We start from the raw sequence: 72,089 nt of genomic DNA, 5'->3' as shown, positions 1-72,089 counted from the left end.
GCAGAATGGCCACTAGGAGGCCCTCAGAAGAGGTTAAAAGGCACAGCAAAACAGTGGAGGGCCAAAAATAAAACCAAACACATAATATGTGCAGTTGATTCTCAAGACGATGCTAAAACATGTTTATGCGTAAGGATTAAAAATAAGGATTTGGATTTAGGGTTGATTCTATTAACCCCTTCAATTACCAGGGCCCACCAGCTTTATTACACACTTCTATAACCTAAGAACAGCTCAGCCAGTTTGCATTGAAGTCCCTGTATAGTTACTGAATAATAAGCCTTAGTTTATAATAAGCTTGAGATTTTAAGCGGTTAATAGAGACAGTAATAATCTAAATATACACAAAATCATCATTTATATCACAGACTCCAGTCCTTATGGGCCAAAACACTGCAGACTTCAGCACACGGCCTCATTAAACACACCTGATTCAGTTAATCAGCTCATCAGCAAGGCCTTCATGAACTGAGTTCAGAGTGTTAGATCTCCAGAGCACTTTGGTCCCCAGTTTGCTGAGTCTGTCTCAAACCCTCCCCCCTAAATTTACACTTGTGAAAATAATACTTCCATTTTTTTCATTTTTTTAAAGGCTTTTTGATTTATTTTAAAGTGAAGATGAAAGATAAGATTTAGGCTTGGATTCTTAAATAAAACCTAAATTCAAAAAATGCTGCTCCACGTTTTCATGTCACTACCGAAACATAAAGTTTGAGTCTGTAGGTGGAACCTTATTTTAGCCACGCCCCTGCATTTCGGAGCAGGAATTGAGGCTGCATCCCTGTCCCTGTTGACCACATAGTGGGCAGTTAGATCCCATTGCTTTGAAGTAAATGCCTCCCAAAGTCTGAAAATCAGTGTGGAACGTTAAGAATCGTCACGGCCGAAACACAGATTTTCTGCAATTAAGTAGTTTTATGTGTTTTAATGAAAAGTATGATGATGTTGTGTGTGTACAGTTGATCAAAACTGTGTTTGCTAGTCATGTAGCATTTTTGAGCTCAAAATCAGCTAAAATCGTCACCACCGAAACACATTTTTTGCAGATAAGTAGTTTTTAAGTTAAGTTAAGAAAAATATGATGATTTTCTGTGTGAACAGCTGTTCAAAGCTGTGTTTGCTGCTCATGTACTGACTGAGTTTTTGAGCTTAAAATGAGATTAAATTGTCACCACCGAAACAGTCACTACTGAGTTATGATTGTTTTGGGAGGGACAAAATAGAACATTAAATTATTTGTCATTAATAAAATAAACATATTTAAGGAATAGGATCACTCAAAGCAAAAGGACTTCAGTACAAAAGTCTAAGTCAGTTAAAAGTCCCCAAATGTGTTTCGGCTCTGATTTTGAGCTGAGTTTATATGTATGGTATGTATCTATATTACAACACAACGTTCTGTTGCTTAAATACTTTAAATATAAAACTGAAAAGGGAAAACGAGAATCTACGCTCTCTCAGTAAATTCTCAGTATGCTGTCTGAGTGGGTTGAGTGGTGGGCCAAATCAAATGTTCTCTCAGGCTTACTTTACCCAGTGGGCCCCACTTTGGGCAGCCCTGCTCTAAAGTGAGAGTTCCTCTTTTAAAGACCAGGAAACCCCCTTGTCTTTTCTGTGATGAGCTTTCTAGTGCTGTTTGCGAAAAGAGGAAGGGTCCGAGGGGCGGGGAGCCCCCTGCTGATGATATAATGGAAATCCGTTTTAGCGCTTAGTGTTAGATATATGCGCCCCGATAGCTGTGGGATGTATTTGCATAGCGAAAGAGTGCTGATGAAGGACAACATGAAATCATGAATTCTGTCGAATTGATTCAAATTGCACTACAGAATACTACACAACATGATAAATAACAGTGACACTTATGTGTAAGCATGTATGTTGTTTTTATTTGTGTCTGTCTTCCTCCACATTGCTTCCATCAGCCATGTGAGGCCCTGTCTGACCAATCGGAGGCCTGACTGGTGTAACTGAGTCTGAAAAAAGAGACCTTCAAAATGCCCGAAGGAGAGAGGGCCGCCACCATATATACTGTGGTTGTTTTATATCTCCTGTGTTAGGCATGTTTTTTAGGTATTTTACCAGCACATTTTCTAACGTTGTTTATATGAGCTGCATCTCTTATTTAAGGGTTGCGCTTAGGTTTGGTAATTTACCTGTCTTAACAGTCTTAAAGGCTGTAGCTCTTGTGTTGGGGGTGCTTATGTTTGCTGTTTTAGCAGCACAATCACTAACACCATTTAGGGTGTGCTTTCGTTTGGTAAATCTCACCAGCACAGGCCCAACGTTAGCTTACAGGAGCTGCTTGATCAATTGTACCACCACGGGTTCCAAACAGGTAAGAGGGGCGCGCCAGCACATTCGCACCACGTAGGAGTCCACTCTGACTCATTCACTAAGGCTACGTTTACACAGCAGGTAAAAGTGGCCCAAATCAGATTTTTTTGGTTGGCTGTTCAGATTATCTTTTAAATGTGATCTGTATGCGACGTCAGTCTGAACAGATCAGCTCCTAAACCGACCCACATCCGCAAAAGAAAATGCTTCATGTTTCTTCACTTGGTTCATTCAGAGGTAAACAATCACGACCGCCAACGAACGCCAGTCGCTCCCGGAGGATCAGCTTCATCTTCACCAGCATCACAGGAGCCATCCTGAAGCTTCACTGACTGACAGCTGGGCTCATCACCCAGAATGTGTTCGAGCCGTAAAAAGGGCGCGGTCACTTCTTTGGTTCGCGTCCTCGGATTCTTTAAACCTTGCTTCCAGACTTTTAACTGTTCTTTGGCGCTGCAGCCTCGTTCTCCAACGGCCAGGTTCGGACATTTCTTCCTAACTCTCAGAAAAGATCAGATTTTAGCCACTTTTACCTGCTGTGTGAATAAAGTCTAAGATGAGTGAACATCACCACGTGTGTTTTTGATTTTTGGCCAGGGACGTTTAGTGTGGTTTGGTTTTGGTTTAGTTTTCTTTCTGTAGCTGAGTACTTTTTATTTCAGAGTAGGTAAAATGGTGATGTTTTATTTTGTTGTTTTCTTGGTGCTGTCCACAGTTTGATTCTTCCAGTGTGGCACTATATCATAGCACAGCGTTGTTAACGCTAAGCCTAAACCTACACCTACTCCTAAAGCTAACCTTAAGCTTAACCTCAACACTAAACCTACACCTACTCCTAAAGCTAACCTTAAGATTAACTTCAACACTAAATTTAGACCTACTCCTAAGCCTAGCCCTAACCTTAACTTCAACACTAAACCTACACCTACTCCTAAGCCTAGCCCTAACCTTAACTTCAACACTAAACCTACACCTACTCCTAAACCTAACCTTAACTTCAACACTAAACCTACACCTACTCCTAAACCTAACCCTGACCTCAAGTTCAACACTAAACCTACACCTACTCCTAAACCTAACCCTGACCTTAACTTCAACACTAAACCTACACCTACTCCTAAACCTAACCCTGACCTTAACTTCAACACTAAACCTACACCTACTCCTAAACCTAACCCTGACCTTAACTTCAACACTAAACCTACACCTACTCCTAAACCTAACCCTGACCTTAACTTCATCACTAAACCTACACCTACTCCTAAACCTAACCCTGACCTCAACTTCAACACTAAACCTACACCTACTTCTAAACCTAACCCCGACCTTAACTTCAACACTAAACCTACACCTACTCCTAAACCTAACCTTAACTTCAACACTAAACCTACACCTACTCCTAAACCTAACCTTAACTTCAACACTAAACCTACACCTACTTCTAAACCCAGCACTAAACCTACATCTCCTCCTAAACCTAACTCTAATCTTAACTTCAACACTAAACCTACACCTACTACTAAACCCAGCACTAAACCTACATCTACTCCTAAACCTAACCCTAAACTGTACTCCTACACGAAACCTACTCCTACTCATAAACTCTGAATCTAACTTTACCCATATAACATTTTGATGTTCAACTTAGTATCACCAGGTTTCTTGGTAATTTAAGTATCTCTGATCATCTATAGGGAACCGTCAAAACAGTCGGACCTCAAAGAACATGTTGAGCGCTAGTTTTAGGCTGGAATACCCCACTGACCTTTCACCTAATGAAACAAGTACATTTCAGTGTGTATTATGTTTTTTCTCATCTTGTCTGGTCTGCGCTCTAAGTGTAATTTTAACTCACTTCCTTAACTGTAAGTGTCCCGAACTCCATGTATTCAGTTTAGTCACTATTTCTCGTCCATCAGCGTTCCTGTTATTTCCCCCAAATGAAAAGTACTTGCACAGTCTACAGCATGTATTCTGGGCTGAACACAGGGAGAAACAAGTTTTGACAAAACTTCTCCCTTCCTCTTTCTCTGTCTCTATCACAGATGCAGGCCTGCGGTGTGACCCCATGCTGTGAAATCTGTTGACTGTGGTGTGACTCTGTGGTCTTTAAGAACAAAATTCAGCGTTGGCACTTTGAGTGCTAACTGTGACTGCAGCGATCAGCGCTCACACAAAAACAAAGAAATACAGGTCATTTCAGCTTTGTGGTTGCAATTTACATCATTTGCATTGCTCAGAATTGGTCAGGCCCTTTGCTGTTAGCCCTGTTTTTTGTCTTTAGTTACTGTTGTCATCTATGGCTGAGAATAGCAGAGCATAACTCAGGATGATTAGAACATTTTTTTTCTTTTACGGAAGTCTGTTTCTCATTAATCAGACACTGTTCAGGTTCATGCCATATCTGTCTCAATTTGTTATCAATCAGATCATTTTAATAGTACTTGTTCTAGTTATTCCAATAAGAGTTTACTGTAGGGCTGATTTTGTTACTGTTACAATGTCTGTTCTGGTAGTTCTACATATTGTAATACATAGAGTGTCCTGTGGGGCTGTATTCTGGGAATGAATGGGGTATACTGTGGGGCTGTATTGTAGGGATGGATAAAGTTTACTGTGAGGCTGTATTGTAGGGATGGATAAAGTTTACTGTGGGGCTGTATTGTAGGGATGGATAGAGTTTACTGTGAGGCTGTATTGTAGGGATGGATAAAGTTTACTGTGGGGCTGTATTCTGGGGATGGATAGAGTTTACTGTAGGGCTGTATTCTGGGAATGAATGGGGTATACTGTGGGGCTGTATTGTAGGGATGGATAGAGTTTACTGTGAGGCTGTATTCTGGGGATGGATAAAGTTTACTGTGGGGCTGTATTGTAGGGATGGATAGAGTTTACTGTGAGGCTGTATTCTGGGGATGGATAGAGTTTACTGTGAGGCTGTATTCTGGGGATGAATGGGGTATACTGTGAGGCTGTATTCTAGGAATGGATAGAGTTTACTGTGGGGCTGTATTCTGGGAATGAATGGGGTATACTGTGGGGCTGTACTGTAGGGATGGATAGAGTTTACTGTGAGGCTGTATTCTGGGAATGAATGGGCTATACTGTGAGGCTGTACTGTAGGGATGGATAGAGTTTACTGTGAGGCTGTATTCTGGGAATGAATGGGCTATACTGTGAAGCTGTATTCTAGGAATGGATAGAGTTTACTGTGGGGCTGTATTCTGGGAATGAATGGGGTATACTGTGAGGCTGTACTGTAGGGATGGATAGAGTTTACTGTGGGGCTGTATTCCGGGAATGAGTGGGGTATACTGTGGGGCTGTACTGTAGGGATGGATAGAGTTTACTGTGGGGCTGTATTCTGGGAATGAATGGGGTATACTGTGAGGCTGTATTGTAGGGATGGATAAAGTTGCTGTGGGGCTGTATTCTGGGGATGGATAGAGTTTACTGTGGGGCTGTATTCTAGGGATGGATAGAGTTTACTGTGGGGCTGTATTCTGGGGATGGATAGAGTTTACTGTAGGGCTGTATTCTGGGAATGAATGGGGTATACTGTGGGGCTGTATTGTAGGGATGGATAGAGTTTACTGTGAGGCTGTATTCTGGGGATGGATAGGGTTTACTGTAGGGCTGTATTCTGGGAATGAATGGGGTATACTGTGGGGCTGTATTGTAGGGATGGATAGAGTTTACTGTGAGGCTGTATTCTGGGGATGGATAGAGTTTACTGTGGGGCTGTATTGTAGGGATGGATAGAGTTTACTGTGAGGCTGTATTCTGGGGATGGATAGAGTTTACTGTGAGGCTGTATTCTGGGGATGAATGGGGTATACTGTGAGGCTGTATTCTAGGAATGGATAGAGTTTACTGTGGGGCTGTATTCTGGGAATGAATGGGGTATACTGTGGGGCTGTACTGTAGGGATGGATAGAGTTTACTGTGAGGCTGTATTCTGGGAATGAATGGGCTATACTGTGAGGCTGTACTGTAGGGATGGATAGAGTTTACTGTGAGGCTGTATTCTGGGAATGAATGGGCTATACTGTGAGGCTGTATTCTAGGAATGGATAGAGTTTACTGTGGGGCTGTATTCTGGGAATGAATGGGGTATACTGTGAGGCTGTACTGTAGGGATGGATAGAGTTTACTGTGGGGCTGTATTCCGGGAATGAGTGGGGTATACTGTGGGGCTGTACTGTAGGGATGGATAGAGTTTACTGTGGGGCTGTATTCTGGGAATGAATGGGGTATACTGTGAGGCTGTATTGTAGGGATGGATCAAGTTGCTGTGGGGCTGTATTCTGGGGATGGATAGAGTTTACTGTGGGGCTGTATTCTAGGGATGGATAGAGTTTACTGTGAGGCTGTATTCTGGGGATGGATAGAGTTTACTGTGGGGCTGTATTCTAGGGATGGATAGAGTTTACTGTGAGGCTGTATTCTGGGGATGGATAGAGTTTACTGTGGGGCTGTATTCTAGGGATGGATAGAGTTTACTGTGAGGCTGTATTCTGGGGATGGATAGAGTTTATTGTGAGGCTGTATTCTAGGGGTGGATAGAGTTTACTGTGAGGCTGTATTCTGGGAATGAATGGCGTATCTGTCGGGCTGTACTGTAGGGATGGATAGAGTTTACTGTGAGGCTGTATTCTAGGGATGGATCGAGTTTACTGTGGGGCTGTATACTAGGGATGGATCGAGTTTACTGTGGGGCTGTACTGTAGGGATGGATAGAGTTTATTGTGGGGCTGTATTCTGGGAATGAATGGGGTATACTATGGGGCTGTATTGTAGGGATGGATAGAGTTTACTGTGGAGCTGTTTTCTGAGGATGGATAGAGTTTACTGTAGGGCTGTATTCTGGGAATGAATGGGGTATACTGTGGGGCTGTATTGTAGGGATGGATAGAGTTTACTGTGAGGCTGTATTCTGGGGATGGATAAAGTTTACTGTGGGGCTGTATTGTAGGGATGGATAGAGTTTACTGTGAGGCTGTATTCTGGGGATGGATAGAGTTTACTGTGAGGCTGTATTCTGGGGATGAATGGGGTATACTGTGAGGCTGTATTCTAGGAATGGATAGAGTTTACTGTGGGGCTGTATTCTGGGAATGAATGGGGTATACTGTGGGGCTGTACTGTAGGGATGGATAGAGTTTACTGTGAGGCTGTATTCTGGGAATGAATGGGCTATACTGTGAGGCTGTACTGTAGGGATGGATAGAGTTTACTGTGAGGCTGTATTCTGGGAATGAATGGGCTATACTGTGAGGCTGTATTCTAGGATGGATAGAGTTTACTGTGGGGCTGTATTCTGGGAATGAATGGGGTATACTGTGAGGCTGTACTGTAGGGATGGATAGAGTTTACTGTGGGGCTGTATTCCGGGAATGAGTGGGGTATGCTGTGGGGCTGTACTGTAGGGATGGATAGAGTTTACTGTGGGGCTGTATTCTGGGAATGAATGGGGTATACTGTGAGGCTGTATTGTAGGGATGGATAAAGTTGCTGTGGGGCTGTATTCTGGGGATGGATAGAGTTTACTGTGGGGCTGTATTCTAGGGATGGATAGAGTTTACTGTGAGGCTGTATTCTGGGGATGGATAGAGTTTACTGTGGGGCTGTATTCTAGGGATGGATAGAGTTTACTGTGAGGCTGTATTCTGGGGATGGATAGAGTTTACTGTGGGGCTGTATTCTAGGGATGGATAGTTTACTGTGAGGCTGTATTCTGGGGATGGATAGAGTTTACTGTGAGGCTGTATTCTAGGGATGGATAGAGTTTACTGTGAGGCTGTATTCTGGGAATGAATGGGGTATCTGTCGGGCTGTACTGTAGGGATGGATAGAGTTTACTGTGAGGCTGTATTCTAGGGATGGATTGAGTTTACTGTGGGGCTGTATACTAGGGATGGATCGAGTTTACTGTGGGGCTGTACTGTAGGGATGGATAGAGTTTACTGTGGGGCTGTATTCTGGGAATGAATGGGGTATACTATGGGGCTGTATTGTAGGGATGGATAGAGTTTACTGTGGAGCTGCTTTTCTGAGGATAGATGGAGTATACTGTGGGGCTGTTTTCCAGGGAAGGATAGAGTTTACTGTGTGGCTGTATTCTAGGATGGATGGAGTATACCGTGGGGCTATTTTGGTGATCAGTTGAGTTTACTTGGATGGACAGAGTTACTGTGTATTTTTTTCTTTTAAAAAATGCTGTTTCATCATTAGTCAACAGACGTTTTCCAGTTCACTCCAAATCTGTCCTGTATTGCTGAAGGCCCTTATCGGATCATTTTAATCGTAATTGTTCTAGTTATTGTAAAAGGAGTTTACTGTAGGGCTGATTTTATTGTAATAAAGTCTGTTTTGGTAGATCTGCATATGGGCTTTAAGACCGTTTTGATCTGTCTGGAGTATACTGTGAGGCTGTTTTGTGAGGATGGGTGAGGTTTCCTGTAGGGCTGTTTTGAGTAAGATGAAGTTTACTGTGGGGCTGTTTTTGGGGGGTAGATGGAGTGTGTGTAGGGTTTTTTGAGCAATTGAAAGGCTCTTCCTCTAGAGCTGTTTTTTTGCGAATAGATTGGGTTTCCTTTAAGGCTGTTTTTAGGGATAGATGGAGTTTACTATGGGCTGTTTTTGAGGTGGATGGAGTGTTCTCTAGGTCTACATTAAGGAAATAGATTATGTTTCCTGTAGGGCTGTGCTTGGGGTAGATACAGTTTAATGTAAAGCTGCTTTGGGGCTGGATGGAGATCATGCTAGGACTTCTAAACACTGTTATCTTATTTGTCTAAAGATTAACTGAATGCAGCACAAGTTGCATGCATTTTTTCTTGTAGTGTGACCATAAGCTGTGAATCTGTTGACTACAGTGCGACTCCCTAGTTTTCCAAGAACAGCATCTGTTATTGGCATTTCAGCTGACCTTAGCAATCAGCGCCTCTACACTCACACATAAATAAAGAAATACAAGTGGGAGTGATTCATTTCTGCTTTGTGGTCATAATTTCATCATGTAGATTACTGAATGCTAGCTTGGAACTTTCATGTCACCCATATTTTAGTCACTGTTAGCATTTCTTGCCAAGTTAACTCAATGTTGCAGGGTGGTTAGCGTATTATTTTCAAAAGGCCTGTGTCACCATTAGTCATCAGATATCATTCAAGTCTGCTCTGAATTGGTCACATATTGCTATAGGTGCTTTGAGAGTTTGTTGTAGTAGTTCTGCTCCACTTATCAGCTGAATGTTGTTCACTGCATGAGTTCTGAGAATAAGTTCACTTTTGGGCTGTTTTAGCAGGTTGGCTGGAGTTTACAGTTGGGCTGGATTAAAGGTAGTGTTGATCTTAACACTTAAAGGTAGTCTTTATCTTAGGGTTGCAGATGTGTGGAGCTTCCTGTAGGACTGATTTGAGGCTTGCATGGAGCATACTGTATAGCTGTTTTGAGGAACTGGATGGAGATTATTGTAGGTCGGATTTTGCAGATGGATGCAGTTTACTGTAGGGCTGTTTTGGGGATGGATGCATTTTACTGTAGGACTGTTTTTGGGGGATGGATGCATTTTAATTAAGGGCTGTTTTAAAGTTGAATGGAGTTTGCTGCATGGCTGTTTTGAAGTTGAATGGAGTTTACTGCAGGGCTGTTTTAGGGGATGGATGCAGTTTACTGTTGGGCTCTTTTAGGGGATTGATGCAGTTTACTGCAGGGCTGTTTTAGGGGATGGATGCATTTTACTGTAGGGCTGTTTTGGAGTTGAATGAGGTTTGCTGCATGGCTGTTTTGAAGTTGAATGGAGTTTACTGTAAGGCAGTTTTTGGGGATAGATGGAAATTACTTTAGGGCTGTTTTGGGGATGGATACATTTTACTGTAGGGCTGTTTTGGGGATGATGGAGATATTGTAGGGCTGTTGTGAAGTTGGATGGAGTTTACTGTAGGGCTGTTTTGGAGATTGATGGAGTTTACTTTAAGCCTGTATTGGAGATGGATAGAGTTTCCTGTAGGGCCGTTTTGGGGATGATGGAGTTTACTATATGCTGTTTTGAAGTTGTATGGAGTTTACTGTAGGGCTGTTTTAGGAGATGGATGGAGTTTAATGTAGGCCTGTATTGGAGATGAATCAAGTTTACTGTAAGGCTGTTTTGGGGATTGATGGAGTTTACTGTGAGGCTGTTTTGGGGATGCATGCATTTTACTCTAGGGCTGTTTTGGGGATGGATGGAGTTCACCGAAAGGCTGTTTTTGGGGATGGATGGAGTTTACTGTAGGCCTGTATGGAGATGGAGTTTACTGTAGGCATGTATGGAGATGGATGGAGTTTACTGTAGGGCTGTGTTGGGAATGGATGGAGTTTACTTTAAGCCTGTATTGGAGATGGATGAAATTTACTGCAGGACTTTTTTGGGGATGGATTGAGTTTCCTGTAGGTCTGTTTCTATAGATGGATGGAGTTTATTGGAGTTTACTGATTTGGGAGTGGATGGAGTTTACAGCTGAGCTGTTTTATGGATGGAGGGAGATTATTTTAGAGCTGTTTATCTTAATACTTTAAGGTAGTGTTTATCTTAGGGCTGCAGATGTGTGGAGCCTCTTGTAGGACTTACTGTAGGGCAGTTTTGGGGATGGATAGAAATTACTTTAGGGCTGTTTTGGGGATGGATGCATTTTACTGTAGGGCTGTTTTGGGGATGATAGAGATATTGTAGGGCTGTTTTGAAGTTGGATGGAGTTTACTGTAGGGCTGTTTTAGGGGATGGATGCATTTTACTGTAGGGCTGTTTTGGGGATGGATAGAGTTTACTGTAGGGCTGTTTTGGGGATGATGGAGTTTACTATAGGGCTGTTTTGAAGTTGGATGGAGTTTACTGTAGGGCTGATTTGGGGACACATGCATTTTACTGTAGGGCTGTTTTGGGGATGGATGGAGTTTACTGTCGGGCTGTGTTGGGGATGGATGGAGTTTACTGTAGGCCTGTACTGGAGATGAATAAAGTTTACTGTAGGGCTGTTTTGTGGATTGATGGAGTTTACTGTAGCCCTGTCTTGGAGATGGAGTTTACTGTAGATTATTTTAGAGCTGTTTTGTGAGTTTACTGTTATTTGCAGCAGGATTGTTTTAGGGTATATATTGAGTTTACTGCAAGGCTTGTTGTCACTTTTAGCACCCTTCACAGAGGATGAACGGAATGTAGCAAAGGATGCAAAGGCACATCATTAGCCATGAGGCATCATTCAAATTAGCTCCAAATCCATTGCATATTGCTATAGTTGTCCATGAGATTATTTTGAGTTTATTGTATTAGTACTGTTCTACTTCTATTACTGCGGCTGTTTTGGCAGATGGCTCGATGTGACTGTAGGGCTGTTTTGAGGTTGCATGGAGTCTACTGTTGGTCTGTTTTTGCAGATGGATGTATAGCTATGCCAAGTGTTGCATGGAACTTACTTTAGAGCTGTTTTCTGCAGAAGGAGTTTACTGTGGGGCTTATTTTTCTGCCTCTTGGCTTACCTCTGAAACCGAAAGGTGTTCAAATGATTCAGCATCATATTGCGATTTCTTTGAACAAGCAGATCGTAAAGGTCACTTAGCTGCAGAGAAGCTAGCTGAACTGCCATGAAGCGAATTTAGAACAAAGGGGAGTTCCAGCAAAAGATGCCACATGAATGGTGAGAAATTGGAAATAGTAACTGATTCTTTTAAATCTGCAACAAAATAGTGAGGGAGGTCAGTTAATGACGCATAGCGAAGATTGGTTGGAGCTGTCTGCAGGTGTGAGTGCGAGACTGTGGATGTTTTAGGACATTTTTCTTAACCTTCTTTTTTCTCAACCTTTCTTTTTGTGAAACCTAATGTTGTCCATTCATGTTTAGAGATGACTTTACATGACTAAAGAAAAGACAGAGTTCAGTACTGAATGACACAGACAGGAATAATCACACCAAATGCAATCTAAACCATGGGTCACCACACAGCACCTCAAATAACTTAATCATCAACTATAATTGATTGTTTGAAAATGGAGACCAACCGGTGACCTCTGCTGTAAACTCTAAACTCACACTACACTGCAAAAAAATGATATCTCCGAAAGTGAAAACATATTACATCTGGTCAAAATGTGTAAAATGACTCATTTTGAGATTTTTACTTGCATTATTTTATCAAGAGAATCGTTTTGCTTGTTTGACACATCATATCTTGAAACAAGCAAAGTTATCTGCCAGTGGAAAGAGACAATTTCACGGGATAAAATGACTCAAAGCAAGTAAAAATTATTAAACATCATCTTTTGATTACATGTAAATGTTTTCACTTCACATCATTGACTATAAAAAATGTGCGTTCAATGAAAAAGTACCTCATGTGGCAACAAGCAATTAACTGGTTTTATTCAACTCATACACTTTGATTGCAACAATATAAAGCACAAAAAATATTTTCAGATCAAGAAAATTATTATTTTACATCATTTCAAACCTTAAAAACAACTTGAAACTGTAAGTACTCACAAGAAGCAGGTTCCTTGAATAGTTAGTCATAAAGTGCATATGGCTGATCTAGAACTTTGATTTTGGTATATAACGTAACAATAAATACACATAATAAATTTACATGACACTGGCAGGACAACAAAATAATGGACAACCTTAGACGAATAATAATAAAATCGTCATATTTTTCATTAAAACACAAAAAAAGATACTTAATTGCAGAAAATGTGTTTGATAGTGACAATTCTTAATGTTCCACCCGTGATTTTCAGACTTTGGAGCACATTTACTTCAGAACAGTGGGATCTAACTGCTCACCATGTGGCCATGATGGACAGGGATGCAGCTTCACTTCCTGCTCTAAAATGCAGGGGCATAGCTAAAATAAGGCTCCGCCTACAGACTAAAACTCTGTGTGGCCAAAATAAATAAAATAACCTCATAATAAATCTAAGTCTGTCAACTTCACTTTAAAAGAAATCAAAAAGTCTTTAAAAATATCAAAAGAGAAAGTACCCTATAAATGATGATTTTGTATATATTTAGTTGATTACTATCTCTATTAATGTTTAAATAGATCAAAACATAATCCTTGTAAAAATCATTTAATTTAATTTTTTAGGGCCCACAGATTTAACCAATTCTGCAGAATGGTCCATATCTATATATATTTGTGTGTTCTCGAAGCCGCTTATCCTTCTGGGTCGCAAGGGGTGCTGGAGCCTATCCCAGCGGTCATTGGCCGGAAGGCAGGATACACCCTGCACAGATCACCAGTCCAAGGGTGTCAAATCAACATATGAGGTAAGGAACTGATGCACACGTTGTCGACTATGAACACTGTACAGAAAGATTAAGTTCCCAGCATTCAAAGAATCAAAGAATTATGATCAGTGTGATCCATCTATGGTGGATGATGGAAAGGATCTAGACTAGTCCAGGTGGTCTAGAATAGTGCAGTAGTCCAGGTCTAGATTAGTTCAGTAATCTGACCCCCTCAGGGAAGAAGCTGCAGCAGAGTCTGGTGGTGGTGGAACGGATACTCTGATACCTTTTGCCAAATTGGTGTTGTCCATAGTACTGGCAGCCTTACAGATGCAGTGCTTGTGGTAGGAGGTGTCAATGGTAGTATCATCAGCATTTCTGAGGAATGATTTTGAGCAATGCTTTGCAGCACAGTCATGTGTCAGCAGTATCTTTCAGTATCAGCTGTCGGTGGTATCTTTGCATAACAACAAAGCAGCCAAGAAATTTGACCCAGATTAGCACTCAGAAGATCCAGAGTGAAGAAGCTTGTGAGGACCTTTGAAATGTAATGATGTGTTCACAAACAGAGATCACAATACTTCACGCTCTGGTCTTTGTTTGTGGTTCTCTATGGACTTGAAAGCTGGATGATAATAATGCACACGAGAAAATCCTGATGCCTTTGAACTCTGTTGTTGGTGAAGACTTTTGAGAATACTGAAAACAAAAGGATTCTTGACCCAATCAGGCCTGACCTCTGACCTCTCATTTGAAGCCCAGAAGCTGTCTAATGTATATTTGGGCTCTCAAACAATTAAAATAATTCATCTTGGTTCATCACATTTTTTGTGAAGTGAATCGAAATTTGCTTAGTTTTGACCCTAAACAGAATTTTTTTTCCATCTTAAAGTGGTGGATTTTGTTATATGAGTGGACAGAGGCCATCAAAGGAAACATGCATGGACGCAGTGATGTACCAAGAGATATTACAGGAAAATTGAACATCATTGGCCAAGAAACTGAGTCAGAGCAGAAGATGAATGCAGTGGGCCTCGTTCACCAACCGCTCTTAAGATGAAATTTCTTCTTAAAACCCACTTACGCAGTTTTGACGAAGACTCTGACTCACCAGTGTTTTCTTATTTGAGATTTGTTCTTACGTAAGAACAGAAGCTACACGCACTCAAGAGCACAAAGGAGAGAACAGTTCTGCGTTTTAACAACACATCATGGAACTGACGTAGACTTTTTCTTAGGTTCTTTCTCAAGAACACACTTAAGAACACACTTAGGAAGGTATTGGTAAATGAGGTCCACTGAAACTAAGACTGGTTTCTAAAGGAGAAGGTGAAGGTGCTTGCATGGCCTAGTCAACCCTGACTTGAATACCATTGAAATTGTCCAAAAGGAGGAACATTGAAGACATGAAGACAGTTTGCCAAGAGGAACAGGCCAAAATTGAGCCCCATTGCTGCAAAAAGCTAATTACCTCGTACCATAGATGCCTGAAAGCTGTATTCACCAACAAGCAAAGCGCTGATATTTGTTTGTGGTGTCTGAAAACTTAAAACATCACTGTCTATGCTTATGAATACATGCTTGTTAGATCAAATTAGTTCAAGTACAAAGTGAAAAGACATAATGTGTGTTTGAACAACTAAATCTAATCTCAGTTGTTTGTATGTTCAGTGAGTCACTCTCAGTGAGTCACAGCTTCCATTCCTTTCAGGAGTCTCACTTTCAGCTCCTCAAAGAATCTGCAGACACACCTCCAAAGTTCAGTCTTAGAAGCTGGTTGATCGTTTCCTGAAGTAATCAAACCCATTCAGTGGTGTTGAGGTCTGGACTCTGGGGTGGTCAGTCCATCGTTCAGCTTCTTTGTTTGATGTGTCCGTCTCCTTTTCTCAGTGAGGTTCTTCTTGACAGCTACACGTCCTTTCAGACCCACAGCGCTGAGTCGTCTTCTCACAGTGGAAGGATGGACAGAAACACCTGTGGATGTTTTCAGATCTGAAGCAGCTTGGCTTTCTCCTCTCTCTCAGAGATGAAAGCTTTAAGTGCTGTTTAACTGATGGGGGCAGTTTTGGGGTCGACCAGCTCTTCCAGGTGGTTGTTAGGAGCCACATTTTCTCTGTAGCTTTTAATCAGTTTTGGAAACTCATGTTTTCAAAAGCCTGATATCATCTTAAAATATAGCCAGAATCAAGGCTCATCCCTGCTTTTATCTCCAGCAGGGTGGACTACTGTAATGTTCTCTTAACCAGACCTTCCAAAAAGACCATTAAACAGCTACAGCTCATTCAGAAAGCTGTTGCTAGAGCTTTAACCAGGACCAAGAGAGCAGAGCTTGAAAACACCACCTCACCTTTGAAATGTTGTGGCATGCTCCCATCCCCTGGGCCCCCATTGATGGGCGCAAGAGCCACCAGGAAGGCAGGGGCCAAACTCCGAGCCCAGACGAAACCCTGGAGAGGATTTGCCCTGCCTCCCAGGCACTGCCTCCGGTCCCGCGTTCGTGCCTCTCGTGGGGTCGTCATCGCCCCGTCTCTGGCAGATGCCCTCCTCCTCCCACCGTCACTCGGCAGTGTTCCCTCGGCAGTGTTCGGGGTTCAGGCCCCGCCCTCCTGACGGCTCTTGCAGCTGTCATTAGGGTCTGGAGGCCAAGCGCAGGGAACAATCGTGTTTTAATAAGGTATGTTATGTTATATTAATGGTCAAATCTTATTCTCAGCTGTTATTGTTTGCTATCCAGTGTCGACCAGAGGAGGATGGGTTCCCCGTTTGAGTCTTGGTTCCTCTCAAGGTTTCTTCCTCTTGCTCTTAGGGAGTTTTACCCTACCCTCATTGGCGACGCTCATGGGGGCTCGGACCCAGATCTTTCTGTAAAGCTGCTTTGTGACAAAGCCTGTTGTAAAAAGTGCTATATAAATAAACTTTGACTTGATTTGACTTGATGAATGGAACAGCAGAAATATGAGTTTTTGACATATTAATATATATGAATAAATATGAGCGATGGGTGTAAAGCATTTTCACTTATTTTCCCTCATTTTACTTGTGCTGTTGTGTTTAGTAGCAGGCTGATGGTGCTGGATGTCAATCATGCATGCTTATAAGAATTGTAGGCCACACCCACACTTTGCTAGATGTTTAAAATAACACAAGTGTTAATATCATACACACATTTGTAATATTTTCCACTATGGTTTCTGGGACTTTGCTGTCACTTTGTGCTGTTTATCTGATGGGGACACCTTTGGGGGTCTACCAGGTCTTCAGGTGGTTGTTAGGAGCCCCATTTTCTCTGTAGCTTCATTTTTTGGAAACTGCTGTTTTTTGACTTCCTCCTTTCTTATGCACGTGGGTCATCTTACATCTGATCTGTTCAGAAACATCTCCTAAAAAAATAAATAACTTGCACTTATTGGTCATTTTGACTGTAAATGAAATAAACAAAGGGTGATTGCTGTACATTTGCCTATGTGTATATAGGCTTGTTTAGCTCTACTGCAGCAGCTTCCTGTCTCCATCTATCACTCTGAGCCAACAGCTACCGGAACTGTATGTGTGTGTGTATGTTTGTGTTTGTGTGTGTGTGTGTGTGTGTGTGTACATGTGGTTTGGAAAAAAAGAGTTTGCACGCTTGTGCACAGAGATAGAGAATCCATGTGCACCGTTTGAGGTGTCTGAGTGTCACTGGTGTATTTATGTGTGTGAATAAAGGTACTTTTCCACTGACCTGCATGCAGCAGTGTGTATGTTTGAATGAATGTTAGATGAATTTGTGTTTTTCCACTGACCTGCATGCAGCGGGGTGGTGTGTGTGTGTGTGTGTGTGTGTGTGTGTGTGTATGTGTGTATGTGTGTCTGTTTGGAGGTGATCAGATAACTGCGGTTACCTGAGGTCATCTGTTTTTTCCGCTCTCTGTCTCTCGCTGTCTCTCTCTCTCTGTGGCTGACCCTTTAACACTGTCTCTACATCATGTTCTTTAGAAACGACTTCATTCCTGGCACAGACACCAGAATACATTGATGTTATTGATATGATAGATATTATTGTGTGCAGCTACAAAGTGCATATATGGACGATTCTACTGAACGGGTTCAAAATCAGAGCTGCAACACATTTCAGACTTTTAACTGATTTCGGACTTTAGACTAAAATCCTTTCACTTTGAGTGACGCTATTTTATTTTATCACTACCAAAACAGTCACTGCAGTACTCTAACTTTACCAAATGTTTCAGTAGTGACTGTTTCGGTGGTGACAATTTTAGCTCATTTTGACCTCAAAAACGCAGCCAGTACATGACCAGCAAACACAGCTTTGAACAGCTGTTCACACAGAAAATCATCATATTTTTTCAGTAAACACTACGCATTTACTCACTTCCTGCTCTAAAACGCAGGGGCGTGGCTAAAATGAGGCTCCGCCCACATATTTAAACTCTGTGTTTTGCTAGTGATAAGAAAAATTTAGATCTTTCAACATCAAAATAAATGAAAAATATGTGTAAATTTAGTGTTCTACACTTTTCTCAATAGAAAGTGCCCTACAAATTATGATTTCTATCTCTGTTAATGTCTTGGGTTTAAATAGATGACACCATAGTCATTATAAATATCTAAGGTTTGAATATGTCATATGAACAGTTTTTAAAACTGGTTTGGTGGAATGGTCCATATATCAGTGGTGTTAAATGTGTGAAAGCAATAAACTATTGATGCCACACCATTAATGCTTTTTCTGAGTTTGACCCTTTGAGCCCTCTGTAGTTCCAGCCTGAAGTTCAGCTGCTGATGTAAGCTGTGACTCAGTCAGCACAATATCAACAATTATTATGCTCAGAACAGGAATGGCATTACTAATGGTGCACTGATTTGATGTGCTATTTAATACAGTATATGCAGTTCAATCAACTCTGTGACTGTGATCCACTCATTCAGATACAACTTCAAATGGCTCCGTTGCTAAAACTAATTACTGCCATGCTGTGAATTTGTCTCACTGAGGAACATTGAGTCTGAAGAATCATTGATGACAGTATGACAGATGACAGTGCTGACGACAGCCAAATCCACAATATCAGTAACGTTAACAATGGTGGACGCCTTCAATAGACTATTAAACAGACTTCATCAATATTCAAATACATGCAAACAAACAATAATACAGTGCTCACTGGACAAACATGGGCAAGCCAAGGAGTGAACCAACAAACGCACCAGCAGAGTGCAAAGCTCTAGTTATCATCGAAACAACACATAGAACAGACGTGTGAGAGTGAGAGGAACATATACAGTCATGGTTAAATTGAAACTCACAGGTTGTGCTGTTCTCAGTATCGGTGATGGAAATTGAACGCTGTGTTTACTGTATGGAAATCACATGATTTTCAAGCTCAGGTTTATATTATTGAATTACTGACAGTAATACACACATTCTGATGAAGCCTAGAAGCGAATTCTGTCAAGTCATATAGCTCCAGCAAAATCATCTGCTTTAAAATGGAAAAAAAAAAAAATCTATATTTGGGATCAAATTGGATCAAATTCGCAAATTTCGAGTCACTACACAAAAAATGTGATGAATCAAGATGAATTATTTTAATTGTTTATTTATTTAATTCTTTAACACTATTGTAACTTTACCCAAAGTTTCAGTAGTGACTGTTTCGGGGGTGACAGTTTCAGCTCATTTTGAGCTCAAAAACACAGCCAGCACATGACCAGCAAACCCAGCTTTGACACAGAAAATCATCATATTTTTCATTAAAACATAAAAACGTTACTTATCTGCTGGAAATATAATGATTCTTAATGTTCCACACTGATTCTCAGACTTTGGGACACATTGACTTCAAAACAATGGGATCTAACTGCTCACCATGTGGCCATGAGGGACAGGGATGCAGCCTCACTTCCTGCTCTAAAATGCAGGGTAGTGACACCACAAATTTACTACAAAATAAAAATGTGATATCAAGATAAATCAAGATGAATTATTTTCATTGTTTGAGATTGTTTGAGCCTAAATATACATGGATAGATAGACAGCTTCAGCTTGCTTATCTGGGCTTCAAATGAGAGGTCAGAGGTCAGGCCTGATTTGGGCAAGAATCCTTTTGTTTTCAGTATTCTCAAAAGTCTTCACCAACAACAGAGATCAAAGGCATCAGGATTTTCTCGTGTGCATTATTATCATCTAGATTTCAAGTCCATAGAGAACCACAAACAAAGACCAGAGCCTGAAGCATTGAGGTCTCTGTTTGTAGACACATCGTTACATTTGAAGATCTTCACGAGCTTCTTCACTCTGGTTCTTCTGAGTGCTAATCTGGGTCAAATTTCATTTGTTGTTAATAAATGATTGAAATAGGTAAAAGCTGTTCACCACTTTTACGTCTGAATCATCAGTGGTGAAGTTTGTGGTCTCTTCTGTTGTCGTAACCTTTGATTTCTTCGTGTTGAGCTGAAGTCCCATCTTTTCGCTCCGGGCTTTAACTGGGCCGTGGGCCGTTATAAGCGCCGTGTCTTATGCATTTCAACAGATATTGATGTTTCTTCCACAAATCTTGGATCCTGGATGATCTTCCTCCACCCCTATGGGTTCAGCATACAGGCTAAATAAATATGGGGATAGGGGGCAACCTTGTCTGACTCCTTTGCCGATGTGGAGCCTGTCTGTTTCTCCAGTTTCTGTCATGACTGTGGGTTGTTGATCAGTGCAGAGGTTCCTCATTAGACCAATGAGATGCTTCCCATTTTCATGGGAACATTCCATTCATCACATGGACACCACAACTGAAGGTTTCGTGCGTACATCAGGAATGAAGATATAAGTTATAAAGTGGCCAGTGAGTGTATATATGTATATAACGGTATATCTTTAAGTCTATACAGTACTGCACTGTAAAGTACTATTTGCTTAGGAACTAAACTCTGTTTAACTTTGTTTAAAACCATTTAGCTGGGTGATTTTTTTTTTTGCTGTAAATCACCAAATAACATTCAAATACATGCAAACAAACATTAATACAGTAAAAAGTAGGACTTTCTTGTTATGAAAAGTAGTTTGAAGAACACGAGTTTGGTTCTAGGTTTATCCTTGATGCCCCCAGAAATTGCATAGACTCCAGCAGCACTGCTGTGTCTGATCCACTCGCACCAGCACAACACACACTAACACAGCACCACCACCACGTCAGTGTTACTGCAGTGCTGAGAATGTCCCACCACCCAAATAGTACCTGCTCTGTGTTGGTCCTGTGGGGGTTCTGACCACTGAAAAACAGGGTAACAGAGTATGCAGAGAAACAGATGGACTACAGTCTGTAACTGTAGAACTACAAAGTGAAACTATGTGGTCAGTGGAGCTGATAAAATGGACAGTGAGTGTAGAAACAAGGATGTGTACGTAATGAAGTGACTGGTCTCCTGTCATAAATTTACACTTTGTACTTTTTTCAGGATAGTTTTGGTTTCTCAGTGTAGGAAAGTTTCTGATGCAATTTATGATTGAAATAGTCTCTGTTCTTTTCACAATTCGGTCACTCAGATAAGATCACTGAGCAGGCCTTGGTGAAGAGAGAGAGAGAGCGAGAGAGCGAGAGAGAGAGAGAGAGAGAGAGAGCGAGAGAGCGAGAGAGAGAGAGAGAGAGAGACAGAGAGACAGAGAGAGCGAAAGGCATTCAGTAAAAGAGAGAAACAGAAAAAGGGAAGTTTTGGGTGAAGATAACTGTAGTGAAATGTTGGAGGAGGGCGTGTCTGGCTGAAATAGTCCCTCTGACATCACAAACACATACAGTGACACACAATGAGGAAATGTCAGCAAGGGTGTGTGTGTGTTTGTGTGTGTGTGTGTGTGTGTGTGTGTGTGTGTGTGTGTGTGTGTGTGTATGAGAAAGAGAGAGAGAGAAGGACGTTCATAACTGCGTGGTTCAAGATGCCGGTATGGTCTCAGTGTTTTTGTCCATATTAGAGTTCAACTAGTCAGTGTTGGTAAGTCTGAATTGGTCAGTTTTGGTCAGTGTAAATGGGTCAGTTTTGTTTGTGTAAAACATGAGCAAAATTGGTCAGTTTTGCTGAGTGTAAAGCAGTTTAGGTGGTCAGTTTTGCTCAGTGTAAAGCAGTTTTAATAGGTCAGTTTTGCTCAGTGTAAAACAGTTTAGGTGGTCAGTTTTGCTCGGTGTAAAGCAGTTTTAATAGGTCAGTTTTGCTCAGTGTAAAGCAGTTTAATAGGTCAGTTTTGCTCAGTGTAAAGCAGTTTAGGTGGTCAGTTTTGCTAAGTGTAAAGCAGTTTTAATAGGTCAGTTTTGCTCAGTGTAAAACAGTTTAGGTGGTCAGTTTTGCTCGGTGTAAAGCAGTTTTAATAGGTCAGTTTTGCTCAGTGTAAAGCAGTTTAATAGGTCAGTTTTGCTCAGTGTAAAGCAGTTTAGGTGGTCAGTTTTGCTCAGTGTAAAGCAGTTTTAATAGGTCAGTTTTGCTCAGTGTAAAGCAGTTTTAATAGGTCAGTTTTGCTAAGTGTAAAGATGTTTTAATAGGTCAGTTTTGCTCAGTGTAAAGCAGTTTTAATAGGTTTTTGCTAAGTGTAAAGCAGTTTTAATAGGTCAGTTTTGCTCAGTGTAAAGCAGTTTTAATAGGTCAGTTTTGCTAAGTGTAAAGATGTTTTAATAGGTCAGTTTTGCTCAGTGTAAAGCAGTTTTAATAGGTTTTTGCTAAGTGTAAAGATGTTTTAATAGGTCAGTTTTGCTCAGTGTAAAGCAGTTTTAATAGGTCAGTTTTGCTAAGTGTAAAGCAGTTTTAATAGGTCAGTTTTGCTAAGTGTAAAGCAGTTTTAATAGGTCAGTTTTGCTCAGTGTAAAGCAGTTTTAATAGGTTTTTGCTAAGTGTAAAGATGTTTTAATAGGTCAGTTTTGCTCAGTGTAAAGCAGTTTGCATAGGTCAGTTTTGGTCAGTGTTTAATGTTCAGTTTTTCTAATTTTTGTATGCATAAAGCCAAATTAGTCAGTTTTGTTATGTGGAAAGCATGAACCAAACTCACTAGTTCACTAATTGTTTAGCAGTTGCTAAATTGGTCAATTTGGTCAGTGTAAAGCATGATTTAAATTGGTCAGTTTGCTAAGTGTAAAGCTGTTGCTAATTGTTCAATTTTTGTAACTGTAAAGCAATTTCTTAATTTTTCTGTTTTTCTCAGTAAAACAGGATTTAAACTGGACATATTTGCTTAATATAAAGCAGCTAGTTTGCTGGTTAGTTTGGCTAATTGTTAAGCAATACCTAAAGAGGTCAGTCTCATTAAGCAAGTGTTAAGCAGTTGCTAAACTGGTCAGTTTTGCTAAGTATTAAGCCAGAGCTGAACTGGGCTGGGTTTTCCAGCAGTATCTCAGCACAAAGGTCATTCTGAAATGATAGAACGACCATCACACCAAAAACTATGTCCAGCACTAGGAAACTGGGCCCTGGTCAGTTAGGCTAGTTAGATTTTGAGGACTAAATTTTCAAGGGTTTTTTTGAGAAGCAGCTGCTGAGTCATGATATGCCTCATTCATTTGCTTCAGAAATATCTTTCTTACACTTTTTCACTCAGACTTCTCTCAGTCATGCACCCACTCACCTTTTCAGTTCAGCAAAGCTTGAAAGGTGACTTGCTTCATCTGATCTGGAACAAGGACTCGCTTCTAATCACATAAAGTGAAGAGATACATCTTTCCAGCTGTTAGTGCATCACGTTTTTGTTGCTATATCTTTTTTTTTTTCAAAGGTTTTGCTTGAGATTTTGAAGATTTGAGACTCTGCTGATTCATGAAACCTCTCACCTCATTCATTTAAACGCGAAATCATTGTTTCGTTCTCTTCTCTGTGACTTTTCTCATTCTTTGACCTACTTGCTCTCGTTCACAGACATACGGAGCGCCTGAGGAGCTTCTACATTGAATCTGAGACTAATCTTCAGTCTTCGGGACGGACAGCAGTGCTGATTTTCAGCTGTTAGTGCATTGACTGCTACTCATTTTGCCTGTGCTGAGGACTCAAGGCTCTCTGGAGGAGATCTGCAGAGTTTTAATATTGCAGTTTTATGAATGGATGAAGTTGCAAAGTAGTTTTTCGTCACCTGATTTTTCGGCTTCTGCTGCTGTTTGTTTGCTTCCGTCATTTGTCTGGGTTTTTTTTCTGCCTGGACGTCTCTCACTGACTCACTGTTGTTTGACGGATGGACAGATTTCTAAAGATTTTCTTCATCTAATTTCGGACACGAGCTGATTGACCATAGAACTTTACAAAGACGACGGAGGGACTGTGAGCAGTACCAAACGAGTGCATGATGGAGGCGGGTCCAGCTGGCTGCCCGCAAGTGTTTGTGGTGGACAGTCAGGCTCCTGCAACCCTGCAGCCCAGTGAGGTCAGACATGCGTCAAACAAAAACAAGCCATATTTACTGTACCTGCTGGTGGGCCTTGCTCTGCTGGGGGTCGCCATAGAGGCCATTTTCATCTACGAGCTGTACCAACCGTCTGCAGCACAGGTCAGTGCACTGTTACGTTCAGGTGTGCATGATATAACTATATATATATATATATATATATATATATATATATATAGTTTAATACATTTTTCAGTTTTTGACTGTTTCCCTTTACTTAATGTGTTGATTTCATGATTAATGGACCAAAAGAAATGACACAAATTGGAGACTGGAGTTGGAAAAAAGTCTGGTTCCACTGATTTACATTAAAAGTAAAGTATATTTTTTTCTTTCTCCTGTAAAGTTATCATTTTGGAGAAGTATAAATAGTACTGTCCAAAAGTTTGAGACCTCCTTTATTTATTTAATTTCCAGTCAAAATAGCTATTAAGTACAAGTTATCCATATTTGTGGGAATATATTACATATATGATAATCCTCTTGCATAAGGAAGGAGAAAGTCAAAGGAAAATAACTGAAAACGAATGTTTATTCATACAGCACATTTCATACGCAAAGGCAAGTCAGTGTGCTTTACATAAGTAAAAGCGAAAGGAACATCAAAAGGAAAAATAAAGACATAAAATAAAAGATAGAAATAAAAAAAACAATTCAAATAAAGCATGAAGTACATAATGGAGAATAAAACATAAAATAGATTTAAAACAATGGACTTAAGTGATATTAAAATTAGCCTATTAAGGGTAAAGTGCAGTAAAAGTAATGTGAGTTAACAGCTAAATGCTGCTTCACCATGTTTAGTCTGGACGTTGGGTTTGACTAGCTGTCCTGAGTCCATGAGTCTAAAAGAAACCCAGGTTTATGTTCTGATAACATATCAGAGATGTTTTCTGGGCCTTTTGTAGCAGCATTTTCTATCTATACAGCTGCAGTAATGAGCTCTGCTCTCCTGGTCCTGGTTAAAGCTCTAGCACCAGCTTTCTGAATGAGCTGTAGCTGTTTAATGGTCTTTTTGGAAGATCTGGTTAAGAGAACATTACAGTAGTCCACACTGCTGGAGATTAAAGCAGGGATGAGCCTTGATTCTGGCTATATTTTAAGATGATATCAGTTCAAAAACTGATTAAAAGCTACAGAGAAAATGTTCCTCCTAACAACCACCTGGAAGAGCTGGTCAACCCCAAAACTGCCCCCATCAGATAAACAGCACTTAAAGCTTTCATCTCTGAGAGAGAGGAGAAAATCAAGCTGCTTCAGATCTGAAAACATCCACAGGTGTTTCTGTCCATCCTTCCACTGTGAGAAGACGACTCAGCGCTGTGGGTCTGAAAGGATGTGTAGCTGTCAAGAAGAACCTCACTGAGAAAAGGAGACGGACACATCAAACAAAGAAGCTGAACGATGGACTGACCACCCCAGAGTCCAGACCTCAACACCACTGAATGTGTTTGATTACTTCAGAAAATGATCAACCAGCTTCTAAGACTGAACTTTGGAGGTGTGTCTGCAGATTTCATCTATCAGAGAGTGGAGCTTGATTTTCTCCTCTCTCTCAAAGATGAAAGCTTTAAGTGCTGTTTATCTGATGGGATCTTCCAGGTGGTTGTTAGGGGTCTCATTTTCTCTGTAATCTTTAATCTTTTTTGATCTCCAGTTTTGGAAACTCCTGTTTTCAAAGATCTTCTATCATCTTAAAATATAAAGAGAATGAAGAGTTTTGTGTCCCAAAAAGATCTAGAGAAGCTCAACCTGCCTTTTTATTAATGAAATAAATGAAGGGTGGTTTCTGACTTACTGTATAAACACACACTGAAAAAAGATGGTTCTTCAAGGGTTCCTTATTAAAGTCAATGGCATTGCTAATACCATTAGTTGTATAGCGAGTGCTGTATAGAACCATTTCATGCTTACATCTTTCTTTGGTGAAATGATTCCTCAGACTGATGGAGAATGTGTTGTATATGGTTCTATATAGCACCATAAAGGGTTCTGCTATTTTTACGATGTTAAGCTTTTAACAGTAGAAGAACCCTTTTGGTGCTATATAGAACCATTTTCAAAAGGATTCTGCATAGAACCATATGCAACGCATTCTAAATATGAACTATTGCACCATGCAAAGAACACTTAAGCATGCCAATGCTTCTATATAGCACTCATGGTTCTGGTGCCTTTGAACCACCTTTTTTAAAGGCATATTTTACTGTAATACAGTATTTGCTTATATATCAACACTGTCCAACAAAATAAATAAATAAAAACAAACTAGTACACACTTAAAAAGATGGTTCTTCAAGGGTTCTTTAGTGAAGAAAATGGGTCTGTATAGAACCATGAGCACTCAAAGAACCCCTTGCATGATTAAAGGGTTTTATTGCAGCATGAAATGTTTTTTTTTCAGATTGATGGAGAATGTGCTGTAGATGGTTCTATAGAGAACCTTTTTTGAAAAGGGTTCTATACAGCACCAAAAAGGGCTCTGCTATTTTTATGTCAAGCTTTTAACAGTAGAAGAACCCTTTTGGTTCTATATAGAACCGTATACAACACATTCTCCAAACTATTGCACCATGCAAAGAACACTTAGGCATGCAAATGGTTTTATCTAGCACTCACTGTGCCTTTGAAGAACCACCTTTTTAACTGTATCACTGTCCAAAAAAATTCATAAATAAAAACAAACTTGTCTACCAAATAGTACACACTTAAAAAGAAGGTTCTCCAAGGGTTCTTTAGTAATGAAAGTTATTATATATAGAACCATGAGCACTCAAAGAACCATTTTCATGATGAAAATGTTCTTCAGATTGATAGAGAATGTGCTGTAGATGGCCTTATATAGAACCTTTTTGAAAAGGGTTCTATTGTAACAGGCCTGACATTTTTACAACAGAAGAACCTTTTTGGGTTCTATATAGAACCGTTTTCTTTGCTAAAAAAACCCTTGAAAAACCATCATTTTTAAGTGCGTAACTTTACAAGAGACAGCTAAAACGTTCTTAACCTTTAATGTAGACTTTTTTTCAGGTACCTCCAAAATGGTAACTTTACAGGAGAAGGAAGAAACGTACTTTACTTTTAATGTAAGTCAATGGAACCAGACGTCTTTCCAAGTCATTTTGGGCCGTTTCTTTTGGTCCATTCATCATGAAATTTACATACAATGTAAAGTCCAACAGGTATTTTCAAATTATGTCAAAAACTGAAAAATGATAAAAGTAGAGATAGAAGGTTTTGTTCTGACAGCAGCGAAATAATGTAGTATCAAACTGCTTTTTTGTGCACACTGTGATATTCAGGTATTCATCATGTATTAGGCTTTAACCGTTCCACCTCTTTGTGCGTGTGCATGTGTGCTCCAGCAGGCCCTTAATTAGGCCAGAGCTGAGCTGTGTGTAATATCAGGATTTATGAGTTTACCAGAAGACTCATCACAGTACCTCAGCTCTCAGTTCTCTAAATGCCACCTTTACTGTTAATTACACTCCAGCTTCCCTCCGGCACTGAGACATTTCTTCACAATGAGTCAGAGATTTTCTCTCTTTCACAATGTAACCCCCCACTCTGCAGCGCTTCCTTGCGCGTCCTTGCTGTCGTCGTTCAAGTGTTAAACGCTGCAGACGAGGCTGTGTGATGTGTGTATTTTTGAAGTGGAGGGTCGTACGTCTGTGGAAGGAGATTAAAAGAGTCCGTTGGCGTTCAGATGTCAACGGGGGAAGACCCGCGTGGTTTCTGTTATGAAATTTTGCCAGCCGAAAAGACCTCAAACCTCAGTAATATCACAAGTGCAATGCAAATAGCAAGGGTGAGCAAGTTTATGTGATTTTAATAGCAGTAATAGGCAGAGACTCGGGCTTATGAATGCAAATGACATGTTTTGTGGGTTTTCTAAGTGAAAATAAGTCAACACATCGACAGGGGACATGGTCAAATATGACACTTGACTAATTTTGGTGCATTTATTTGCTGAGTTTAACATGAAAAAGAATAAAACACAACATATGACATGCCATAACTTTTTGCACAGGCCACATTTTAGCTTTCATTTTTTCCCTCTTTGTCAAATTCAGCAAATTAGCAGTAATTGTGTATTAAAATGTGCAGAAGTGCGTCGCTGTAGAGGATGTGTTCACTTATCTACGCTCAGAAAATCAACTGCGTTTTACCAGGGGCGCCAAAACTTTTTCACAACCGCACGTTTACATCAGGTATGTGTATATATGCTTATGGTTACTCTGTTGCACCACCAATTTAAGACCTAATTTTTGGTTTTCATGATATCACAGTGCAGAAATGTAACACTGGCTCTAATTCATCACATTTGCCTGCAGTCAAATCTGATCTTATTCATCAGTTTCCTCTCCGGCGTATCTGCATAATCACACTCGTGTCTGGTTGGAGTGTGTAAATTTGAGCATAATGGTTAAACAACCTGAAAAAAAAGCCTGATTCGTGGTTAAATAGCCAGAAATATTATCAATATTGTCTATAACGCCAATAATAAGAAAACAGTAATACTAATAATTTGTGCACATGCCAATTCAGGACACCGTTAGAAATTAAGGTGCTGTTCAGGTACATTTTTCATTCGTCAAGGTACAAACAGTGTAAATGTTCCCTCAAAGCTCCAACAGTGGTTTTAAGGTCTGATTGTGAACCTTAAATAAGTTTTTCCAGGTGAAAAGTTCGTATTTGTACCTTTTCATAACCGAATGTTTTAAAACAGAACAGTAAAATAAAAGCCTGGAGACGAGACGGGGTGTGTGGAGTCAGTACAGCTTAGAACATATCATTTCAGTGGATTATGGTTCAGTTATGTTCCCTGACTAAAGGGACTAAGATGGAGCCTTGAGGATTCCACCCCAGTGACAAAGTGAGTAGAACAAAAATACTGCATGCTCCATTTAAAGACATATTACACTGTGTTTTGTTTTATACTACTGACTCCACCCACAAAATAACAATACAAAACACACCTAGTGTCATACATTGCAATAATACTGCATTTAAATATGTTATTTTACACGCCGCTCTACCGTCTTAATAAAACTAAGACTCATTCCATTCATTTCATATTTTATTCTTTTTCCAGTGGTTGTGATTTTAACCCTATAAAGTTTGGTCAGTAGGGGGAGCCGTGCACTCTCTGCTTGACCTCGAACTCCACCTACAAGCACACCTATTGGCTCACAAGCTGCTGAATGCTGTCAGTGTATTGGCTCCCTACTGAAACAAGCCTGAATTAGAGTGTAATGATATGTAAACGAGGTGCTGGTAGGCCGGCGCTTGATTTCACGCACTGAAGCTGATTGAGCTTTAATCTCCACTTGTTTCCACAAAGTTTCACGAATCAGACACAGAGTAGTTTGTCCATCAAACATACAGTCTTTTTACACAAAATAAGAGTCAATGTGCATCGTGGAGTAAAACGCATCACAGAGAATGGACGTCCTATTAATTATGCCGTCTATCGCAGTTGCATTATTTGAACACCGAAGTTTGCAAACAGCACCAGTCAATATGTTCTTTAGTAGTGATTTTTTTTTTCTTTATTCAGATTTTGTTCAGACCATTATGAGAATATCCAATCGTGACCCCAGCATTGAGAATCAAATTGAATCGTGAGCTGAGAGTGTTGTTTCACGCTTATTCGGACGGTTAGAGGTGTGATTAATATATATAATTGTGCATTTATGCCTCATAGCCGAAACTGTGACTGAAATGATGTTTGGGGTTATTCCATAAGAGTGTAATTGGAGTCAGTGTGAGACCACACAAACATAGTAGTACATAATTATGAGTGTGTAATGATTTGACTCAGTTGCAACAGTAAAAACAATATTTATAAATATTCATTGATTTGCAGTCGTATGCAAAAGTTGTATCTCCCTGGTTCCATGTTTTGTTGATGTGAAAAAAACCTACACTTTCTATCACACATTTTAAGGCACTATTACTATTATACTATTATTATTACTATTTTTTTTTTTGCTGAAATTAACATATACTGGGAAAAAAATAACATACAATGTTGCCTGTGCAAAAGTTATGGCACCCTTTGTATTTCATATTTTATCATGTTTTTCCCTGTAATGTTAAATAAATAAGCAAAAAAAAAAAACAAAAAACAAAAAACGTTGGCCTAAAGTTCCCCTTGAGATTTTTAGTAGGCTAACGTTAATCTAAACAGATTTCAATGGTTTTGTGGTCAGGTTAGCATGTTTAGTGTCTCAGTGTTTTTGCAAGGAAGCTGGCTTCACGTTTTGATTAGAAATCTGGTGCATACGTATAGTCACATGCTAAACACGTTATGTAATGGCATGCAGGTTATGGTTTTGGCTCTCAGTGCAACAAAATTAAAAAGTTGATCAATGACTTTATTAGTGTGAGGGATTCGTTTAGATTACAAACAGGATCTTCTGACTTCACTGGACGTTCTGTCCACAAGTCCATAAGAGTCGATAAAGTGATCAGTGAGTGTAGATACAGGGCAGGTGTACCGAAGGTTTAATAATAATAATAATAATTTCAATTCATTTAGCACCTTTCTCAAGCCCAGAGACGCTTTACAAAGAGATCAGCAAATACCAAAATACATAAACAACAATAAATAAAACAACACAGAAGCACACACAACTCCAGCTAGTGAGAGGGGGATTACAATGAATACAGTACAGAGTCACTTAGCTAGCCCAAACAGAGTCCGTAGCCATGGGGGAAAGTCTTACTCCACAACTACGGTGCATCACACAGGCGGCCGGCCCGGGAAGCCTTGAAATCTGAAAATGTCCTTAGCCACGAAGGGGTAGCATTATCCTGCAGCTGAACACCACCAGACCTGTCAGCCTCATAGATACAGTGCAGCGTCAGCCAAGTGGCCAGTCCAGGCAGCCATGTAGCTGTGACGGAGCGTCACTTAGGCAGCCGGCCCCAAGAGACTTTGTAGCCACGGTGTAGTGCCGCTCAGATAGCCGAACACTACCGGTCCAGGCAGCCCCACAGCTGCGGTGCAGCTATACAAGCAGTCAGCCCAGGCAGCCACATAGCTGTGAAGTGTTTTTGATCAGGTCCCCGGTCCAGGTAGCCTCGTAGCCACAATACAGCGCCACTCAAGCGGCCAGTCCAGGCCACATCATAGCTGTGATGTAGGATCACCCAAACAGCCCAAGAAGCCTCTGAGCCACAGTTGGAAAATCACTCTTGGCCGCTATCTCAAAGGATGTGATGCCAAACTCCTCAGCCAGCAGGGAAACAACAGAACATACACACAAACAATACAAAACGAAACATTTTTTAACATATTGAATTTAACATATTGAAAAGTATATAATAGAAAACAGGCCAAAACTTTTTCACAGGCCTTAATTTTTTAAATACACAGTGCATTAAAAAGTGCAGAAGTAGAACTAATTTTCACTTAGTAAACCAACAACACGTATCATTTGACCAAGGGTGCCCAAACTTTTGCACAAAGCTGTATAAGTGTACCAAATATCGCCTGCTTAGGAGTTTTAAGCAGTGAAGAACAGTTTTGTTTGCTAGTAAATAGTGAAATAAGTAGTAAGTGGGCAGTAAATAGTGAATTTTTGTGTGTTGGTCTGCTCTCCTCAAAGAAAACAGCTTTTTCTCCAAATAAACAGTGTTTATTAGATGTTTTGCTTGCTGAGTTTAAGGTTAAGACTGAATTGGAGCACAGCGGCATTTACACATCCAGACAGAAGAACATGGAAATACCCCACAGTCCTTGTGAAATAACCGAAGACCACCTGACTGCCCATCTCAGATTTGCGCAATACTTTCAGGAAACAACGTCATTGTGCCCAGTAGAGAGTTTGCAGAATTTCAGGCTTAAATCTTCATTCATTTCTGAGATTTAGAGGCTTTTAAAAGTAGCTGTGGTCTTAATTTTTACCTTCCAAAGAATGCAAAGAAAAAAGCTGCAAAAAAGTTGAACAGTTTAGGCCAAATGCAAAAAATTGTGCTTAATTACTCCTTTTTTTCATGCTTTCTGAAAAAACTGTGCATTAGAGGAAGCTTAGCCCTCTATATCTTCACACTTATTTACAATAAATCTTTCACATTTTGGTATTTAATGCTCATGTGACTGCACTCTTTTTCCCATTTGATATAATTATGAAAACAATAAAGGTCTTTGATTTATGAGCTGTTACAAAAACAAAATAATCACATCATGCTGACAAATGTGTAGCAAAATGTGCCATAAAGTATGCTTTAATCTAAAGAGCACATTGCATTTAGTAAATGTGCTGAATATGAAGTTGATTATTTTATGCCAAACATAAATATAGTAGTCTTATTTTACACAATATATTCAAAGGAATGTACACATTAGACTATGTTCTGTACGATCACATACTTGCATACTATACAGTTATGTATTTTTATCCTGTCATAAAATGGCAAACTCTCAAAAACATACTTCAAACCAAAGACCAATCTCTGTAAATGTCATGAATCTGGCATCAGTGGTTCAAAAGATATGACTGATCAAAATTTGCATCTTTTTCTGTCATTTTAAAGCCACGTTTTTAAGCCCAATTTTGAAATTTTTTGTTTATTGATTTTAAAAGTTTTACACTTATTCATACAATGACAAAACTGAGCACATAACACAGACTACAAATAGAAACATTTAGATATCATGAATGAATGTAAATAAACAAAAGGTTCTTTAAATATAAGCTTATGACCACTTTTATCTGAGAAAATAATGACGATACAATCCTAAAAGTGGCAGTATTTCCAGTATTTATGAAACAGATCAGAGACGGTCAGTCAGGAACGTTTTTTTTTAGAAATCTGGTCATTTGCAGTGGATTTACCCGCGTTTGTGTGGGTGTGTGTTTGCTGGGAAAACTGTACACTGGACTCAGCAGTTTCTCTTTCTTTGTGGTCTCTCTGACGTCTTTGCGTGAAGCTTCTGATGGACTTCCCCATTCTCACCTCACGGCCACCAGAGAGGTCAATGCTAACACATTGACAAACAAAACTCAGCCGTTTGTTCATTATTGCTACAGTTAGTATTATTTCATCGTTTTCATATATAAGTTCTTGTATCACATCCTGCACTGAATCACTGAGTGTGAGTGTATTGGGTCGTCCCAAGCTGGGTTTCCTCAACGTATTTCTATGCATATTTTGCCCTGTTGAATAAGAGTTGATGGGCATGTCCAATTTTAAATAGAACTGTCAAACTTTGCATAAAAGTTTATTATGATGGTAATAGGCACATGACTGATTTTTGCCCGGCAATAACTAGGAAACAACAGAAGGCAGCAGTGCTGTTGGCACATTTATGCACATTTATCTTGCACTGCCCTAAACTGGACTTTAACACCTCCTCCAACGATCTAACCAAAGCCAAGCTGTACAGTCATCCTTAGTGTCAGGTGTATGTATGAACAGATTACAGCGAGGAGCTGCGGCTTGGCGAGTGTGAACCGCTGCATCATCAGTTCTCCATTTGACTTTTATTGTGCATCGTCTCAGATGTGGTTTGGCTTTAAGGTTAATCGTTCTGTCTGTTTCCTTTCAGGCCTCCTCAGATACCAGCAGAACAGCCCAAAGAACCGTGAGTACCGCACAAACACAAGTGCTGTTCCTTTGTTAAAAATAATGACAGCAGTAAAAGTAAAAAAGATGGGTCTTCAATGGTTCGTTAGTGAATGGAATGGTTCTATTTGGAACTATGAGTTCTCTATAGAACCATTTCGTGCTGAAATAGATCTTTGCATGGTGAAAAGGTTCTTTGGATTGATGGAGAACGTGTTGTATATGGTTCTATATGGAATCTTGGTGAAAATGGTTCTATATAGCACCAAAAAGGGTTCTGCTAGTGTTTTGATGTCAAGCTTGTAACAATAGAAGAGCCCTTTTTGGTGCTACACAGAACCTTCTGCAGCGCGTTCTCCATCAATCTGAAGAAACTTTCACCGTGTAAAGAAACGAATCATGCAAATGGTTATTTGAGTGTTCATGGCTCTATATAGAGCCATTTTCTTTAGAGAAGCCTTGAAGAATCATCTTTTCGTTCTATGTAAAACACATTCTCCATCCATCCTAAGAACCATTTCACCATGCAAAGAACCATTTAATCATGCAAAGGGTTCTTTGAGTGTTCATGGTTCTACATAGAATCATTATCTTTAAAGAACCCTTGATGAACTGTCCTTTTTAAGTGTGTAGCAACAGAAGAACCCGTTTTAATGCTATATAGAACAATAAAAAAAGGTTCTATATAGAACCATAGCAACACATTGTCCATCGATCTGAAGAACAATTTCACTATGCAAACAACCCTTTAATCATGCAAAGGGTTCTTTGAGTGTTTATGGTTCCATTTGGAACTACTTTCTTTACTAAAGAATGCTTGAAGAACCATCCTTTTTTTAGTGTGTAGCAATAGAAGAACCTTTTTGGTGCTATATAGAGCCATTTTCAAAAAAGCTCTATGTTGAACCCTAGCAACACATTCTCCATCCATCTGAAGAACCACTTCACCATGCAAAGAACTATATACACTATATAAAACTCATGGTTCTAAACAAACCCTTGAAGAATCATCTTTTTAAGTGTGTGTCTTTATTAAGTAGACTTGAGTAGACAAAGTACAAAAGTAGCAGCTCGAAAAGCTACTTAAGTACTGAGTAACTGATAGAACTACAGTAGAACCATCCAGCATCTGTCAGCACAGGAACTGAAGTGTGTCCGATATGCGGCATTGTGTGGTCAACAGTAAAGCCGGACAGGAGCTGAACCAACACAACAGAATGAAATGAAACCCTGAAAACAGAATTAGGAGCTAAATGATAATGACGAAAATGAAACTGAGGAAAAAAAATAGATGAACTTACTAAGTGAAAGTCTTAATGTTCAGTAAATACTCCGGGAAACAAAAATGCATCAAAACGTTACTTGAGTACATGTAACTGAGTACCAACTTCTATATTTAAATATCTGTGTTTGTGTGTGATTTACTAATGTGTACTCGTTCGTTTTCAGGGAGAGAAAGCAGACTGGGACGGTAAGTACACCCCACACTCACTCACAACACACACAGTAGCATTCATGTCACTGTGTAGCTTTATGTGTGACAGGATCATAAACTGTGAAATGTTTCGAGAGTTTAAGTGTTAGTAAAGTTGACGATTGGTCATTGGTCATTCAGGAAGTTCAAATGAAATCCCTCCAATTCCGGAAAAGAAGGCCACAGAGCAAGAGGACAAACCAGCTGCATTTCTGCAAGGTAAGAATTAAAACACACACGCGAATATGCATAAATACACACTGTAGCACGGCCCGTGCAACTCTGGGCTCAGGAAGGACGCTGGAGGCAGGAATGATGGTTGCAGCAGCCATTTAAAACTTTGTTTTCATACCAAACATAAACTAAATCTCACCGAACCAAAGCTGGCCACTTTTCAGGGGCTTCGAAGCTAGACTTCTCAGTCCTTTTCAGTCCCAGCTCAGCCACCAGGGTCAAACGTATGGTGTAGTCTAGCGGCCTGGGCCTGGGCGGCGGAGTTCGGGACTCGCCTTCGTGCCTCTCGTGACTGTTGTCATCACCCCACCCCTGGTGGCTGACATCCTCCTCCCGCTGTCGCTCCCATGCCTCGGCGGTGGGATTTGGGCCCCACCTTCCCGCCACGGCTGTCATCGGGGTCCGAGAGACGGGTTCATGCCACGCAACACATACATACATGTTTGTCAATTATAAAAAGGTGCTTATTTTTCAAATTTCGAGGATTTACCTCCTTTCACAGTAGCCAGAAATGCAAATTTGAATATCTTTAATTAAATTAGGAATTTTAAAACTATTTCCTTGCATATTTTGAATTTGAACTGTTTTGATTATATTAATAAAACATCCGACGAGTCGATTTTGATTCCTCCAGTGGAAAGGCAACTAGGAGTCCTGTAGAAATGGCTTTTTATGTTTGTGGAGATCGTACAACTTCAGAATTCTAACTAACCACAAATGTGTCCTTTTTCATAGCTACTGTTGTGAGGTTGGACAGACTTTACTGAACTCTGGACCACACATTCCAATCAGCCTAATCAATTTAAGTTCAGATTTAATACGTAAGCTTCCAGTTTAACATGTGTGGTACCTTGTAACTTAACTTGGATCACAACGATATCGTTTATTGCCATGTGTAGTTCTAAAGGGGTGGCTGAGGGCCTTCCTGAAATCTAGTTGGCCACCCAAGAAGCCACCCCAAAAGTTTCTGCCACCTCTTTGTGTTCCACATCGCTGTGGGGCCTTAAAGAGGAGAGTTGTTTTGCTGTTGTCAGAACATCGCTTCACCCCACGCTCTCTATCAGCAATCAGGGAAACACTCCGACACCCCCCTGCGCTCAGTCGCACATAGAAACTTCACACCTCCCCACCCCTGCTCACACATTCACACTGCCACCCTACCAAAACTCCCTGCCACCCCGGTAAAGATTCTCTGCCGCCACTGTTTATCATGATAATTTTGCTAATGATGAACATTTCTCGAATTTCATATTATTGACCCAGCTTAGTCGCAACTAACTGAAACTAGGCAGGTTCGGGAAAACAAGCTAACGTTTGCCTAATTACCTAAATGTAGGTATTGTGATATAAACTGAGTCAGTTCTACAGTTTCTCATTAGGCTGAATGAATAACCGACTCTAAATGTAGGTATTGTGATATAAACTGAGTCAGTTCTACAGTTTCTCATTAGGCTGAATGAATAACCGACTCTAAATGTAGGTATTGTGATATAAACTGAGTCTGTTCTACAGTTTCTCATTAGGCTGAATGAATAACCGACTCTAAATGTAGGTATTGTGATATAAACTGAGTCTGTTCTACAGTTTCTCATTAGGCTGAATGAATAACCGACTCTAAATGTAGGTATTGTGATATAAACTGAGTCTGTTCTACAGTTTCTCATTAGGCTGAATGAATAACCGACTCTAAATGTAGGTATTGTGATATAAACCGAGTCTGTTCTACAGTTTCTCATTAGGTTGTGGTTCTTTGTGTAGGCCTGAATGGAGAGGTACGTGCGGATGGAGTGATGCAGTGGCAGAAGGATGGTTTGGCTCCGTTCATTCGTGGATTGGAATATAAAGAGGGCAGCCTGCACATCCAGAAACAAGGGTTCTACTACGTTTACTCTAAAGTCTACTTCTCCGAAACCTGCTCTCTGTTCAAACACCAGGTCAAACGGCGCTCACCACGATACAACAACGCCCCGACTGACCTCATGCAGAGCCTCAGGTACGCCCAGACACACACAAACATATACAGACACCATGAATACAAAAAGAAGATGCTTAACTGTGCAAGCAATCACCTACCTTTAAGACATCACAAGTTCGAACCCCAGCAGTGCCACAGCTATTAGCAGTTAGCTTTAGCGGTTAGCATTCTTCTCCAAACATGACATTACTGGCAGTTTGGAAAGATGAGGTAGCTCTTCATGTTCTTTGGAAGAAGCACATGCTTGCCTTCACCCTCCCAGATTAGCAGCATCATGTGATGGGGGAGTCCTAACTAATGGGTGGAACTGGCCACCACAAAGTTGAGAAAAAAAATGGACAACAGTAATAATGCTAATAAAAACATTGATGACGATTATGCTAGTGTTAATCAACCCCAATGCCCAAAAAGTTGGGACGCTGTGTAATTAATGTAAATACAACAGAATGCAATGATTTGCAAATCTCATAGACCCATATTTTATTCACAATGGAACATAGAACACATATCAGATGTTGAAAGTGAGACATTTGACCGTTTCATGAAAAACATTAACTCATTTAGAACTTGATGGCAGCAACGCTTCTCAAAACAGTTGGGACAGGGGCAACAAAAGGCTGGAAAAATAAGCGTACTAATAAAAAACAGCTGGAGGAGCAATTTGCAACCAACTCACATGACTGGCTATAAAAAGTGCATTTTAGAGAGGCAGAGTCTCTCAGAAGCAAAGATGGGCAGAGGTTCACCAATCTGAGAAAAACTGTGTCTAAAAATTGTGGAACAATTTCAGAAAAATGTTCCTCAACGTAAAATTATGAGGATTCCCACCATCTACAGTACATAATATCATCAAAAGATTCAGAGAACCTGGAGAAATTCCTGTACACAAGGGACCAGGTCGACGGTCAATATTGGATGCTTGTGGTCTTCGGGCCCTCAGGCGGCACTGCATTAAAAACAGGCATGATTCTGTACTGGAAATCACTACATGGGTTCAGGATCGCTTCCAGAAATCACTGTCTGTGGACACAGTTCGCTGTGCAATCCACAAATGCAAGTTAAAGCGGTATCATGCAAAGAAGAAATCATATGTCAACATGATCCAGAAACACCGCCGTCTTCTCTTATTTTTCATGAAGTGGTAAAATATCTCACTTTCATTATCTGATATGTGTTCTATGTTCTATTGCGAATAAAATATGGGTCTATGAGATTTGCAAATCATTGCATTCTGTTTTTATTTACAATTATTTACATTTTACACAGCGTCCCAACTTTTTTGGAATTGGGGTTGTAGATGATGAATGTAAAGAACCAAGCCAGTGTGAATAAATATGCCCAATCAGCAAGTTATTTAAGTAACCACTTTCTTACAAAATGACGCATAATGTAATGTAAGCAGTGATATGGTAATAGGGAAGTTAATACTTCTGCGTGCGTGCCTGCGGTTATGCTTTGTCAGGGGGATTTCTCCCATTGCCAGTCAAGTCTGTTCAATAGCAAGAGTGGTCAGAGGCATTCTTGTTGGACAATCCTTACCTTGAGTGTAAATTACACAGTGTACTGAGAAAATAATGTGAAATACCCTGTTCGCAATCTCCAAAAAACACTAATCTTTGGATGCTCATCTGTTGTTTCATTGCATTTTGTCATGAAGGGTTGTGTTGGGTTATGTTGGGCTCCTCTGCAGGTTGTAGTGAAGTGTGCGCTGGGTTTGTGTTGGGCTTCTCTGCAGGTTGTAGTGAAGTGTGTGTTGGGTTTGTATTGGGTTAATCTGCAGGTTGTAGTGAAGTGTGTGTTGGGTTTGTGTTGGGCTCCTCTGCAGGTTGTAGTGAAGTGTGTGCTGGGTTTGTGTTGGGCTCCTCTGCAGGTTGTAGTGAAGTGTGTGTTGGGCTCCTCTGCAGGTTGTAGTGAAGTGTGTGTTGGGTTCCTCTGCAGGTTGTAGTGAGGTGTGTGTTGGGTTCCTCTGCAGGTTGTAGTGAGGTGTGTGCTGGGTGTGTGTTGGGTTCCTCTGCAGGTTGTAGTGAAATGTGCGCTGGGTTTATGTTGGGTCCCTTTGCAGGTTGTAGTGAAGTGTGTGCTGGGTTCCTCTGCAGGTTGTAGTGAAGTGTGTGTTGGGTTTGTTCTGGGTTCCTCTGCAGGTTGTAGTGAAATGTGTGTTGGGTTTATGTTGGGTTCCTCTGCAGATTGTAGTGAGGTGTGTGTTGGGTTTGTTCTGGGTTCCTCTGCAGGTTGTAGTGAAATGTGCGCTGGGTTTATGTTGGGTCCCTTTGCAGGTTGTAGTGAAGTGTGTGCTGGGTTCCTCTGCAGGTTGTAGTGAAGTGTGTGCTGGGTTCCTCTGGAGGTTGTAGTGAAGTGTGTGTTGGGTTTTGTGTTGGGTTCCTCTGCAGGTTGTAGTGAAATGTGCGCTGGGTTTATGTTGGGTTCCTCTGCAGGTTCTAGTGAGGTGTGTGTTGGGTTCCTCTGCAGGTTGTAGTGAAATGTGGGCTGGGTTTATGTTGGGTCCCTTTGCAGGTTGTAGTGAAGTGTGTGCTGGGTTTATGTTGGGCTCCTCTGCAGGTTGTAGTGAAGTGTGTGTTGGGTTCCTCTGCAGGTTGTAGTGAAGTGTGTGCTGGGTTTGTGTTGGGCTCCTCTGCAGGTTGTAGTGAAGTGTGTGTTGGGTTTGTGTTGGGTTCCTCTGCAGGTTGTAGTGAAATGTGAGCTGGGTTTATGTGGGGTTCCTCTGCAGGTTGTACTGAAGTGTGTGCTGGGTTTATGTTGGGTTCCTCTGCAAGTTGTAGTGAAGTGTGTGCTGGGTTCCTCTGCAGGTTGTAGTGAAGTGTGTGTTGGGTTTGTGTTGGGTCCCTTTGCAGGTTGTAGTGAAGTGTGTGCTGGGTTTGTGTTGGGTTCCTCTGCAGGTTGTAGTGAAGTGTGTGCTGGGTTTGTGTTGGGTTCCTCTGCAGGTTGTAGTGAAATGTGTGCTGGGTTTATGATGGGTTCCTCTGCAGGTTGTAGTGAAGTGTGTGCTGGGTTCCTCTGCAGGTTGTAGTGAAGTGTGTGCTGGGTTCCTCTGCAGGTTGTAGTGAGGTGTGTGTTGGGTTCCTCTGCAGGTTGTAGTGAAATGTGCGCCGGGTTTATGTTGCGTTCCTCTACAGGTTGTAGTGAAGTGTGTGCTGGGTTTGTGTTGGGCTCTTCTGCAGGTTGTAGTGAAGTGTGTGTTGGGCTCCTCTGCAGGTTGTAGTGAAGTGTGTGTTGGGTTTGTGTTGGGTCCCTCTGCAGGTTGTAGTGAAGTGTGTGCTGCGTTTGTGTTGGGCTCCTCTGCAGGTTGTAGTGAAATGTGTGTTGGGTTTGTGTTGGGTTCCTCTGCAGGTTGTAGTGAAATGTGCGCTGGGTTTATGTTGGGCTCCTCTGCAGGTTGTAGTGAAGTGTGTGCTGGGTTCCTCTGCAGATTGTAGTGAAGTGTGTGTTGGGTTTGTGTTGGGTTCCTCTGCAGGTTGTAGTGAAATGTGTGCTGGGTTTATGTTGGGTTCCTCTGCAGGTTGTAGTGAAGTGTGTGTTGGGTTTGTGTTGGGTTCCTCTGCAGGTTGTAATGAAATGTGCGCTGGGTTTGTGTTGGGCTCCTCTGCAAGTTGTAGTGAAGTGTGTGTTGGGTTCCTCTGCAGGTTGTAGTGAGGTGTGTGTTGGGTTCCTCTGCAGGTTGTAGTGAAGTGTGCGCTGGGTTTATGTTGGGTTCCTCTGCAGGTTGTAGTGAAGTGTGTGTTGGGTTTGTGTTGGGTTCCTCTGCAGGTTGTAGTGAAGTGTGTGCTGGGTTTGTGTTGGGTTCCTCTGCAGGTTGTAGTGAAGTGTGCGCTGGGTTTATGTTGGGTTCCTCTGCAGGTTGTAGTGAAGTGTGTGTTGGGTTCCTCTGCAGGTTGTAGTGAGGTGTGTGTTGGGTTCCTCTGCAGGTTGTAGTGAAATGTGTGCTGGGTTTGTGTTGGGTTCCTCTGCAGGTTGTAGTGAAGTGTGCGTTGGGTTTATGTTGGGTTCCTCTGCAGGTTGTAGTGAAGTGTGTGTTGGGTTCTTCTGCAGGTTGTAGTGAGGTGTATGTTGGGTTCCTCTGCAGATTGCATTGAAATGTGTGCTGGGTTTGTATTTGGCTCCTCTGCAGGTTGTAGTGAGGTGTGTGTTGGGCTTATGTTGATGTTGAGTTGTGTCTGTGTTGGTTATGTGTTGGGTTTGTGTTGATGTTGAGTTGTGTCTGTGTTGGTTATGTGTTGGGTTTGTGTTGATGTTGAGTTGTGTCTGTGTTGGTTATGTGTTAGGTTGTTGGTTGGTGATGTGTTGGATTTGTGTTAGTTATGAATTGTGTCTGTGTTGGTGATGAGTTGTGTCCATGTTGGTAATGAGTTGTCTCTGTGTTGGTGATGAGTTTGTGTTGGCGTTATGTCTGTGTTGGTAATGTGTTGTGTCTGTGTTGGCGTTGTGTCTGTGTTGGTAATGAGTTGTCTCTGTGTTGGTGATGAGTTTTGTGTTGGCGTTATGTCTGTGTTGGTAATGAGTTTGTGTTGGCGTTATGTCTGTGTTGGTAATGAGTTGTGTCTGTGTTGGTGATGAGTTTTTGTTGGCGTTATGTCTGTGTTGGTGATGAGTTTGTGTTGGCGTTATGTCTGTGTTGGTAATGAGTTGTGTGGGTGTGTCTGTGTTGGTGATGAGTTGTGTCTGTGTTGGTGTTGTGTCTGTGTTGGTGATGAGTTGTGTCTGTGTCGGCATTGTGTCTGTTGGTATTGAGTTGTGTCTGTGTTGGTGATGCATTGTGTCTGTGTTGGCGTTGTGTCTGTGTTGGTGATGAGTTTGTGTTGGCGTTATGTCTGTGTTGGTAATGAGTTGTGTCTGTGTTGGTGTTGTGTCTGTGTTGGTGATGAGTTGTGTCTGTGTTGGTGATGAGTTGTGTCTGTGTTGGCGTTGTTTCTGTGTTGGTAATGAGTATGTGTTGGCGTTATGTCTGTGTTGGTAATGAGTTGTGTCTGTGTTGGCGTTGTGTCTGTGTTGGTAATGAGTTGTGTCTGTGTTGGCGTTGTGTCTGTGTTGGTGATGAGTTTGTGTTGGCGTTATGTCTGTGTTGGTAATGAGTTGTGTCTGTGTTGGTGTTGTGTCTGTGTTGGTGATGAGTTTTGTCTGTGTTGGTGATGAGTTGTGTCTGTGTTGGCATTGTGTCTGTTGGTATTGAGTTGTGTCTGTGTTGGTGATGCATTGTGTCTGTTTTGTGTCTGCGTTGTGTCTGTTTTGTGCCTGCGTTAGTAATGAGTTGTGTCTGTGTTGGTGATGAATTGTGTCTGTGTTGGCGTTGTGTCTGTTTTCTTAATGCGCTGTGTCTGTGCTGATGATGTGTTGGGTTTGTGTTGGTAATGTGTTGTCTCTGTGTTGGTAATGAGTTGTCTGTGCTGGTGATGTGTTGTGTCTGTGTTGGTAATGAGTTGTCTCTGTGTTGGTAATGAGTTGTCTGTGCTGGTGATGTGTTGTGTCTGTGTTGGTAATGAGTTGTCTCTGTGTTGGTAATGAGTTGGTCATTTGTTGGTTATGTGTTGGTGGGTTTTAATTTTTAAAAATGTATTTATTTAACCGGAAAGTCTCTTGAGATTAAAATCTCTTTTTTGAGGTGACCTGGCCAAGATAGCACACCAGTTCCAGGTACAGGAATTATAAAATCAAGTGTAACAAAACATACATGAGACAACTGAAATAGAACATGTTCATAACAGACAAAGAACAACAGATACATAATACAAAACACAAAATTCAGCTTAGGAATAGCACTTTTCAGTAATGCATTTTTTATCAAAGCTTTAAACTCACTCAGGGTGATTAGGGTCATTAGGCTGTAGTATGTTCTGAAGGTTATTGCATGACCAAGGCACAAAATAGGAAAAAAGCTTTTCTTTTTTTTCTTTCAGCTGAACAGCTTGACTCAGAGAAGCGGCAATTGAGTACACTATTCTATCATCTGTGTCCCTTGCAATGTTGGTTATAAAAATAGAAAATAATACAGGGGCTAAAATTGAACCTTGGGGGACTCCCTTGGAGATCTTCAAGAAACTTGACTTGTGACCATCTGTATATACACACGAGGTTCTATCTGCTAGGTAATGTTGATATCTGTGTTAATGATGTTTTGGCTATGTTTTGGGCTTGTGTTCGTCATGTATTGTGTCTGTGATGATGTTTTGACCATGTTATGGGTTTGTGTTGGTCATGTACTGGGTCTGGGTTGGTGCTTTGTTGATCATGTTTTGGTCATGTGTTGGGTCTGGGTTGGTGCTGTGTTGGTCATGTTTTGGTCATTTGTTGGGTTTGGTTTGATGCTGTGTTGGTCATGTTCTGGTCATTTGTTGGTACTGTGTTGGTCATGTTTTGGTCATTTGTTGGGTTTGGGTTGGTGCTGTTTTGGTCATATTTTGGTCATGTGCTGGGTTTTGATTGGTGCTGTGTTTTTATGTTTTGGTCTTATGTTAATTCAGTGTTGATCATGTGTTGGCTCTGCGTTGGTTCTCTCTGCAGGTACAGCTGTGTGGGCTCTCAGAGGCAGGAGCAGAACCGTGCGGATGTGGGGAACAGCTTCCTGGGTGGAGTCTTCCTGCTTTACAGTGGGGACAGTGTGTACGTGCAGGTCAATGACAGTAGAGTGGTACGATCTGGAGTCTACGATAACTTCTTTGGTGTCTTCATGATCTAGATACACACACAAATGTATACACACATGCAGACACAAATTCAGTCTCTCTCCTCATGTTCTCAAGTTGTCTTGCATCGTATAATTGTCAAGTCTTATATTTGTATTAAGGTGTGTAAATGACTTTACAGTGTTGTTTTTATTAAATACAATATTATGATGTTAAATTTCCAATCAGTAATTGCTGAAGCAGCAGCCCAGCAACTCCGGGATTAGGCTGACTTTACCAAGTGCACAGAAAGAAGTGCCCAAAAGAAAAGGCAATGTTAATATTGTATATTTTTGGAGTACTACAAAAATATCAAAAAGAGGCCTGGCTTGCAAGTTACATTAATTACTGATTGGGTATTTCCACTCACTGGTCACTTTGTTAAATACACCTATCTTGTATCTACATTTGCTGTCCATTTAATCAGGTCCACTTACCATATAGGTGCACGTTGTAGTACATCTGTTTAGCCCCCCCTTTACATTCATCACCAACAGGACCAACACTTACCAGATATGATTTATTTATTTAATAGTATTATTATCAGCAAAGATTTAAGGGAGGAAATACTCGAGAAACCACGTTGAGGGAAGTACAGTCTCGAAGAGACTTCGGTAGGGAATTCCACAGCTCAGTGCTACAGCACTAAAAGATCTCCCACTCATTGAGGAACTGTGAGTAGACTCCTTCCAGAGGAACAGAGTGTAATTCTATGCCTTCTATGTCCTTTTTTCCATCTTGGCTGTAAATGTGTCTCAGTGTGTGCTGATGTCCTAGTATAGGCAAAAAAATATAATATAAACAAAAAGGCTTTGCTCTGACTTTGCTCTGCTTTAAGCTTTAGCTCAGCTATAGCTGCTTTTCTCGCATCTCCAGCAGGAAACTTTTCCGCAAACCTAGAACAGTTTCTTGTAAAATGTCTCTCAATGTTCAACTTTTTACAAGGCTGAAGTTGCTTCTCATTCTCCAGCTTCTTGTTCGAATTTTCCTGTTCCGCCTTAAATAGTACCGGAGGTGCCAGAATGTAACTGCTGCACCATTTAAGGTGGAATGGGAGAATTCGAATAAGAAGCTGGTGAATGAGAAACCTACTTCAGCTTCGCAACTTTTTTAGTGTTTGACAATTTCTCGTTGCAGATTAAACATATCAGGAAACCAGCTGGAGTGATTATAAATGCAAATAAGTCTATTAGTCTCCAAATTATCAATGTTCGTCTTAAATCTCTCTCTTTGCCTTTTCTTTCTCATCGCCTTCTAGTAGCTAGGCGAGACTGTTGTCTGCGTTGCTATGGTGACCAGTCTGCGCTGATCTTCAGGATTAAAGGGTGAATTAGCTGTTCTACATTAACTCCAGTGTTTAAGACCATTTATTGTTAAACTGTGTTGAACGATCAGCAGAGCTTTATTTTACTGTAAAGGAGGATAATTTTATTTTTACCTACAAATCTAATTTTGCTGTGGAGCCACAACGGGGCAGAAAAGAGCTGCATGTTGCCGACCCCTGGTGCAGGCTATAAACAGAATCTTCTGACTGTGCTCACCGGACGTTCTGTCCACAAGTTCATAAGAGTTGATAAAGTGAACAATGAGTGTAGGTACAAGGCAGGTGTACCTACAGTTGTATGCCAAAGTTTGAACACTCTTCTAACAGAGATTAACATATCCTCTATAGAGAACACACTTAAACATGTCATCTTTCTGCAATTCATAGTGCTATATTTCTATTTATTTGGTAAGATTAACATATTTGACAAAAAGTAAAGTATACAATATAAAATGTGCCATATATTATTTGCACAGGCCACATTTTATGTTTTATTTTTATAACCAGTACGTTAAATTCAGCAAAAAAAAAAACAAAAAAAAACAGTAAATGAAGTGTATTATGTGTAGAGGATGTGTTCACTTCATGAAACATGAAATTTGACCGGTGGCACCCAAACTTTTGCATACATCTGCAATAAAGAGGCCAGTGAGTGTATCTATATACATATATACGTGGATTCCTCAGGGCATTTTAACTCTTAGCACTTTTTCAGGTTCATAAAGATGTATTTAAATGTTTAGATTTGGAACCATGAACTCAGGTAAACAGATAATGTGATGATTGTTCATGAATTCTGTATGACCAATTGATATGCTGTACGACTGTCTGTTTTGAATCATTTGTTTTATTATATGTGTTATTATATTATGAATAAATTATTACTCATTTTAGAGTGAAAACCTATGGCTGTATTAATTTATTCAAATTAACTGGACATTCTGTGTTGCTTATTTTACATTTTTAAGTGGGTGACTCATGGCGGATGTGAGGAAGTGTAAAGGCGGTGGGGGGGTATTTTTGGTGTTATATTTATATCCAGCTAGTCAAGCTCATACGTAACGGTTTTCTGTGAGAACCCTGCCTGTCATGCTTGCTGGAACAACGTAGGAGGACGTAGCAGGTTGAAGAAATCCAAATCTTATAAAGAGTGCATCCTTTTCTAAATCGAGGCTTGTACAAACTATCAACCAGAGTATCGAACTGTTGAACCATGACTCAAAAGAAGTTTATACACTTTTCAGAGTGACTTCTTTTTGCCAACTGGAAAGATGGAAGCCTCTCTTTTAAGCAACTCAGGGTGATGTGCATTGGTCTAGTGCTGCAGCCACCACCTGGGATTCAACCCATGATCTGTGAAACCATTGCCAACCTCTCCAGCCACCAGGAGTGGACTGGCCATCAGGAGGACAGGGGCAATTCCCGGTGGGCCGGTATGTGTGTGGGCCACTGACAGAGTGAGAAGGAAAGAAATGCATGGTCATTTTTGATGTCATCCTAGGACAAACGGTATGTGCCGGGCACTAGAGTTCATGTTAGCGGTCCATGTGTTCTCAGTCACGCAAATGCCAGTGCCCCCAGAACAAAGGACACCAAGTTCACTCTTAAAAAGATGGTCCCTCAAGCGTTCTTTAGTAAAGACAATGTTTCTTCATAAAACCATCAACACTTAAAGAACCATTTGTATGCTTAATTGGTTCCTTGCATGGTGAAATTGCTCTTCAGATTGATGGAGAATGTGTTGCATATGGTTCTATATAAAATATTTTTGAAAAAGGTTCTGTATTGCACCAAAAAAGGTTCTTCTAGTGTTATGGTGTCAAGCTTGTAACAATAGAAGAAGCCTTTTTGGTGCTATATAGAACCATTTTCAAAAAGGTTCTATATATAGAACTATCTAAAACACATTCTCAATTAATCTGATGAAGTCTTTCATGATGCAAAGAACTCTTTAATCATGCAAAGAGTTCTTTGAGTGTTCATGTTTCTATATAGAACCATTTTCTTTGCTAAATAACCATTGAAGAACCATCCTTTTTAAGTGTGTAAACAACAGCAGAACACTTTTGGTGCTATATAGAACCGTTTTCATAAAGGGTCATAAAACCATTGTCATAAGTCATAAAGTCATAAAACCATTGTCTTTACTCATGAACCCTTGAAGAACCATCTTTTTTAAGATTGTGGGAAAGCTAAACCATGAAGGCTAGCATGAGGGAGATGAAGAGGACCTCCAAAGAGTGGGGCAGGGGGCAGAGCATGATTAAAAGCAGGCAGTTTCTTAAACAAGATGCAAATAAATGAAGAAATGAAAGTAATGAAATGATTTTTAGGATATCAGAGCGAGGAAGCACAGGAAGTGTAGAAGGGGGTGAGTTAGCCAGTTCATTCAGTCTACTTTTACACAAGGCCACAGATGGCTAGCTTATTGTTATTGTACTATCACACACTGGCTAATAAACAGTCTAGCTAACTGGCAGGGGGTGCACCAGCAATCAAAGCCGGTAATAGTATTTTAATTATTAAAGGGGCTGTTGATTAATTTCCTTAATCTTTATTTCCTAAAGGCTCCATGTGACTGTACTACTGATGGCCAAAAGAAGAACAGTGTAGCTCAATTTGACTGACAGATTCTTGCTCTTTTATCTTTCCTTGGTTGGATTTGAGGTAGGCAGGACTATGCTGGAAGAAGCTGACACTGAGTTTTTCTCCACCGATAAGAATTAGGGCTGATTTTTCTCCAGCTATCCAAAGCCCTATCCCACACAAGTCTTTTTAGTTGTGCCTGACCAACTACCAGTGAACATGCCTTAAACAGAGCCTTTAACTGAGGGTCGCACACAAGCGAAACTGTGCTTTGGAGAGCACTTTGTTAATATAGCTATTCAGACTCTCCGTCTGCTACCGAGTATGGGTAACACATCTTGCCTTCTATGCTGTAGACTGGGGTTCAGTTCCCCACTTGGGCAACCACCCTACACTATAGTCCCTGGGCAAGACTCCTAACACTGCCTTCACCTACCTGTATAAAATCATCAAATTGTCATAAAGATCAAATTGTAAGTCTGGATAAGAGCATCTCCAAATGCCATAAACATAAATTTGTTACCTGTCATAGCCACCTAGACACATTACTACACCTTAGCAAATGCTAACAATGCATGTTTGGCCAAATTCCCAAATTATCCACTCACACCTATCACCGTGGTTGAACATAACTTTACCTTCATAATCTGATATCTCACACAGATTCAAAGTTGTACTTCTGCCAGAAAACAAAAGCTTAAAAAGCAGACTGCCAGCTGCTGTGTTGTTTATGTTACCATGGCTAGGTCAATAACCAACTGGCCTAAAAACATCTAGGCAGGTCAGAGCGGGCAGAAAAGTTTAATTTGTCTAACTTTTATCTTACTTTTTCCAATCTGACTTTGTAAATCTTTAGTAGTTTTAATGTTTGCAACTGAGTTGGAAGCCCCAAGCTCTCAGGTTGAAGACCCAAAAAGCCTAAACATTCTGAAGGGAGCTTTTTTGTAAGTAATTACTACTATTATAATTAGGGCTGGAGGTCAGGGAAAAAGCACTGAAAGGTCGTTGGTTCGATTCCCTGAGCCGACAGTACATGACTGAAGTGCCCTTGAGCAAGGCACCTCACCCCCAACTGCTCTCTGGGCACCGTGGATAGGGCTGCCCACTGCTCTGGGCAAGTGTGCTTATTGCCCCTAGTGTGTGTGTTCACTAGTGTATATGTGGTGTTTCACTGCACAGATGGGTTAAAATGTGGAGGTGGAATTTCCCCATTGTGGGACTAATAAGGGTCACTTAATTATTATTATTATTAGTAGTAGTAGTAGTAGTAGTAGTCATAGTAGTAGTAGCAGTAGTAGTATTAGTATTATTACGTTTTCAAGATTTTTCATTCTTGTAACCCAATAAATATATAAACGTATAAACTTCAAGGTCATATTGTTTACATCATGATGTCATCTTTACTCCATGGTCCTCACCACCAATTGATCTGCCCAATTTTGTTCAACGTTTTTGTAGCCGCAGTCTGAGTTCTGCACGGCGGCTGTGCTAACTGGAGAGTCACTGCGGCCTCATCATGTGGTTTAAATGGTTTTACTGCAGATTTGTAGGGCTTCATTGCAATGATGGTTAAAGTGAGTTTAGATCGAGGCTTAATCTAGCATCAGTGCTGCACTCTGCTCCTCCAGCCCACACACTCCTCTCAGTCCCGTCTCAGATTCAAAATTCAGATCAGCGCCGGTCTGACAGTCTGAACTACACTCTGAAAAATGATGAAAACGGTTCGATATAGAACCATGAACACTCAAAGAACCCTCTGCATGATTAAAGGGTTCTTTGCCTCATGAAATGCTTCTTCAGACTGATGGGGAATGTGCTCTAGATGTTTCTATATAACCTTTTTGAAAAGGGTTCTATATAGCACCAAAAAATGGTTCTCCTATTGTCACAATGTCAAGTTTGTAAAGATAGAAAAACCCTTTTTGGTGCTATATAGAACCATGTACACAACATTCTCTGTCAATCTGAAGAACCATTTCACCATGCAAAGGATCATTTAATTATGCAAAGGGTTCTTTAAGTATTCTTGGTTCTTCTAGAACCATTTCTTTTACTAAAGAACCTTCAAAGAACCATTTTAAATTATGAACTACAGCTGAGGAAAACAGTTTGGATCTTAAACTTGTGTCATTACTGGTTGACTCATTGTTGTGAGTCATATTAACAGAGTTTTAATGATTTATATTGAATGACTTAAAAAAAGATGGTTCTTCAAGGGTTCTTTTCATCAAAGAACCCTTGAAGAACCATCTTGGTGGTGGTGTGTTAGTGTGTTAGTGTGTGTTGTGCTGGTCTGAGTGGATCAGACACAGCAGTGCTGCTGGAGTTTTTAAACACCTCAGTGTCACTGCTGGACTGAGAATAGTCCACCAACCAAAAATATCCGGCCAACAGCATCCTGTGGGCAGCGTCCTGTGACCACTGATGAAGGACTAGAGGATGACCAACACAAACTGTGCAGCAGCATATGAGCTATCGTCTCTGACTTTACATCTACAAGGTGGACTGACAAGGTAGGAGTGTCTAATAGAGTGGACAGTGAGTGGACACAGTGTTTAAAAACTCCAGCAGCACTGCTGTGTCTGATCCACTCGTACCAGCACAACACACACTAACACACCACCACCATGTCAGTGTTTCTGCAGTGCTGAGAATGACCCACCACACAAATAGTACCTGCTCTGTGAGGGTCCATGGGAGTCCTGACCACTGAAGAACAGGGTAAAAGGGGGCTAACAAAGTATGCAGAGAAACAGATGGACTACAGTCTGTAACTGTAGAACTGCAAAGTGCACCTATATAGTAAGTGGAGCTGATAAAATGGACAATGAGCACAGAAACAAGGAGGTGGTCATAATCTTATGTCTGATCAGTGATATATATATATATATATATATATATATATATATATATATATATATATATATATGTTTTATGATCATGCGAGAACACTGCTCCAACTCCGTATAAATTAAAAATAAATAAAGTAGTAAGTGAACAAATATTTAAGACTCATCCATTTTTATTGATCATGTAATGTTGCTTAGCTTAGTTAGCTTGTCTCCAGCATCCATAATGTTCCACAGAGTGCTCACAAAGACACATTACACTGATACCATCGCTCATGGTGCTGAGCTCTGAGAGGAGCATGCAGCAGCCACAGCACAGCAGACCACAACTAGTAGGTCAGAGTGCAGGTCTGAAAACCAGATAATGGGTAACTTTCATATTGGTGTCTGGGTCTGATGTTAAAGGGGAACTCCACTGATATTTAACACCTTTCCGTGTAATTAAATGGTTCAGATGTCATTGAGAGTGATTTGATGCAAAATGCTTCATTCCAGAGAAACCTGCTGCGTCACAGTTGTTCACAGAGCTGCATGAAATAGTTACGAACACACTGCTTGATACCTGAGACGTCATTGTATAGTGTTGAGATAAGCCTTTAGTGTAAAACTGCCTTTTTCTTAACCCATTCAGGGCAGAGAGGTACTTGCAGGGAGTTTCAGCAATGAGAATGACAATCAAAGGTCTAAGATTTCCAGACAGTTATGATCTTAATTGGTCTGGTTTTCTGTAACTGATATATGCCTAAATAAATAGGCAAATATTATTCAATAACCACAGGGACTTCAATGCAAACTGCCTGAGGTATTCTTAGGTTATACAGGAAGATTCACTCGAAAAAGGCCCCGAATATTCTGCTGTAACTCCCGTTAGGATGAAGCAATCGGAACCAAAAATACACTACATACCTTGACGTATGTGTAATCGATTGCATTACATGTGATGCCGGAAGTGATCTCCATTTTCTGCCAGACACATGAAGGGGTACGGGGGTATGCACCCGGAAGTTGCAAACGGAGGTTAAATGTCATGACGGCTGTCCGGCGCCTACCACATCGCTCCAACGCAGGAGCATCCCGGCTTGTCTGAAGCTCTATATACTGAGGAGCACATTGCACATTGTTTCGTTCCGATCGCTTCGTCCCAGTGAGAGTTATTTCAGGATATTTGGGGCCTCTTTCAAGTGAATCTTCCTGTAGAAGTGTTTAATAAAACTAGGGCCTGCCACTGGGCCCTAGCCATTTGAGGAGTTAAATCTACTACCAAGAACCTGTATAAACAGTCATGAAATGGTGATGAACACACCTAGACCCACCTTCGGGCCTCCATATTCTGGAATCCGAGGCCACTCTGGCCCATTTCGCTCTGTCAGTGAGGTGTGTTTTTATTTGTATAACCACCATAGTAGAGTGGTAATAAAATAGTTGATTGTTGATAGTTGATAGTTGATAGGCATTATTATGGTCTCTAATCATCTTTGCAGGCAGCACAGGCTGCAATGCTAAAGGCTAAATTGAGGCTAAAGGCTATCATTATGCCAAGAGTCTGGCGGTTCCTTCTGCTCTCTCAGTAACATTAACTCAGTCTGCGAGTGACCACACAGCGACAGGTGAGTGATTACTGGTAGCTGCTCAGCCGTTCAGGTAAGGGGGTCCGTTAGCGTCTTCTTCACTCCAAAAACCGCTGTTACAGATTCGGCCATGAGCGTTTTTACTGCTGCTTGTCGTCCCACACCACCGATGTGTTGTTAAGTTCCATCTACTGCCGCATGGACACGTCAGAAATTGCTTTGTGGTGTCAATCATAGGTATCTGTACCCCACCACTGATACCGATACAGGGTTTAAGTTCTAGTATCGGCGCCGATACTGATAGAGTACCATCATCGGTGCAACACTATTTTCAGCCATTGATGTGTTTACTGTTCCTTTCATCGGCTACCTCTCCATAAATGGTCGAACCACGGACAGGACCTTCAACATGACTGACAAAAGGTTAGAATACACCCTCAGGGCAGCGCATCCTCTCACATTGGACTGAGGGTCGAGTTGATGCTTTAGTCACTCACTACTCACTAAAGTGGTATTACAAGACAGGACGGGTCGGGGCTAGCTGCTTAGCATGCTAACTTCAGTGGATATCTTTGCAACATGGTACGCAGACACCTTTGACATAATGTCAAAACTGTTATTTCTTCATATTCTGCAAAAAATTGCAGTTAATTTTGGAATGTTTTAACTAAAAATCATTCAAATTGCACCTTTAAATAATCAACATATTTCCCGCAGCTATTTGAACTGAATTGAAATAAATGAATAGGCACTGCAAACATATTCTAGCTGCCAGACACCGGCCTCCTGCATTTCCTCACCACGCACAGCTCGGTGCACCCACGCAAGCTGCACAGCATCCTGAAAGCGACGCAGAGCGAGAGATGGAGGGACAGATAGAAAGAGAAATAAAAAAAGGTTGAGGGAGGAAGTGGTGAGAAAAGGGAGGGAGGTAAATGGAGAGAGGGTAGAGGAGAGCGCTGGGGAAAGACGGAGGGAGGGAGGGCTGAGATCTGAGATGCTGACTCAGCGATTTTCTGAGGCAGAGGAAGTTTCCAGAAACCCACTGTGACCGCCACAATCGCAAAGCGCCGAGCTCTTCTCTACATCTTTCTCTCCTCGTCCTGCTTAGAAAAAGAAAGTGAGAAAGAGAGAGATGATTCTGATGGAGAGGAAGAACCGTTGCCTCTGTATCTGAAACCACCTACTCGTCTTGTCTTGTTCTTCATCTCTTCGCGACTGAAGAGGCCTGTCTGTTAAGTTGCTCACAAACGCAAAGGTTTTTTAGTGAGTCAGAAACAAAACATCGACTCTGAGAAATGCAGCAGTTTACTCTAAGTGGTTCGGTGTGGGAGTATGAGGTAAATGCGCAGTTCTTCTCTGATGCCACCAACAGGTGGCAGTATTGCTGCTTGTTTCTCCACTGGAGAAAAGTGCATCAACAGTTTATGTTGCCTCCTTGCCTTTCTGGGAAAGTACCAAATTGAGAGTCAGGTGAAACTCTGGACTTGACATGCCAGATCTACTGTTGAGTAAAAGTAGTGGCCTTCAATGTTTAGGAGTAAAGCTTATTGCTGTAAGCACTGATGGTGATCACTACTTCATGTTTTCAGGCCTTTTTATGGTCAAGTTTTGGCAAATTTCCCAAAGACTTCAAAGTGGAAGTCAAATTGATTCTGGATATTAGTGAGTGGTTCTAGTCGATGGCTCTTGGGGATGCCTGATTTGGGCCCCCATTAAGAAACCCTAAGCCTCACTGGAAAAAAGTCTGGTTCCAATGACCTACATTAAAAGTAGGTTTCAGTGTAAGTCAACAGAACCACACTTCTTTCCACGTCATTTTGGGTCGTTTCTCTTGGTTCATTCATCATGAAACTTACACAGAATGTAAAGGCCAACAGGCATTTTCATATTAGGTCAAAAACTGAAAAAGACAAAAATGGAGATATAAGGTTTTGTTCCGACAGCAGCAGAATATTCCTTTTAAAATTGTAATACGGTAGCAAAACATAGTGTAATACTATCATCCACATTTTCAAAGATTCAACTTGAAACCTGATGTCTATTTTAAGGCACACAAACATTGCACTTTGGCCACTTTAGGCCCACAAGACAAAAAGTTTGGACCCCCTTTGTATTTGCAGATATGTGAGTTATGCTGATTGCACAAAACATAAAGTCATGTAACTGATATATATGCCTAAATAAATAGTTCCTATCACTGTACACAAAGATCGGTGTTGTAATATTATCTATTATTAACCCCTTAAAATCTCAGGCTTATTACATACTAAGACTTACTATTCAGTAATTGCATGGACTTCACTGCAAACTGCCTGAGCTATTCTTACGTTATAGAAGTGTGAAATAAAACTTTGGGGCTGCCAGTGGGAACTATCTATTTGAGGGGTTAAATATACCTAGACCCGCCTTCGGACCTCCCTATTCTGTCTGGCCTATTTCGCTCTGTCAGTGTTTTTTTCTAATTTGTCTAACCATGGCGCTTTGAACCTGGTGAATTGGTCTGTTTTGGTGTTATTATGGTGTGGAATAATCTTTCTGTTTTCCCAGAATTCAGGCACACAAGCTGATCGAAGACCTTTGGCATTGTGAGGCAAAAAAGTCCCCAAAGAAAACATTCTTTTCAGATTTACTGCTGTTTTACCATCATCAAAATTCCATATAAAACTTGCAGACACTGCAGCGCCTGGTTCCTATCACCACCACTCTACACTGTACCACCTCACATCAAATTTCCTAAACTTCTATCTGTTTTCCCAGAAATCAGGCACACAAGCTGGTTGAAGGCCTTTGGAAGTGAGGAGGCTGTTTCATAACTGCACAAAATTTGGCAAGGTGTACAAGTGCGTGAGCAGATCCAGCAGCGCCGCTTGGGAGGAGCTTAACGAGAAATGCGAATCGCACGCTATAAAAGTTGCCAAAAGCATAGGTACAATTCATTCCGTTTCAGCCAGCAGGGATTGGGAGGTGCGTCAAGATGGATCATGTGTTTACAGACTGCAGGGCCTGGTGGAGGCCCTCAAGAGGTTCCCCAAAAGCGTGAAGGGAAAGTATTGACGGTAAGAACAGTTTGAAAAACAGATTGAACGCTTAACGGAAGCCGAGATCTGCTGTCTTTGCTTTTGAAATTTCTTGTGATTACAGGTTGTTGCTGTGCCCGTAATGGAGCGCAAACTCAACCATTCACTGACTCAGCTGAGGAGTTCAACGTCAGCTGGACTCGTCGCAGCATCTCTCAGATACCATCTGTGTAGCTGAGTAGGTGTGCCCTCGTTCTCTCTGCTTAGGTCACTCTTTCGGTCTATCAGATTGTGGCAGCTTTGTTTTTCTTTTTTCCTTCTTTCACCTGTGAGTCAAATCAAATCTAATCATGTCTGCAAACTGATCAGTCTCGGATGAAAAAGCGAGTGAGAACAGGTGCGAGTGAGAGTGTTAAAGCGTCACACGTGTAGAACAGAACTGCACCTCGTGTGTGTTTGTTTGTATGCGTGGGAGGGTGTGTGTGTTGTGTTCTGTTTTCTGCAGGCATGCTGAGGAGTGAAACCACACTGGCTGGGCTGACAGTAAGTGACGTTGGGCTCAATGGTAGCGAAATTTTCCCCAGACTCATGGAACCTTCCGGCTTCCGTTAACGCAGCTCTCTCGTTCAGGATGCCAGTCGCAGTTCCAGCAGCCTCAAGGCCCTCCATTAGCTTCAGGACGGAGACTCCACTGGTGAGGATACGGAAAACAGGGGTTAGGAATTGTGACGCGTTCAAACAGAACTGCATCACTTGCCTGAGATACGCATGTTCCATTCTTGACGCGGAGGGCCAGCGTCCAGCAGCGTCCAATGGTTTCCCAGGGTGAACACATCTGATTCAGCTCATTGGTTAATAACCAGGTTTGGTAGGTGTGCTTGAGCAGGGACATCATCTAAATATGCTGGATCCAAGGCCTCCAGTCTCAGAATTGTGTACCCCTGCACAAAGAAAAGCACAATATTTCTTTACCGAAAGAACCATTTGCATGCACAAGTGGTTTGTTCCATGGTGAAATACTTTTTTGATTTATGGAGAATGTATTGCATTAGGTCCGATCTAGAACCTTTTTAAAAAGCACCAAAAAGGTTTCAGGTTTCAGATTCAGAATTGTACACCCCTGCACTCTAAAAAGAGGAAAACACAATAGTTCCTTGCTGAAAGAACCATTTGCATGCTTAAAGTGTTCTTTGCATTGTGAAATGGTTCTTTGATTGGTGGAGAATATGTCGCATATGGTTCTATCTAGAACCTTTTTAAAAGGGTGCTTTATAGCACCAAAAAGCTTGACATCATAACAATAGCAGAAACCTTATTGGTGCTACATAGAACCAATCAATCTGACGAACCATTTACCATCATTCATCAAATCTAGGGTCAGTGCTGGGGCATTAGAGGCCTTGTTCTAGATACGCCACATGTTCCTCTACCCCTGGGGTGCATTTATATGCCTGAGGTGGATTTATTATCCAGATAAGTTAAACCAAAACTGTAGTAGAAGAGGCCAGGGAACTCCTATTGGCCACTAGTCAGTTCAGACTTGGCTTAACTGACTTACAGCGAAACCCCGCCTTGTGAAAAACCCCCATGATTTTCTTTTTCAGTTTTTGTTTCTCCATAGGAGACGCAACCAAATCCTCTACAGGGGCAATATGACAGTATATATTGTTATTGTGATCAATTATGTCAATACAATATGCTGTTCTGAGCATATTGTGTATATCATCAGTACTTCTAGACACTGACCAACTGCTTGTTTCATTATAAAGACAGCAAAATTAGCCGTTTAACTGGATTTAGTGCCAAATTTTGAATAAAATGTAGCACTACTGTTTTTTTTTCTGTTCCAATTAAATAATTATCATGACACATTGTGTATCGATAAAAAAAAATATATTTTTTCTAGTATATTTTTTGCTATATTGCCCACTTCTAGTCCACTGTCAATTTAACCTGTGTAATGTTATTTCACCACCTACTTCAATGGTCCATTTGTCTCGGTCCTTTCAACAGGGACAGTGTTTATCATTAATATCCTGTTCTAATTTTTCAACATGGTTTCATCGAAGGAGATGGGAACCGATTTTAAACATTTCTGCATAATTAAACCATTAAGATGTAAACAGAGTGGTTCAGAGTGGTTCGGTGTGAAACGCTCTGTTCTAGAGAAACTTACTGAGTCAGAACCGTTCACAGTGGTGGTGATAGGAACCAGACGTCCACCTCTAAAAGCTCCCTCACAGAAAGTTACTACATGAAATGGTTATGAATTCACTGCCTGATGACTGAGACACTGTTTTATGATAGTTTTGAGCCTTATTTTGGCCTTAAAATCCATTCATGGTGGAGGGATACATAATATGCATAGTGTTGTGAGGCAACAGAAAACTTATTTCCACTATTTTCCATCATCAACATCCCATATAAACTCATAAGGCTCGTGTAGGTTCACTGGTGGTTCTGGATAGTAAATAAAATGTCTATATTTGTGCTGTGGTCACGGTGACCCCTGGTTCCTATCACCACCACTATGAAGAAATGCTCTACAATGATCAACCATTTCTCATAACACTACCCTGAATACAGCAGAATATTGTGAATCTAAGATTACGCCTTTTATGAAACACTGCTTCCATCATCACTTGGAAGGAAGGCAGAAAATACAAACACATGGCAGCCTTCTTGGTTAGTGTGGTCAGGCTGATATCTGGGCAAATAACCAATTCTTATCTGAGGTGACAAAAGTGAATATGAATGAACTCTTACAGCTACTGCTGTATGAGGCAAATATACACACAAACTTCTCTACGATTAAAAAAAGTCATTTTATTGACTGCATAACTGCACTACATTCATCTGTAAAGTCCAGTATAACGACAATGGTCTCGTTAGCATCTGTAAATCCGGCACCTCTCTGGGAGGTGGCCTGCTGGCTTTACCGCAACCAAGCGGGAACGCCGTTCATTGCAATCGCATTCCCATTCCAAGGCACTGTGTGAATACAAAGGCTGTTTCAAGTCTTGTGTCCATTGTTAGCCATTTTTTCCTGGAAGGCTAACCTCTTAACTCAGACGCAGCCACTAGCATGGCTAATCCGTAGTGACGTCTACTTCTCAGCTACTGTCTAACAGTAAACACCTTTTCCACTGTTTTACAGCAAACGGTTTGCGCAAATAACACATATTAATAACTTTACACATAAATTACTCTCTATAAATATCATAAAACAAGATATGTACAAATGCAATATAAATAGCTGATACAAGTATAAAAATAGTGATTCCTGAGAGTCTTTCCTGAGTGGATCAAAGTGCAAAGGGTTTGGACCCATGAAGTCTTTTTTGCAACTACAGAAAGTCCACCTCCGGCTGAGCTTTCTTACAGTACCCGAGAGCGCAACAACAAGCGCGTGCTGACCTTTACTCCTTCTCTAGCCCGTCCACGAGGAATATCCCAAAGCCGGAGCTGTTGAGGTCCAGTTGCCAGTTCTTCAGGCTCTTGTTTGAACTTATCCTAGCCAGGAGTCGGCTTTTCTGCTCCAGATGCGGGATCACGGTCCAGCACTTCTGGACCACGTCGTCTGAGTGGTTGGCTGGCAGCTTCACGGTGCAGGAGAGCTGCTCGCTGTTGCCCTGGCTTTCGAACGTGAGGGTCAGCGACCCGTTCTCACATTGGTAGACACAGGATAGTTTGAGCTGGGTGTACAGGAAGTAGCTTCCCTCGCGCTTCACTGTTAGCGCTCTGTGATCGGGGTCGTAGGTGTAGCCCGAGCCCACCGTCTTCCCGCTCCCATAGGATATGGACTCCCACTCCATTACTCCTTGTTTCAGCTCGCCTGGAGAAGAGAGAGACTCTTTAGGGGTGGCTCATAAGACACATCCAACACATGTATGGTCATTTCTTGATCTACTGGGTTGAAAATAATGACTATATGCATAACTTTAGTGAGTGACGTTAGGTACTTTTGAGTGTAACAGAGTTATGGACCTGCTGAGTTTAACCCCTTAAAAAGCCTGGCCCAATGTTTTATTACACACTTCTATAACCTAAGGATAGCTCCATTAGTTTGCATTGTAGTCCCTGTAATTACTGAGTAATAAGCCTTACTATGTAGTCTGGTTTGTTAAAGGGGTTAAGAAAAGAAAGATGTGAAGATGAATACTTACTGTTGGTGGCTCGCAGGTAGGCAAAACTCTGCGCCTGAGAATAAAAAGAGAGAAAAAAAAGAGAGACGGTGAGAAACTCGTTGCTTTTCCAGCTTACACAGATCATCAGAGCCCTGTAGACCACCTGCTGTCGAGGCTTTCTGGACAGAAAAATGCCAACTTGCATGGTACAGGTGGGACTACAGGGCTGGAGTTGGGACTGTACTGCATTACTGATGTTTACAACACCCCCCTTTGGGACCTAGAACCCTAGAAGCCACTCAGGCCAGCTCAGTATATAGAGTTGGACTCAGTTCTAAAACTGAATAACCACACTTTATATAGATAAGTGTTCAGGAACATCAGAGGGGATTGGGGGCATGTTGGGGGCAGTAGATGGCATTAAGTTATCCCCTTAAATGGAGGGGACCAAAGCTTTATTACACACTTTTATAACCTAAGAATAGCCCAGCCAGTTTGCATTGAAGTCCTTGTAATTACTGAGTAATAAGCCTTAATATGTAATAAGCCTGAGATTTTAAGGGGTTAAATTAGGGTTGGTACTAAACGAGGTAGGAGAGCCGATCTAGACCTTCTAGATCTGCTAATTTACACACATCAGGAAGCGTTCGCCCAGTTCTTCGTGGCAAAAAGAGTCTAGATAAATAGCAGAAGCCTTGTTGGTGCCATTTGCATTATAAAATGGTTCTTTGCATGGTGAAATGGTTCTTCAGATTGGAGAACGTGTTGTATATGGTTCAACATAGAACTTTTTTTGATACAACCGTTTTCAGAAAGGTTCTACATAGAACTATATAATCAATCTGAAGAGCCACTTCACCATGCAAGCATGAAATGATTCTGTATAGAACTTTAAATGGAACCACTACCACTAAAGAACCCTTGAAGAACCATTTTTTTTCCCCCATTTCAGCTCTCTGATGTTCCACACTGGCTGTTTCTAGTCTTAGAACCCATTCAGTACTGCAGTGCTATCTGAAAAGCTGACTTCTTCTAAGAATGCTCCGTTCCACCTTAAATGGTGCAGCAGTAATGTGCTTAAGGTGGAACGGAGACTTGGCAGAGCTTCATATTTGATCCACACGAGCCTCACCTTGTAGCCCGAGCCAATGTCCGCGTGCAGGGACCCTAACGTTGGACTGTCGTCCGTAATGTCCCTCTTCTTAATGCTGTCCATCTCGGACTTCAGGTTCAGCGCGAAGAGCAGCGCGAGCACGAACCCCGCGACCGTCAGCACGAAGAGCGCGAGCACGGATCCCACAAGGCACGCGTCCATGCGCCTGCAGCGGGAGCGCGCGGCTCCGCTCTCCAAGCTCTCTAGGTCTGTGGATGACATGGCGATGTGTGCACTCCTCTGTGTGTGTCTCTCTGTCTGTCTCTCTGTCTGTCCCTCCGTCTCCGGCTCTCTCGGTTTGTTGACTCCACGCCAGTGGTCATGTTTTTATACGGCCGTCTACTGGAAAAAAAGGAGGAAGTAACGGGTTTCCCTGAGTCCCGCCTCCTCGCTGCGTCACTCAGGCATGCAGAGAGCGAGAACAGAAAAGAAAAAAAACCTGCAGACTTTCCGCAGCGTCCTCCTCCTCCTACTCCTACTCCTCTCGGGCTGCTTCAGCTTTTCGTCGCTCTTGCGTAACCGGGCACGCGGACTCGGAACGCAGCAGCTACAGCATCAGGAGAAGAAGCGGCGCGAGAGCGACGCCTCCGTCACACTGGCCCACGGCACGGTCTCCGAGCTTGAGACCTGCTGGAGTGAGGGGGCTTTAGGGGGAGTCAGCGGGAATAAGAAGGTTAGGGGACACCAGGGAGGATGGAAAGACTTTAGGAACATCTGGGGCAGTAGATGGCATTAGGGGACATCTGGGGCAGCAGATGGCATTAGGGGACATCTGGGGCAGTAGATGGCATTAGGGAACATCTGGGGCTGTAGATGGCATTAGGGGCATCTGGGGTCAGCAGATGGCATTAGGGAACATCTGGGGCTGTAGATGGCATAAGGGGCATCTGGGGTCAGCAGATGGCATTAGGGAACATCTGGGGCAGTAGATGGCATTAGGGGCTTCTGGGGTCAGCAGATGGCATTAGGGAACATCTGGGGGCAGTAGATAGCATTAGGGGACATCTGGGGGCAGTAGATAGCATTAGGGGACATCTGGGGGCAGTAGATAGCATTAGGGGACATATGGGGCAGTAGATGTAATTAGGGGACATACAGGACAGCAGATGGAATTAGGAGAAACCTGGGGCAGTAGATAACATTAAGGGGCATCTGGGTTAATAGATGGCATTAGAGGACATCTGGGACAGTAGATGGCATTAGAGAAATCTAAAGGCAGTAGATGGCATTGGGGAACATCTGGAGCAGCAGATGGCATTAGAGGGTAATAGGAAGCATTAGGGGGTGATGGGAGGCGAACACTCCCCCTGCAGTGAATACAGGGTGAGTTCAGCCATTGTGGGACACTTTAAGACAATTCTTGTTCCAGTTTCATCAGATGTATTGTTTCTCAATGAATAAAAGGAAAGCTGTAAAGTGACTCATGCTAATTTGTGGTGAAAAACTAAATGGGAATGGCATCATTCATGGCCTTGACTACTACCCAACACAGCTGCCAGACCTGATGGGCCATAATACCAGAGTTAAGTAGATGCAGATAGTCCTGAATTTTGGACAGTACTGTATATATATATATATACATATATATATATATATATATATATATATATATATATATATATATATATATCAGAGGCCACAGCTTATTGATTAGTACTCATTTAATGTCAGGAAAAAAGCATAAAAAATAGATCTAACAGAAAATTACACAGAAACCCCAACAAGTATTTTTAAACTTTAGTTTTGGAAACTTTTTTAAATGAATTTTTCTTTGACTTTCTGCTTCCTTATGCACATGGATTATATCTAATCTCCTCATAAATATCTGCTGAAAATGAAGAACTTGCCCTTAATGGCTGTTTTGACAGGAAATGAAATAAAGGAAGGGGGAGTCTGAGAGTTTTGCAGCGTATAAAAAAAACTCAAATACGTGGTATTATAAGCATGACATCATAGTCCGATTTAGAGGCCAAGTCAGACACACCCAGAACAGCGGCTCGCTCTAAACCAGCAGCGCCTGTGTGTGGGCGTGTGTGTGTTTCAGAGCAGGGGGTGTATTTACGTGGGTGAGTGTGTGTTGTGAGGCGGCTGCACGGCTGAAGTGAAACGGAGTCAAAAGGACAGAGAACTCCCTAAGATTCTACAGGAAGTGACATCGATACACACTTCGGTCCTGGATTACTGTAAATAAACACACATGACCGCCCTCTGAACATCTGCCCGCCTAATGCACCTAATGAGGAATTTCAAGGAGGTCGACCCTGAGCTCCCAGCACTGCTTAGCCTTGATTCTAATAAATAAACACACAGTTTATCAGGGGTTAAAGAGACCTGCTGGTGAAGGACCAGCCTCTAAATGAAGGAGCTGCAGGTGAAGGCTGGCTGGACACAACATCAACATTTTGTCAAACAATAGAAAATTTATGGAAAGCTGCTCTGCGTCAGTGACTGATGTAAAAAGTGTTACACAAATTAAAGTGAATTACACTGAAACCCGTGTTTGACGCAGAGTAAATATCTGACTCGGACTTGTTTCGGACTTGTGTTCGTAGAACACACTACAGGATAAAAGTTTTTTTTACAGTTTCAGAAATATTTCACAACTCATTCAAGGTCATTTTCCAAGAGCTAACACTAAACATGCTTACTGTCCCATAAACTCCTCTGAAACCTAATCAGCCATTCATCTTTTTTCACTTCTGTAAATGACTTGATAGGTGCTGGAGATGTGAGTCACACAACAGTTCAATCATGATGTTGATTCAATGAGGATTCCATTGTTAAATCTCAGATGTCACCACGATTTGATTAGTTGGTATGATTTGGAGTTATTTAAAAAAAAAATACACTAAACACGAGTTGATTCCAGTCAAAAATGAGCGCATAATCATCATGAACTTTATTATAACGGACTCTAATAGAGACGCAAGACTCACAAAAGTTTGATTATGATTGGAGTTTGATGATCTTTGGGAAACATTACAGTGAGGCATGAAAGTTTCGACAGAGTTTAATTAGATTGCTCTGGTACAATTCAGCATTTTTAAAAAAAACAAAAAACAAACAAAAAAAATTTCGAAAAACACACAAAGCTTTTTATTATTTGAAAAGAAGCCTGAAAATGTGTTCTTAGCCAAAACGTCAACACATACAATGTTAATACATATACATTCAGACTGAACTCGTTAACACTATTACCGCACACATTCAGACTGAACTCGTTAACACTATCACCGCACACATTCAGACTGAACTCGTTAACACTATTACCGCACACATTTAGACTGAACTCATTAAACACTATTACCGCACACATTTAGACTGAACTCGTTAACACTTACCGCACACATTCAGACTGAACTCGTTAACACTATTACCGCACACATTCAGACTGAACTCATTAACACTATCACCGCACACATTCAGACTGAACTCGTTAACACTATTACCGCACACATTTAGACTGAACTCGTTAACACTATTACCGCACACATTTAGACTGAACTCGTTAACACTATTACCGCACACATTCAGACTGAACTCGTTAACACTATTACCACACACATTTAGACTGAACTCGTTAACACTTACCGCACACATTCAGACTGAACTCGTTAACACTATTACCGCACATATTTAGACTGAATTCATTAACACTATTGCCGCACACATTTAGACTAAGCTCATTAACACTATTGCCGCACACATTTAGCCTAAACCCAACACTATTAGAAAAACATTTAGACTAAACCCATTAACACTCACCTTGCACACTGTTACTGCACACATTTAGACTCAACTCATTAACATGTGTTACTGCACACATTTTAGTCTAAACTCATTAACGTGTTACTGAACCTGCACGCATTTAGACTAAACTCATTAATACTATTACTGCACACGTTTAGACTGAACTCATTAACACTATTACTGCACACGTTTAGACTGAACTCATTAACACTATTACTGCACACATTTACACTAAACTCATTAACACTATTACTGCATACTGTTATTGCACTAAACTAGTCTAAGCCCAGTTAGTGTTGCTTCCAAGTTTCTGTCCCGTATTGTATATGATTCATTATTCACATCCTGATGTCTACAGGATGTTGGTGGGTTGGTGGATCATGAGTCCAGCTTTAACCCCCACACCCCACGTAACTTTAAACATAAGAAGTCTCACAGTGCACCCCCTCAAAGTAAGAAAGATCTGTCATACGTGATGATGTCACAGTGTTTCATCAGCTGCATTCCTTTGTCACATGAACATGATTAGCTGAAAACTCTGACTGCAGTAAAGCCAGAGAAACATCCGCATGCTGCCAAAACAGCTCTGACCCACCAAGGCTTGGGCCGTCCAAGACCTCTGAAGGTGCCCTGTGGTAACTGCCACCAAGACATCAGCAGCGGTTCCTTTAAGTGCTACAAGTTGCAAGATGGAGCCACCAAGATCTGTCTTGTTTTTAAAGTAAATCCCACAGATGTTTGAACAGATTGAGATCTGGAGAATTTGGAGGCCAGAGCAACACCTTGTGGTCCTCATGATGTTCCTCAGAACATTCCTGAACATTGTGTGCAGTGTGGCAGGTCATTATCTTGCTGAAAGAGGCCACTACCATTGTCGAATACCATCACCATGAAGGGGTGAACCTGATCCGCAACAATGTTTAGGGTGGTGGTACTTGTCAAACTGAATGTCCAGGCCCAGAGTATCCCAGCAGAACTTTGCCCAGAGCTTCACACTCCCTCCACTGGCTTGTCTTCTTCTCACAGTGCATCCTGGTACCATCATTTCCCCAGGCAGGCACCTCACGCATACCCAGCCATCCATGTGATGTAAGAGAAAACGGGAATCAGCCAAGGTGACCTTCTTCCTTTAAGTGACCCTTATTAGTCCCACAACGGGGAAATTTCACCTCCTCGTTTTAACCCATCCGTGCAGTGAAACACTACATACACACTAGTGAACACACACACTAGGGGGCAGTGAGCACGCTTGCATGGAGCGGTGGGCAGCCCTATCCATGGTGCCTGGGGAGCAGTTGGGGGTTAGGTGCCTTGCTCACTTCAGTCATGTACTGTTGGCTCAGGGGATTAAACCGGCGACCTTCCGGTCACAAGGCTGGTTCCCTAAACTTCAGCCCATGACTTCCCTCCAATGTCCAGTTTTGTCGCTCATGTGTCCATTGTAGGTACTTTCTATGGTATACAGGGGTTAGCATGGGCACTTTGACTGTTCTGCAGCTACGCAGTCCCATACACAGCAGGATGCAAATGCAGTGTGTTCTGTCTGTTTGGACCGGATGGCCATCGATGAGCCTTGGGCGCCCAACACCCTGTTGCCAATCATGGTTTGTCCCTTCTCGGACCACTGCAGGTAGGTACTCCTGACTGCTGACTGGGAGAGCCCCACAAGCCTTGCTGTTTCAGAAATGGTCTGACCCAGTCATCTGGTCATAACAATTTGGTCAACGTCAGAGTCACTCAGGTCTTCGTTTCTCCCACATCCAATGCGTCGACTATGAGAACTAACTGTTCACTTACCGTCTAGTGTCTCCCAGATCTTCGCATATGCCCTTGTGGGCAGTGACATGCAGGTCCTTACTTAGTTCAGTTAGTAAGTTCACCCAGCTTGTCTGTTAATATGGGGTTGATTATTACAGGGGCCAGTTTAGCTCTTTGACGTGTCCCTTGTAAACCAGTTTGTAAGTCTACTTTCCTGTGTTCACTTTGTGAATGTTGACTCTTTAATATAGTGGATCAAGACAATGATGCCATCAGGCACACTGAGATGACAGGGCATGCAGGAGAAGAGAAAGCCTATGGATAAACATAATGCTTGTGTACATATGACAAGTTTTATTAATATCTTGTATTATATACACTTGTAGCAGATGGTGATGTAGTAAAACTAGGCTTGCCTGGCCCAACAAGTAGGTAACTCACGTATACATAGCGTGGCTGCTGGAACCAAACCTGTATGTTGTATGTATTGTATATAGTCCTATGCAACAGTTTGGCTGCCCTAACTCAAATTCCATGTTTTGTTTACTTGTGAAAATAATTCCAGCAGCACTGCTATGTCTGATCCGCTCGCACCAGCACAACACCACCACCACATCAGTGTCACTGCAGTGCTGAGAATGTCCCACCACCCGTATAATGCCTGCTCTGTGGGGGTCCATGGGGGTCCAGACCATTAAAGAACAGGGTAACAAAGTATGCAGAGAAACAGATGGACTACAGTCTGTAACTGTAGAACTACAGAGTGAAACTATATGGTAAAACAATAAGTGTATAAACAAGGAGGGGGAGGTAGCTAGTCAGTGTGTGTGTGTGTGTGTGTATGTATATATATATATATATATATATATATATATATATATATATATATATCATAATAATAAGTCTATATATATATATATATATGACATTATTATAATATTATACTTGCACATATATATTTCGTACAGGACATACTATTCATATATATTAATACGTACGTAAATGAAATCTGTATGACGCCATGGCATCACAGTAAATCTGGATGGGTACAAACGCAGAGGTTTGAGAGGTCAGTGGATACACCAGCTCTTCAGTTTCAGGAAACACTGTCAGTGGCTCAAAGAGAAACGTAAAGAGGGGAAGATGAGCTAAAGGAAATTGTTTATGAGAGGCACTTCAGAGGTGTCGTTCACAGATTACTCAGAGGAGAGAGAGAGAGAGAGAGAGAGAGAGAGAGAGAGGGGGGGTGCAGAGGTGCTTTTGAAGTGAGTGGGCGAGTATGGTGACAGTAATACTGCCTCTCTCTCTCTCTCTCTCTCTCTCTCTCTCTTCCCCTGTGAAAGTGGCTGTCAGTTTCAGAAAGGCTTCCTGAATGCGGCCTGGCCTTTTTCTCTTGCTCTTTTTAAACTTGTGACCAAGTGCAATGGGAAAACAATGGCTTTACCCGCTGGAAAGCCCAGCGGTGGGGCTGAACAGGAAATTCTCGTCCGGTTCTCACCGCGTCAGACGCCGCATCTTATACATACACGTACGTACATACATACATTTATACGTACAAATGACAAATACAGGGGCCCCTAAATGTATTTAGACAATTTAACCATTTAGGCCTCAGGAAACCTTTATTAAATTCTTTATGTTATTCATCAAAATGTGAAATAAAATGGGATTTGCTTTAGAGTGAAGTCTGGGGCTGCAGAAGACTGTTATGAAATTGCTCAAGGACAGATGTGGAAGTGGACCAGCAGGACAATGATCTGAAACTCTCCAGCTGTCTTTTAAAAGGTCTTGCAAAGGTCTGTCTAAAATAAATGCCACTTGGTTTGACATTTATTTCCTATGTGTATGTGTGTGGTTTCAGGTGGGTCGGAGCCCAGATTTACACCCTATAGAGAATATTTGGTCTCACGTTAAACACAAACTAGCACGGCAGTGGTTTTCAGCTGTTTGAAGCCACCAGTGCTGAGTGGAACTGTATTGACACCTCTGTACACATAAAAGACAATTTACAATTCACCTTTAATGTAAGTGTGAATGTGTGCATATATATCATACATACACATATACACATTATATATATATATATATATATATATATATATATATATATACACATATACATACACACACACACACACACACACACACACACACACACATATACATACATACATACACACACATTGCTGTTGTCGGAAGAAAACCTCGTATCTGCAATACCCTTTACCCTTTATATTGTATGTACATTTCATGATAAATTGACTAAAAGAAATGACCCAAAATGACTTGATTAAAACTCTGGTTCCATTGACTTACTTTGAAAGTAAAGTAGGTTTTTTCCTTCTCCTGTAAAGTTACTATTTTGAAGATACAAGGTTTTCTTCCGACAACAGTGAGATATATATATATATATATATATATAAAAATAAAAACTCTGCAGGGATATTTTTCCACACCTCCGCAGTTCAGTTCAGTCTTGGCCATTCTTAGAAGTTTTATTTTCTGCTTCTGATGTTGAGGTCTGGACTCTGAGATGGCCAGCCCATTCTTCTGAGAAGTGGTTCAGTTTCAGTGGTCTACCAAGTCTTCTCTACATCTGTCACATGTTTCTTTCTTTCTTTCTTATGCAGCGTTATCATATTTCTAATAATGCATATTATATGAGTATTTGGGTGTCAGCATGTGTGGACCTTCAGTCCTATTGGTGGAGAGAATGCTGAGGCAGCAAACAGTAAATTAAAATTTCCAACGCAGGGTTCCACACTGCCAAGGACCTCCCTGTCGGTACAGTACTGCACTGGTCCCCCAATGCTGGACCTTGTGGGTGGTGGGCCCACATGGTCCCCCCACATTGCCTGAGTCCAGCCTGGTTATGTGGGCTGCCTGGCCACCAGGCACTCGCTAAGGAATGCTACCCCCAGGCCTGACTCCATAGGTAGGTCCTGGTAACCCTCTCCCGGGCAGGGTACACAGTCTCTTATGTTCCTTAGTCATGGAGGATTTTGGAGTGAGTTAGTCTGGGTCTTAACTCCAGACCTGTCCGCCTTGGGAGACCCTGCCAGGAGCATATTGCTCCAGATGACTTGGCTCTGAAGATCCTAGACCACACAAGCCCTTCCAAGGCCCTGATCCAAGATCCACCGCCTTCTGGTGGGGGTTTACCCTGGCACGGGCTACTGGGATGTGACCCCAGGGTCATCCTAGGACCCACTGGAGAGATTATATCTCCAAATTGGCCTGGGAGCGGCTCGGGGTCCCTCAGAATGAGCTGGAGGAAGTTGCAGGGGACAGGGTAATCTGGGATTCTTGGCTCTCCCGACTGCTACCGTGACCCTACCTGGATTAAGCAGTTATGATGATGCTGTTGTAGTTCCATATACATTATTCCATGGTTTTGATGTGTTTTGTTCTAAAATGAGTAAATTATTCTGCTATTAATAAGGAAAACTCTACTGGTAGCCGTATAGAACTTTAACATTAACTTAAATTATTAGTAAAAATGCTTTTTCCTGAAATCGTTGGAGTCAGGACAAAAGCTTGTATCTACATTTTTGTTTGTTTTGTTTTTCATTTTTTGACATAATTTGAATAGGATCTATCCATCTATGTACATATACACACACACACACACACACACACACACACACCCATCATCATCATCATCATTAACTGCTTAGTCCAGATACCCTGATAGCAAGAGGATAGAGGGCCACTGTCGGCCCACTGATGGTAAAGCTGGTGGTCCACTGGCATTTTGCTCAGCATTTTCCGGGCGGCCCACCAGTGTTTCAGCAGAGTATTAGACAAAATTCCACTTATCATCACTCATTTTCCACCTACAGTCTAATTTACTTATTTTTCCTTTCATCCTATTCATTCCTTTCTTTAGTCACACTTTGTAAATCAGTTTAGTAAATCGTTTTAATCCAGCTCAGCGTCAGCAACAACATTTTCTAAAGAATCATTTCATATAAGGTCTTTTTTCCTCTCTGTTTTCTCTCTTGTTTCTAGTGATACAGTGTGATCGAGCTCCAGTGAATACCCTTTACCTTTTGAGACTGTGCTGTATTCTTTCATCATTATTCACGACCCAAAATGTCATTAATCAGACAGAAAAGTTCACACGTTTACGTTTATTTATGAGCTCTGCAGAAGTTGAGCAATAACGCACAGGCTTACACAACTCAGACCACTCAGACATCGCGTACATGTCCAGACACATGCTGTGCTGTGGTTGAATGTGTCTGCTGGAGTTATCCAAACGCTGACTCGGATAGCAATGATGTCTTTGGTTGGTCAACAGACAAACCGTGCCAGGTCTTTTTACGTTAATGCACAGAGTGCTGGGTATTTTCCTTCACCCTTACAGGAAGAGGAGGGGCTTGACCGGCCTAGATGCATTTGATGTAGTACAGGATGGTGCGAGTGAGGCAGTCGTTCTAGGAATCTACTAACATAGGCCGTGCATCTGTGTGGCTGATGGAGGTTTGTGATAACCGTGTGGATCTGTGTGGGTGTTTGTACCAACTTATTTATTGATTAAATAAATGACGCGCATTTGATTGCTGGTTCTGAATCTGTTTAATCTCATTCTGAGGGAATGGATTGTTCATTTTTGAGGTTTTTGACTAAACAGGAAACTAAACTAACTTATCAGTCATCTTGGTTTTCTTTTGAACATTTTCATGTGGTTTCATGACCTGAGCCATTTACTTCAAGCTCATGAGAAAGAGCTACGAAAGGAAATCAGAAAAACTTATTTAAATACAGAAACACCCACCATATTTGATACATTTAACCTTTACAGGGGCTATTATTTATGTTTTAATAAGACCTTTTATAACACAAACAGGGACTACATGGAGCTTTTCCATTACCACAGTTATATTGCAAAAGTTTGGGCAGCCCTGGTCAAATTTCATGTTGTTTTTGACTTTGAGTGTAAATAAGTGAACATATCCTCTACAAAGACACACTTCTGCACATTGTAACACACAATTACTGTTTTTGTCCTGAAATGAATGTATTGGAGTAAATTAAAAAATACATTATGGCACCGTTTTCATTTTATATTTTGTTTTTTTTTTTTCCTAAAGTGTTAAACTCAGCAAACAAAACAGAAAAAGTGCACTAAAATCTAAGTCTGTTCAACTTATTTTTCACTTAGGAAAGTAACAAACATGTCAATTGACTGGGGGTGCGCAACCTTTTGCACACAACTGTATGTCATTATCTCCCTCTGTTTTTTTTACATTACATAAAATAAAACATTTTCACAAACTTTTAAAAAACAATTTTCTGAAAAAGCGTATAGTTTTTGTCATGGGCCTATACATAGAGTAAAATTCATGTACTCATATAGCTGGGAAAAAATTGGAATTTTATAGGTTAGTTAAATATTAGAACCTTTACGAAACAAAACAATATTTTTTACAAAAATGACTAAAGAATTTCAAAAATTAGCAATAAATAGTAAAACTAACAGCTACTGTAACTACTAAAATAAATATTGTGAACAGTCACAAGAGGTGAAATGAATATATGTTAAAACTCATCTGTGTTTTTTACAAATATTTTGAGTCTTATTCTAAATAGTAATATATAAACATGTCTTACACACAAACTGACAGCGTTTTCAAGAATCACTGCAAAATGACATCATTTATACCCGTGACTGCATGTCCACTGGTCATTTTTAATGAGCTCAACCTCTTAAAATCCCAGGCTTATGACATACTGAGCTTATTATTTAGTAACTACAGAGACTTCAATGTCATCAGCACACCACAGCGCGCGATCTATAAATATGGACACATTTCTCAAATCAGACTCCAAGTTTATTTTTCATGTTGATTATTTTTTTAATACAAATAAAGTATTAATATGCTTAAGCTAGCTAGGTAGGTAAGTCACTTGACATCATTGCTAATCTTATAGCTAGCAACATAGTAACTAGTTTTGTGTGAAAATAGATAAAATAAGATAAAACCAGGATGAAAGCTCAGCCCCTATTATTG

General features: G+C 41.2%; 2 protein-coding genes across 4 annotated transcripts; one reads left to right on the top strand and one right to left on the bottom strand.

Moving 5' to 3' along the window:
• The first annotated feature begins 21,301 nt into the window (after nucleotides 1-21,301).
• On the top strand, nucleotides 21,302-44,749 carry LOC118798362 (tumor necrosis factor ligand superfamily member 14). Of its 2 annotated transcripts, none has more exons than XM_036557797.1 (7): nucleotides 21,302-21,532; nucleotides 23,485-24,106; nucleotides 33,564-33,599; nucleotides 35,030-35,051; nucleotides 35,196-35,273; nucleotides 37,047-37,281; nucleotides 43,777-44,749. In XM_036557797.1, the coding sequence occupies exons 2-7, from the start codon at nucleotides 23,903-23,905 to the stop codon at nucleotides 43,949-43,951; spliced, it is 750 nt and encodes a 249-aa protein (XP_036413690.1). In that variant the 5' UTR covers nucleotides 21,302-21,532; nucleotides 23,485-23,902; the 3' UTR covers nucleotides 43,952-44,749. The 2 variants fall into 2 exon arrangements, with proteins under 2 accessions (XP_036413690.1, XP_036413689.1); XM_036557796.1 differs by having other exon boundaries at nucleotides 21,302-21,582.
• Nucleotides 44,750-56,131: 11,382 nt separating this feature from the next.
• LOC118798189 lies at nucleotides 56,132-60,895 on the bottom strand. Of its 2 annotated transcripts, XM_036557559.1 has the most exons (4): nucleotides 60,544-60,895; nucleotides 59,451-59,484; nucleotides 58,702-59,119; nucleotides 56,132-56,225 (listed from the first exon to the last, which is right to left on the bottom strand). In XM_036557559.1, exons 1-3 carry the CDS (start codon nucleotides 60,784-60,786, stop codon nucleotides 58,704-58,706), a joined length of 693 nt encoding a protein of 230 aa, XP_036413452.1. In that variant the 5' UTR covers nucleotides 60,787-60,895; the 3' UTR covers nucleotides 56,132-56,225; nucleotides 58,702-58,703. The 2 variants fall into 2 exon arrangements, with proteins under 2 accessions (XP_036413452.1, XP_036413451.1); XM_036557558.1 differs by lacking the exon at nucleotides 56,132-56,225 and having other exon boundaries at nucleotides 58,111-59,119.
• Nucleotides 60,896-72,089: the final 11,194 nt, after the last annotated feature.

This window comes from Colossoma macropomum, unplaced genomic scaffold, assembly GCF_904425465.1.
Source record: "Colossoma macropomum unplaced genomic scaffold, Colossoma_macropomum, whole genome shotgun sequence".
In the NCBI taxonomy this organism is placed as follows: domain Eukaryota; kingdom Metazoa; phylum Chordata; class Actinopteri; order Characiformes; family Serrasalmidae; genus Colossoma; species Colossoma macropomum.
This window is presented reverse-complemented; position numbering and strand designations above follow the sequence as displayed.

Bases quoted from the DNA above. Each gene is read 5' to 3' on its own strand.
- LOC118798362 (XM_036557797.1), top strand. From the start codon at position 23,903: ATGATGGAGGCGGGTCCAGCTGGCTGCCCGCAAGTGTTTGTGGTGGAC. The intron at 33,600-35,029 runs GTGAGTACCGCA...GTTCGTTTTCAG, and splicing joins GCAGAACAGCCCAAAGAACC to GGAGAGAAAGCAGACTGGGA. The intron at 35,052-35,195 runs GTAAGTACACCC...TTGGTCATTCAG, and splicing joins AGAGAAAGCAGACTGGGACG to GAAGTTCAAATGAAATCCCT.
- LOC118798189 (XM_036557559.1), bottom strand. From the start codon at position 60,786: ATGTCATCCACAGACCTAGAGAGCTTGGAGAGCGGAGCCGCGCGCTCC. The intron at 59,485-60,543 runs GTGAGGCTCGTG...TTTTATTCTCAG, and splicing joins ACATTGGCTCGGGCTACAAG to GCGCAGAGTTTTGCCTACCT. The intron at 59,120-59,450 runs GTAAGTATTCAT...TCTCTTCTCCAG, and splicing joins CTACCTGCGAGCCACCAACA to GCGAGCTGAAACAAGGAGTA.